The sequence below is a fragment of the Colletotrichum orchidophilum genome (genome assembly GCF_001831195.1).
Source record: "Colletotrichum orchidophilum strain IMI 309357 chromosome Unknown Scaffold_1.1, whole genome shotgun sequence".
In the NCBI taxonomy this organism is placed as follows: Eukaryota; Fungi; Ascomycota; class Sordariomycetes; order Glomerellales; family Glomerellaceae; genus Colletotrichum; species Colletotrichum orchidophilum.
The window spans coordinates 332,176-393,123 of record NW_019172957.1 but is presented as its reverse complement, the minus strand read 5'-3'; the positions used below and the strand labels follow the sequence as shown (position 1 = coordinate 393,123).

The window sequence follows — 60,948 nt, the reverse complement described above, 5'->3', positions numbered from 1 at the left end:
ATAAGACTTTATAAAGTTATAAATATTAACCGTACGATAATTATAATAGATATAGTTAATAGCCTTACTTAGTTTCGTATAATATATATTAAGCTATATTATTAAGAAAAGGCTATATATAAAGACTAAGACCTAGATTAAAAAAAAGTCTAACTACTATAATTATTAACTTAACTAAAATTAAAAAAAAGGCCGAAAAAGAAAATAATACGATAAGGCCCTGTATAACAATCGGTACGACTCTACTTAATTTAAAAAAAAAATAACTACGATTTAATTATTAAGTTATAATAAAATAATATTATTACGATTTTTAAAAGACCGTATAAAGAATCTAACGTTATTAAGATCGACGCTTTTATTATTTAAAAAGTTTTTATTTTTATATAATACGATTAAAAATAATATAAATCTTTTTGTATTTATAAAATTAAAATAGTACGAGAGATTAAAAATAAATTTATAAAACCGATTAAAAAATCGAAATTAGTTATTTAAAAGTATAGGGATAAAGAAAAAGAAAGTATTTTTATATAAGTATTTATCGTTTAGAAAATAAGCTAAAGATTAGTTTTAATTTTTAGTTTTACTTTTATATAAAACTTTAAAACGTAAAATAAATTACAAAATATTATTTAAACCTATATGTAATCGTATAATAAGCTTAATAGGATTATCGTTACTTAACTTTTTAAAGAACTTTAAGATAAATATTTTAAAAAAACGCTATTATATATCCTTAAATTTTTATATAAATTAATAAAGTTAAGGCTATATTAATATAAAACTTATTACGCTTATTATATTAATAATCTTAATATAATATAATTATCGTACGACCTATATTTATTTTATATAATAAAGAACTTAAAAGATTTTAAGCTTATAATAATATAAATTAATAATATTTTTAGTTTTATTACCGTACGATTTTTAAAAAAAAAAAAATAATTTAAACTTTATAACTTTTATATAAAGCCTAAAATAATTCTAGTTTAAAATTAACTAATCGAATTTAATAAAGGCCGTATTTTAATTTTAAATAAGGATATTTTATTTAGTTAAAAAGGATAAATTAAATAGCTTTATATAATCGATAAAATAGCACTCGATACTTTATAATAATACGTTATATAATAAATAAAAAGGGTATATATATTTTTTATATATTAACCTAAAGCTATATACGACTTTTTAATAACGGCTTAATTTAAAAAATTAACGTTAGAAAATATAAACGATTTAAATAAACGATTATAATAATAAATTAATAATTTAGACCGAAGGTTAAAATATATATTATTAGATATATCTCGTATAAGTATTTATATTTTTATTAATAGATTATTTATTAATAATTCTAACCTCTCTTTTTAACTTAAATTTCTAATTATTCTTAATAAGGAAACTTCTTATATAATAATAAAGTTTAAAATTAAAAAGAATATTATTTATTAAAGCTTTATAAAATATAAATATATTATATAAAACGTTTTAATAAATAAGTTTTATAGAATAGTAACTAGGTTCGATAGTATTATTATTATTCGTACGATATTAAATAATATTTTAAATACCTTTATATATCTTAAGATTCCCTTTACTATTTATTTTAACTCTCGGTCGCTATACAAATACCTAGTTAAACTAAATATTATAAATAAAAAAAAACTTATAATTAATATAATATTATTAAAAGAATCGTATAAAATTTTTTTTTTTAAAAGTAAAATAGATTAATAAGAAAAATAATCCGTTAAACGCTTTTATAAAAAAGTTTTTAAATATAGTATTTAAATAACTTATTTTAATTAACTATTTAAAAATTAAAATTAAAATATATATAAATAAGTTAAAAAAAGAAAAAGAATATATTATTAATCGTATAATATAACTAATATATATAAAGATTATTTTTATTTTAATTAAAAATTGTTTTATTATTTATATCGTATACCTAAATATATATTTATTTTATCAATTTTTTCTTATTATTTCCTTATCGTACGAACTAAATTAAAAACCCTAGATTTTTTATTTTAGTATAATAAGATACTCTTTAGCAATTTTAACACTTTTAATTATAAAACGACTTTTAATCGCATTATAAAGACGATTATTACTAGACCGACCTTTATTAAACCGACCTTTACTAAACCGACCTCTACTAAAACGACTTTTATTAAGACCGCTACCTCTATTATTATTATTATTTTTATATAAATTATGATTAATATATTCGTAATAAGTATTATAAAATTATTAAACGTATTTAATATAAGCTCCGTTTTAATAATTATAGACTTATATATATTTATAAAATTAAATATTAAATTATTAATATTTCTAAATATAACCTCGTATAATAAAGCTACGGGACTAAATTAAGATAGTTTAAAAATAACCTTTATAATAGATAATATAAATAAATAAAAAATAAAAATCTTTATTAATAGGAAGACGTATTTAAATATTACGTAAAGGTATTTAAGTAACTTAGCGCTTTTAATTTTAAAAAAATATTAATACGAGTTAAAAAATAAAAAAAAAAAACCGTATAAATATTAATATAAAAAGAAATTATAAAGTTACGATTTAAATTAAACCTGGTAAATAAAATAATATAACGAATATTTTAAAAATCTGTACGAACTTTAATAGTTTTTATTAAGGTAATAAACCGAGTATTTTAATTACCGGGAACGAGTTAATTAATAAAAATAAAAGATATATTAATTCGTACGAAGTTAATATAGAAAGTTATTATTAATATATAATAAAAAAAGCCTTGTTATTTAGGTTATTTATAGAATTAATATAGAAATAAAAAAATAAAAAGTTAAAAAAGAGGTAAAAGCTGCTTTTATATACCCTCTTATATAAATACTTAAATAAGTATTTATAAAAGTAATAAATTAATATAGAAAGTCTATATGGGTAATTTATTATAGCTATTTCAGATTAAGTGAATCAATACAATAATTATATATATAATTCATTAATAAATTTAATCTCAACATCGACTTATCCGTTAATTAATAAATAACTATTTTATTTTTATTTAATTATATAACGGATTATTATTATATTTATTTAAATTAAAGGCGTAAGAGTTTAGTTTATTATTTTAAAAAATAAATAACTATCGTCGTATAATAACTTACTTATTTAGTTATTAACTAACTTTATAAAACGATAATTAGTTTAACTTAATTATTAACCTAGGGGATAGCGTACGTTTATTAATAAAAAAAAAAGTTCTTAATATTAGAATAATAATAACTAGGACTAAACGTACGGTATATTAAAAGTAATTAAATTTTTATTTAATTACGTAAATATTCCGATACGTAACTAGCTTTAGTTGCGTATAAAAATATATTCTAAAACATTTTCCTTATTATACAAACTTAAAAAGATTATTATAAAATAAAATCACTTTTTTAATTATTAATTTATTACCGGGATCTGTGTATATATCCCCCCCTAGTCCGTCTAACAGGCTTAGATTTAAAAATACGTTTTTTTTTTATTTATTTTAATAACTAATTTCGCTATAGCCTTAATTACTTAACTTATAATATATATAAAATTAATATCGTGTTTATATAAAATAGTTCCCTTAGTAAAAAAATAAATATATTTTTTTTAAAGATTGTTTTATAATCCGGGCTAAAGTTTTTAATTAAAAAAATAGATATATCGATATTAAAATTATCTTTTTTATTTAAAATAAGCTAATCGATATATCCCTTTAACTTTTACTATTATATAGCTAGCTAAGTTTTTTATATTAATAATGTTTATTTCCTTACTTACGGGGTTAAGTTTAGCGCTTATTAATTTTAATATTATTTAATTAATTTTTATTATTATTATTATTTTCGCTTCGTAATTTAATATATAATTAAATATATATCTTTTATTAATAAATTCATTAATACGTACGTTAATATTTTTTTCATATTCCTAAATAAGTTACATATTTATATTATTTTAAATATTATATTTAAAAGATTAGGTATATTAATACTATCTATTATCTTATAATAGTTTATTAAACGGTCGCTTAATATCGGTTCAATACTACGACTCGTTTTTATTATATATTTAATCTTAATATCAAAAATTTCCTTTTTTATAAATATTTTAATTACGCCTATATTAATTATTATACAAAAGTCGTAACGATTGATTAAAATAAATTTAATATTTAATAATTAGCTCTTTAATATATTAAATCTTCGCTTTTAACTTTTTTTAAATTTTTAAGTTATCTTAAATAAATATTATATATATATTTAGAACTAATATTTTATTAATTAAAAACTTCCTATAAGGCTTATTCTTTGTTTTTTACCTAAGCTATATATTATAAGGTTATTATAATATAAAACGTTATAAACTATTCGAGCCCCGTTTTAGCTAAAGGGGGCTCTTTTTAATTAATGTTACGATCGGCTAGTTATAATAAGGTTTATATTAATAAATGTTAAGGCTACGATATTCGTAAATAATAGTCATTATAAAAATAGCTTTAAAAAAGTTATTATTTATAAATCGTAAAATAAATAAAGCTTTAGTAATTAATCGTAATTTTATTAAATAAGTTTTTAATAAAAATAGTTAAAAATAATTATAAAATTTAATATAAAGTTAATTATTAAAAAAGTTATAAAAATCTATTTTTAAACCTAACTTAGGCTATTTTATATATAAATTTTAATTATAAATATATTTTTTATAATATTTTCTTTACTATTATCCGATCGTTTATTAAATAGTTATTTATTTTATATTTTTATAATTATTTATTTTATTTATTTATAAACGTCCGTTTTTTATTTTATTATATAAATATAATTATATAACTTATTTATAATTGTTTTATTTTAAAAAGAATTATTTAAGTTTTTATTATTATATATATAATATAATAGCTATTATAAATTTTATAAAATAAGGCCTTAGTTTAATAATATATATTAAATTATAATAGTAACTTTTTTTTTTAAAAATCTAGTTCTTAAGTTTATAAATAAGTTATTTATTTTTAAATTAAAAAATTATTAAATTTCTTTTTTAAAATATATTAATATTATATTAAATCGGATTAAAAAATTAAAATCGTTAATAACTACGTTTAGTCATTATTTATTATATATTATTCGTTTTTTTAATAAAAATATAAAAATAATATTATATTTAAATTATTATTCTTAAAGTATTCGTTATTTAGTTTTTTTTAATTTCGATATTTATCGAATATATTATTATTTAAATATTTTAAATAATACTTTTATTAATGTTATTTATATTTATAAATTTTTAAAAAAAGTGTTTTATAAATCTTAATTAATAAATATAATAAATCGTTTAATAATAAAGTCCGATCGCCTTAACTATAGAAAATAAATAGAAAAATCGAGATTTTATAAAAAAGCTATAAAGCTATAAAAAAAAACTAAAGCTTATTAAAAAACTTAAATTAAATTAAATAAATCGTTATTTAAATTAAAACGCCTTTATTTTTAAAAACGAATAATATTTAAAATAAATCGTATAGTATTAAAAGAGTTTTTTAAAGATATTAAAAAAGTTTTTTTAATAGCCTAGGAGGCGTAAGTTAATAATATTTTTAATATTATTAATTAGGACGCCGTAATAATTAGAGTATTAAGTATAAATTTAATTTTAATACTTTTTAAAAAGCTATTAAAAATTTTAAAAGTTTATAATAGGTTTTTATATATCATTTTTATATTTATAATCTTTTTATTTAATAAAATATTTTTCTCGTTTTTTTTTAATTCAATAGTTAATAATTCGTTTAGTTTTATATTTTAATTTATTAAATTTAACGATAATACGATTTTTCATATATAATCCCTTAAATACTAATTTTAAAAATAAAATATAAAAAACTAAGTAATATCGTATTATATTTAAAAGTTTTAATTTAAAATTAATTAAAAAAACTTTCTTAATAATTTCGAAAAGTTTAAATTTGTTATAATTTAACTTATTGTTTAGTTATTTTATTTTAATATTATATTAAAAGAGATATACGTTATTTCTTTTTTTTAAAATTAATTCATTAATTTTTAATTTATTAACGTATTTCTTTATATAGTATTATACGAATTTAAAATTTAAAAAGACTTTTTTTTAAATCTTTTAAAGTTTACTTATATTTATTATAGTTTTTATAATTTATAATCCTTTGCGTATTTCTTTATATATAATTAATTAAAATCTATAGTTAAAATAAAAAAAGGATTTTTTTATATTTTTATTAACTACGTTATTATATATAAACTAAGCTATTAATAATAATATTACTTAATTATTTTAATCGTAATTTATATAATAACGGAAGTATATTTTAAAAACTTAATTAATTTTTTCCGTTTATTTATTAATTTATAAATAAAAAAAGGTCGATAATTTATAATTTATATTAAGTTATAAAATTAAAAAACTTTAAATTTTAATAATAAATAGTTTATTTTTATTAAAAACTATTTTTTTAAGTAAACTATAGTTAATAATAACTATTTTAAAAAAAGTATATATTAATTTTTTAATATTATTTATTTTTTATATAATATAAAATAAGTAAATTTAATAAATCGGTTAATAATAATTAAGATATTATTGTATTATATATTTATTAATAGTTTTTTAAATTTTAATAGTTTAATAATAAAATTTTAAAAAATTAAATATTATATTTTTAACAATATTAATAATAATTATAGTTTTTTATAAAGTTTATAAAAGTTATTTTTATTTTTTTTATAAATATCGTAATTTTTAATAATTTTAATAATTTTTATTTTTATAACGGATTTATTATAATATTAACGAATCTATTTTTATATTTTTATAATATTTTAATAATTATATATTTAAATATTATAAACTTTTATAATAAACTTAAGGGTTATCTTTTTAAATAAATTAATATTCACTTTTTTAATTATTATAAAAGTTTTTTAATTATTATAAAAGATTTTTTAATTATTATAAAAGATTTTATAATAAATATAAAATAACTATTATTGTTATATTTAAAAATTATTTATATTTCTTTAAGAATTATAATTTTATAATTAAATCGTTTATTAAAAACGTTTATTTTATTATTTTTTAAACTTTTTTAATAAATAATTTAAAAATTAAATTTAAATAAAAATTCGCTTTATTTAATTTATTATTTATTTAAATTTTTATTTATTATAAAGTTTATAAAATTTTTATAATTTATATAAATAATAATTTATATTTTATTTTTAAAAATTATAATTTTTATTTTTTAAAAATTTTAATTATAATTATTAATTTTTTATTATAAATTTACTAATTTAATTTTATTTTATAAAATATTTTAAAATAAAATATATAAAAATAAATTATTTTTTATTAATTTTATTGTTTTAAAATAATCTTTATAATAAAATTTAAAATATTAATCTTAATTTTAAATAGTCTTTTTAAATTTAAAATTATAATTATTAATTTTAAAATAATTAAGTTTTTAATTTTATTAAAAGCTTTTTTATATTTTTTATTTTGAATAAAAATTATATTTTCTTTTATTAAATTTTCAAAAAGTTTAATAATAAAAACATAATTTTTAAAGAATCGTTAATAAAATTAATAAATTTTAAAAATAATTATATATTTTTAATATTAATAAATATAAACTAATTCTTATTTATTATTATTTTAAATACTTATATATAAATTTATTTTAATATAATTATATAATTAAAAAAATCTATTTTTTATATATAAAATTCGTATTTATTAAATTTAATAAAGAGCTTTACGTTTTAAAACTTTTAAAATATTATATAAATATATTTTTTATACGTTTTAAAATGAAAAAAAAAGTAAAATATTATTAAAATAAACGATTATAAAAATATTAATATATTTTTTAAATATATAATTAATTATTATTTAAAATATAATAATTATGTTAATAAATTTAAAAAGTATAATTAAATATTTATAAAGTTTTTTATATATTAAAAATATCGTTTTTTATTCATTTTTCTTTATTTTAATTTAATTAAATTTTTTTTTAAAATTTATTATAGTAAATTATTAAGCTTTATAAAATATTTCTTTAAGTTTTATAATAAAAAATAATAAATAATAATTCTTTTTAATAATTTTATTAAGTTTTTTTTAATTAATTATAAGTTTAAATTCTTTTTTACTTTTCTTAAATATAAAAGAAATTAATATTTTTATTAAAAAGGATAATAATTTAATATAACCTTTTTTAAATCTATTATTAATATATTTATTAAATTTATTGTATTTAAATTAATTTATAAAATATAATAAATAAAATTTAAATTATATTCTTTTTTTTAATTTGATCTCTATATCTTAATTATTATATTTTAATAGTCTTATTTTCTTTTTAAAATAAATAGTTTTATATAAATTTAATATTTTTTAAATATAATTTAAAATAGGTCCGATTTTTAATTGTTTATATTAAATATAAATATCTTAATAAATTCTATCGTTTTAATAAAAGCGATATATTTAATTTATTTTTATTTATTAAATATTATATGAAACTTATTTAAACTTTCTTTTTTTAAATTATTTAGTAGTTAAATCTATTTAATAAAATTAATTAGTTTTTTAATTTATTTATAAATTATATTTTCGTAATTACGAAATTCTTAAAATAATGTCGGTATTTTTAATTTTTATAATATTATATTTTAATTATTTTAATTAATTATTATTATATATCGTAAAATATATAGTCTTTTAATTAATATATCTATTATTATACTTAACATCTTTTCTTTCTATTATTTAAAAAATATACGGTTTTATTTTTTATATTTATAATAAATTATATTTATTTACTATTTTTAATAAAATAAAAAACTTTTAAACGTTATTATTAATAATAACGCTTATATTATATCCGTTTATTTAGAATTTAATTTATAAATATTCCTTATTAAGGAATATTATAAAATATAAAAATTTATTTATTTTAGTTACTTTTTATTATCTTTTTATAATTAACGTATTTAGTTTTTTAATATTTTAAAACTTAATATTCGTTTTTTTTATAAGCTATTTATAATTAGTTATTAAATCGGAACGCCTTTATTTTTTAATAAATAAATATAATACGTTAATAATATTGCGGATATTATTTATTTCTTTATTCATAAGGTTTCTCTTTTTAAAAAACAATTTATAGTTTTTAAATATTTTAATATTAAATTATATATTTAAAATATATTGATTATATAAATAGTCTTTTAATTTTTTAATAAACTAATTTAGTTTTCTTTAAAAATTTATAAATCTTTATTATTTTAATTACTTATTTAAATCGGCTTCTTTTTTAATAATAAAATCGTTAATATTTAGTAATATTTTATAATTAATTTTTAATTAAGTATATTATTTAGCGACGTCGTAAGGTTTATTTAAATTATAAAATAATTATTAATTTATAAACTATTTATAATTTAATATTTAAATATTATTTAAAAAAGGGTCGTAATTTAATCCTTTAATATTAAATTTTATAAATATATTATTAATAATGTTTTCGTTTAAATCGTTTGATTTAATATTCTTTTTAAATATAAGAAAATTTTATTTTAAATAAAATATATTATCCTTTATTATTATTTTAAATTATTTATTTATTTATTATTATAAATTAGTAAAGATTATTTTTATAATTAAATATTAAAAAGTATAAACGTTTATCGTATAATAAACTTTATTTAAATTTTTAATATATTATTAATAACGTTTTTTTAATATTTAAAATTTAAAAATTAAATTTTTTTTTTATTAATTTTATTTTATAATTAAAAAAAGTTTTTTTTATTTTAATTTTTAATTATTTTTAAAATTATTATTAAAATAAAACGATTATTATTTTTATATTTAGTCGTTTTTTTTAATAATTAATTAGTTTTATAATAATTAATTAAAATATAAATATAATTTTTATTATAATTCTTTATTATTAAAAAATATTATTTATAATATTAAATTATTTTATTAAATATTCGTTATATTATATAAATAAATTTATTTAAAATTCGTATTTTATAAATTAAAATCTCGTTTTTTAATTAAAATAGATTGTTTTTAATTTTAATTATTATTATTATTTTAATTTCTTTTTATTATTATAAAAGTTTACGTTCGCTTAGGAAAATTAATAAATTATATTTTAATTATTTTATATACTATTAAAAATATTTAAATATATTTTTTTATTATAATTTTTAATAATTTTAAAATATTAAACTATTTTTTATTTATTTATTATAATAAAAGTTTTATTAAAAGGTTTTTTAAAATATTATTTTAATTATTTTTTATTATCTTAATAAATAAAATAGTTATCGTTATAATATATAATTTATAAAAGCGATTTATAAAATATTTTTTTAAAAATAATATTAATTTATTTTTTAAAAATAGGTTATTATTAAATTTATTTAAATTATTTATAACTTTTAATTATATATTTTAATTTATTAAAATTATGATATTTAAAATCTTTTTTTAATAAGATTAGTTTTATTTTATTATATTAAGGTTTATAATTCCGCTATATTATTTATAAATAATAATTTATTAAAAGTTATTATTCTCGTTATAATAGTATTTTTAATTAAAGTTATATTAAAATTATTATTAATATTTACGTTTTAAATTAAGTTCTTATTATTATTATTTTTTTATAAAAACGGTTATTAATTTTAATTATAAATTTAATATATTAAAAAAAAACCGTTTAATTTATTAATTTTAATAAATTCGTTCTTAATTTTATTTTTTAATTTTTAATAAAATATAAGAATTTTAATATTATTAATAAGATTAAATTAAATATTAAATTATTTAAACTTAACTAAATAAGTTTTTATTGATTTAATTTATTAAAATTATAATATATTACGCTTAGCTTATTAATTTTTATTTAAATTTTAAAAAAATAATTTAAAAACTTTTTTAAATTTTTTAAAATTATAATAAATATCTTATATTTTAATAAAATATTTATTAAAAGTTTTTTTTTAAAATACTATTTTTAAAATACTTTTAATTTATTTAAAAACTTATTTTTTAAAAAGATTAATAATATATATAATTTTTTTAATTTCGTTATTAAAATTATTTTAATAAAAATTTTAAAAATTTATAATTTAAATTAAAAACCTTTTTAAAATTTTAAAAATATTATTAAAAGTAATAAATATATTAAATTTAAGTTTTTATTATTTTTTATTAAAAAGGGTAATAACGATATTAATAGTATTTTAAAATAAATTCTTTTATTTAATAAGTTTTAAAACTTTATTATGTTTAATATTAATTTTTTTAAATATAATATTAAATAATGTTTATATATAAACGATATTATAATCGTTTTTAATTTAAACTTTTATTAATTAAATAATAATAATATTAAAAAGGTCTGTTAGTTTTTTATTATATTAAATATTCTAATTAATAACGCGGCGTATTTAAATATATATTATTTTATTAAAGACTGCGTCCTTATTAAAATTATATTTAATATTAAGTATTTTTAAATTTTTTTTAGTTTAAACAAGTTCGGTATTTAAAACTTAAGGTTTTTTATTTTTATTAAAAAAAAATTAATTAAATATCGTTTATATTATTTAATAAGTTTTTATAAAGTTAATTTATTAAATAAAAGTAATTAAAATATTATAGTTAATTAGTCGTAATAAGGTTTATATTAATAAAAGTCGGGGCTATGATATTTATAAATAATAATTATTATTAAAATAATTTTAAAAAAACTATTATTTATAAATTATAAATAAATAAAACTTCGGTAATTAATTATAATCTTATTAAATAAATTCTTAATAAAAGTAATTAAAATTAATCGTAAGATTTAATACGAAATTAATTATTAAAAAGGTTATAAAAATCTATCCTTAAGCCTAGCTTAAGCTATTTTATATATAAATCTTAATCGTAAATATATTTTTTATAATATTTTATTTATTATTATTTAACTATTTATTAAACGGTCGTTTATTTTATATTTTTATAATTATTTATTTTATTTATTTATAAACGTCCGTTTTTTATTTTATTATATAATTATAATTATATAACTTATTTATAATTTTTTTTTTTTAAAAAGAGCCGTTTAATTTTTTATTATTATATATATATTATAATAGCCGCCGTAGGTTTTATAGGGCAGGGCCTTAGTTTAATAATACGTGTTGGGTCGTAATATTAAATTACTATTTAAATTTTAAATATAATCTTAAAAAAGAGATCCTTAAAAAGGAATAATTAAATATTTAAAACCGCTTCGAAAAATTAAATTAATTCAAAGTTAAAATAAAAAAGCTTTAGTAAAAAGCTATAAAAAAATAATAATAAAATTATAATAACCGTTATTAATTTTAAAAATTCTATAAGGGTTAGTTTATATTTTTATTTATTTAAAACTTTAAATTTAAAACTAAATAACGGAAACTATTTCTTAAATTTATAAAACCTTTTTATATATTAAAAAGAGTAAGAAAGTAAGTATACCGTTTTACTTTATTTAAAATATAAAATGGTAAAATAAGAACTAAATAAAGTAGTTAATTATAAAAATATCAAGGGCGGTCGTTTTTATTTAATTTAATAAATAAGCTAGCTTTTAGAATATAATTTTTAAATTAATAAAGAAAATATAATAAACGCATTTAAAGTTATTAAGGATTATAAAAAAAGAGTTAAGAAAAATACTACATAAATAAAAGAGTAAAATATTTATAATTCTTTTTAAAATCGGTAATTTTTTAATTATTAAATTAATAGGAAACCTAAATATTAAAAAGAAATGTTAATTTCGATAGATTAATTATTTAAATTATTAAGAACTTTTAGTAAAAATAAGGTTATTACTTTTTAAAACTTAATAAAAAAGAATATTAAAGATAATATTAGCTAGAATCTAAGTTAAGAAAAGACTTATATTAATATTATTAATACGTTAGAAAATATTTTAAATAATTAAAACTAGAATTAGGTTATTGATTTTAATAAAAAGTTATTAATAAATTAAATAGTAAAGGATAGCAGCGATTTTATTACGTGTATATATTTATTAAATTAGTCATTTTTAATTACTAAGAATTAGGCTAAGATTAACGGTATATTTTTTATAATAAAATTAATATAAGTTCATATAATAAATTAGGACCAAAAGGGAACTGTTTATTTTAGGGTTATATTTTAAACGGTTATTAAAATTACAAATTAAATAAAAACAGCGGATAATATATTTATAACGAGCTAAGTATATTACTTAGTATTTATAATATTATATTTATTGAAAAGTTAATTAAAGTTTATTAAAAAGGAATAAAATCTCTTAATTTATTTAATAAATTTAAAAACAGGATAATAATATTCTTAACGATAATTAATATTTATTTAAATAAAATATTTTTATATAGTTTGCGAAATATTATTAAGTTTTTTTTAAATCGTTTTAAATTTTTAATAAATATAAAAATGAGATAAGGCTATATAAATTTAGAAAATATTTTAAAAATTACTTAAAAATAGGGGAGCTAATTACGATTAATTAATAATATTTTTATAAAAACCTAAAGAATAAAAGAATAAATTATAATATTTAAATTATTTTATTTATTATATTAAATGTAATAATTACTTTTTTAAAAGAGGTAAATATAATCGAAAGTTGGTATATTATTAATAAGGGTTTTGTTTTTTTAATAGTTTTTATATTTAATTCGAATATAATATGTATAAGGCTAAGCGGATTTATTATATACGGGTTTAAGGCCGAGGTTAAGGATTTCTTTAAAATTAAAGTTTATATTACTAAAACTATTTAAGCTATTCTATTTTATTTTATTAATATTATTACGGATCTCTTTTTATTTAAACTTCTTTTTATTTTAATATTTATTTTATTTATTATTATTTACTTTATTTTTATTATTTTTTTAATTAGTAATTTTATTTTTATTGTTATTATTAATATTACGTATTTTTTTATTATTTTAGTAATTATCAAATTTATAATTACTATACTCTTTTTTTAACGTCGGCTTTTTATTATTATTTTAATTAAAAGATTTAATTGAATTATAAAAAAAAAGGGGCTACGCCCCGAAAAGCTTTTATTTTTTATATCAAAAAATCTTTTAAAATTATTATTATAATTATAATAAAATATAATAGTATTAAAAACAAAAAACTAAAGAATTTATTAAAAATTATTATAAAAAAAGGAATTAATTAATTAATAAATAAGGTTAAAAATATTATTACGAAAAGTAAATAAAAAATATTAATAAAATAAAAGTTTAAAAAAACAAAGGTTATAAAATAAAATTATTTATAAAAAAAGAATTATTTAAAAATATTAAATAAAAAAGAAATTAAAAGTATTTTTAAAATTACCGTTTTTAAAAATAGGAATAATAATTTAAATTATTTATATAAGTTATTAAATAACCGGAATATTTAGTTATTAAATCTTAAGGGATTAGTTAGTTAGCTAAGAGATTTTCTATTATATTAAAAATTTTATATATTAATTAAAAATAGTTATTTTAAATAAGTATAGTTATTATAAAATTAATATAGTATAAAACGTTATAAACTATTCGGGCCCTGTTTAAGCTAAAGAGGGCTCCTTTTAGTTAGCTTTTTATTATTTAGTAATAGAGGGTTAAGATTTAGCTTTTATTTAATATTAAACTTACTTCTTAAGAGTACTATTTTTATATTTAGTTGACCTGCCTGTTATAGATTTAAGAAGATTATAACCTCTGAGTATTATTTTTATAGGACTATTCAGCGGAGATGAATATAAAAGGAGTATATATAGTTATTTAGAAGTTTAAAGATATATTTTAATTAAATATCCCGAAATATAATATAAATTTTTTTTTAAAGTGGCCTCTGTATAAACTTATTATGTATAATATAATTAATATGAAGGCGGCTAAATTTAAAAATATTTATAAACGCAATATTTTATCCTAATATTAATAACGTACGCGATATAAATAGCTTTTATATTACTATTTTATAAAGAAGTTACGTAGGACTTATTATTTTATTTAATATAAGCTTTTTCGAGTACTTTTACTTATTAACTTATTATTTTTTAAAGTCTAATTTATAAAAATAGTATAAAGATAATTTTTATAACCCTATTTTATAAATAGTTAACGGATCGGGGTTATATACGTACGTAGTCGTTAAGATAGTAGTATATAATACGTTTTACGAAAGTAAAATAAACGGTTAAAAAATAAGTATAGTTAATTAAATTAGTAAACGTTTTAAAAGGGCAGTAACAATAACTCACCGCTTTTATGAAAAACTTATATATTAACTTAAACAAAACCTATAAGTTCTAATCTACCGAGAGGTGAATCGTAAAATTATTATGCTATTTAAAATAAAATAAGGAAGGCTAAGCGCTTAAGGTTAGTAGAACGGGCCGTAACGGGCGGACGACGCTAGTAAGACTATAATTCGCCAAGGCCAAGGAATAGGCGGGTTAGACCAGTAATAGTTAGCGATAGGCTAGGAAGAATAGCAAAACGTAAAAGTTATTAGCCAGCAACGTCAATAAGACCGGCAAAGCTTAAAGATTATACTAAGCGAGCTAATAAGGCGATAGTCGGAAATTAAAGAAAGCTAGCAACGCTAGCAAGGCTAGTAACGCTAGCAAGGCTAGTAACGCTAGTAACATTAGCAACGCTAGTAATGCTAGCAACGCTAGCAAGAACAAAACGCTAGGGCTAGTAAAAATAGCTAATAATAATAAAAAGGTTATAATAAAGCCTTATCCTATATAACGCTTAGCCTATTAAGGCAAAAAATCTATTTATATAAATATAATATGCTTTATTATCTTATATATATTATGGGATAAGAAAACGGTATAAATCTTATTTTATTGTTAAGTTTAGAAGCGATAAAAGTTGTGTGCCTTGCGAAGACGAGGCTTTATTATTTTTAAGGTTTTAGTTATAAATAAGATTTTTAGTTAGCTGCTTAGTCTTTAAAATAGCTTTTAGTTTTATTTAGGTATATTAGGCGTTTTTAAAATGTATTTAGAATAGTTAAATTAATTTTATAATACTTTTAGTAGTATAAAACCCTAAGTCCTAGGACTAATATATTTTTAATTTTCTTTTTTATTTTATCTATTCTTATTTTAGTTACTTTTATTACTTATTTTTTTTGGGATCTTATTTATTTATTTTTTGTTTTATCTTATTATTTATTTATAAGTAAAGATATTATTATTATTATAATAGTACGCGCGAAGAGGGTTCTTAATATCTATATTCTTTGGAAAAGCCTTAGTTATGTTAATATAGTTGCGTTTAAATATCGGGCTTTTTATAATTAAGTAGAAGCCTTTTGGGCATCGTTTTAAATTACTAAGGGTCGATAGGGAAGTAAGCTTTTTGTATAGAAGCGAGATTATAAAGCTCTCCGCGAAAAGAGCTTCCGCTTTTTAAAATAAAATAAAACGGGGCTTAGGTTTTAGTTAAGTAAAAATACGCCGTTAGGCTATCGACTTAAGTATTTAGTTGACGGAATAAGGTTTATGAAATCGATAGTGGGCAAGAGAGTCTACTTAGTGCTAATAATAGTAAAGAATTTAGGATCTTATAACTTAATTATTTTAGAGAATTAATCTTTAACATAAAACTAAATATAATACGAAATTTCCTTCGGTCGGAGAAATACCTCGGTGGGGCATCCGGTTAGTTTTATATTTTCGATATTATAATACGATATGCTAAGGGGCATCGTAATAACATTAAAATTTATAATCTTTATCGTTTAACCTATTAAGTTTATGAGAACTTAAGCTCTTATTATACTTTTTAGGTTCCGAATGGCTTTATCTTAAATAAGTCCGTTAGAAGGCTTGAGGCTGAGCTGCCTATGACTTTGAAGTTAATTTATAAGACGTATTACTAATTTATAATTATAGCTAGACGGTATTATAACTTAATATTTGTTTGTTATAGGAGCGAGATAGAGTTTTAAAAGATAATAAAACGTTTACGTATAATGCTATATAAATATTAGAATAAGTAGTAGGATTTTAAAGAAGGATCTAGATATTATATTATTATAGGACGGATAGAGATTAGGGTATTGCGTACGGACTAAAATTTATATTGGGGGGTCTTTCTTTTTAACTCTTTCGTTTTTCTTTAATTAAACAATTATTTAAGGAAATTCTGTTTCTTTAGATTTTAATTAAACTATTTACGATAGAAAGAGTTATTTTTTATATAAACTTTGCTATCCGGGCGATAGTTTCTAGTTAACCGGGCGATCGCTTACTTGTTTTATTTGGCTAATTAGACTATTAGGCTTAGTTGTGTAAAATCGATTAACTTTATATTTGATAACTTTAGTGTTTACGTATAATGAACCGTCGTAGGCAAAGGTACGTTAGCGAGTTTAACTGATATTAATTGCCTATTTAGCTAATTATAAAGTTAAAATGATTAAAGAGTAGGATATTTAATACCGCTTAGTTAGCTAGAAACTACTGCTTAGATAGCAATATCTTCTGCATATACTAGACGTACTATATACTTTTAAATTAAATATAATATTTTAGGAATTATAAGGCTAAAAATAGTATATAATATTTAATACAAAAATGCTTATATCCTATAGCTCGTTCGTAATATAAAATTAGAATCGCTTTTAAATTCTTATGTATACCGTTAAAGATCTTAAATTCTTTTAGTAGGTATTTTTATTAAAAAGCGTTTATAGATATAGTTATCTTTTTAGATTTAAATATAATCGTAAGCTTTTTTAAAGTGTTCTGTAAATTCTTTTGTAAACTTTAATGTATTTTATAATTGCTTAGGTTATTATATAAAATCTAAACCTGAATCTAAGTAATCGCGCGTTCGCTTAGCGAGGTCCTTATTAGTGAACTCCTAAGTAGACTCCTTTTTATATAGCTCCTGGGCAGCATTCGAGCCTACTGTGTGTAACGTGGCTTGACTGATGACTTTTATGGGAGGCCCCTCGTCGTTTAGACTCCTTATCTTTCTTAATCGTACCTCCGCTGACTAGGTCGTATGAGGACCTCCGCTGGAGTCGGCATTGGCGTCGAAGTGTCGTCCTCTTTTTGCGTCTGGCTCATCGACAGCGCTACTAGCACGACGTTTGCGAGACGGAGCCACCAATGAGCCAGCCAGGCGATCATTCCTCGACGCAAATTGAACTTGGTCATCCGTGTTGATACCTTCGTAGACAAACTCGGCTGCTTGTGGCATGTTTGAGTCCACTTCAGCGTCTTCCTGCTGCCGTGTATGGAGAGCAATGTGTTCCTATTTCGCTTTCGTCATGGCTCTGGTGACCCGTCCCGCTCTTTTCCAAATCTACAAGGCAGTTAGCAGAGTTCAGGGACAGCCTCCTCCATCGGTTGGACATACTTTTCGACCCTTCTGCAAGGCATTCTGAGATCCTCCTTTCCGAACTTTCGTAGGTTCAATCGGCACCTGCTGATCTGCGAGATCGGAGGAAGGCAAATGGTTCGGGTTCTGTTCGGACCTACACAAGTTCATGTTGTTAATTGCCAATAAATGGGCATGACATCATGTCTCTCCTTACATGTTTGAAGTATGATCTGATTGGTATTCGAGATCTTTGATGGAATTTGTTAGCGGACTTGAGCGGAAGGGCAGCTGCCTTTTATAGGCATCTGACATGAGACCAGCGGAGTACCACGATATCTGCTGCGGTGAAATTAGCGAGCCGTGTCTCAACAATGGGCACCTTGTCTCCGGGCACCCTCCGGAAGTTACTATTCTTGGATAATCTATAAATATATACAGTATAGCCTGTCGAAGTCGTCGTATCCTGCCTGATAAGAGTGGCAAAGGTTCATGTCCCTGCAAACGCACCTTCATGCAGGTCAGGCGCTTATAGTTCCCTGATGCTCCTCCTCGTACGCCTTGGCTGCCTTAGCTGATGGTCAGACGACCGGTCTCTGCATGAAGGCCATGGCTGTGTGTCACTTGCTGTCTTTGTTGGCGCTCGCGGCTTCTCCATGCCCCTGTTGGCGAGACCAGCGAGACCAGCAGGCTAGCGAGACCAGCGGGGTAGCAAGACCAGCGGGCCAGCAAGACCAGCAAGGCCAGCAAGACCCACAAGACCAGCAAGCCAGCGAGACCAGCAGGCTAGCAAGACCAGCGGGCCAGCAAGACCAGCCAGACCAGCCAGACCAGCAAGACCAGCAAGACCAGCGAGCCCTAACAAGGTGGCCAGTAAGGGGCGGATGAGGACATGACTGGACAAATATCTTTCCTTCTAAAGAAATAGCCAGTGATTATGCAATGTTAAAACTTGAACTAATACCGGAAGCTTCTATCTGAGCGGGAAGTTGATTGCTACACTCAGCACTAACCTACTCTTTAACCTGTCTGATAGACGTAAAATAACGATGGACTTTGCTTTTTGAGTCTAAAGCTGAAGCTAAGAGAACAGGTTTAATTGTTCATTTTTTCTTCCGCCTCTCACGGCTAGAATCACCTGCATTATACATAGCCTGCTTGATTTCCACTTGTCTATCCTCCTCTCTCCTCCTTTCCTCCTCTCTCCTTTCCTCCTCTCTCTTTTCTTCTTCTTCCCTCTGCTGTTTCTCTCGTTCCTCCCTCGCTTTTACACGCTTCTCTCGGCTGCTATCGCCTGCAGCTACCATAGCATCCTCGCAATCATCCTGATATTTTCCCTCGCTATCTCGGCTGTTTCGGCTGGCGGACATAGTGAAGGAATATCTCTGCATAAACATTACGAGGATGTATAATGTGACGTCCAAATCAGCACTTACCAGGTTTAATCTGGAACGTTGAAGGCTCCTTAGGTTCAGCTCAGTGTGAGCTAATTGATATTGCGATGCAGAGAGGTAGGTAAAAGCATCACATACGTTTGGGATGCGCCTTTATAGCCTTTATTCAACTACTGAAATCTAGGGCAAAGGATGATAAGAGGAAGGACTTTTTGAACCTCTGAACGCGAACACGTATCCTTCTACTTTAAGCTAATGAGGAAGGTCTTAGTCAACAGCCTAAACGATACAATCCCATGCAACCAACATAGACAGCTGGGATCGTATGATATTACTGAGACTATCAGCTGTAGATGGACTATTCCGGAAGAAAAGGTTGTGCACAAGAGACAATACAGGCGGGTGTTATGAAAGAGTGGGGTAGCATGAGGCACTGATTACATGTGATGGTGTGAAATGGACGCATGGACCCTCTGATAAGGTCGCTTTCCCCGCTCACCCCGCGTCATGGAAGGCAAAAGGCCCTTGTTGTAATGCTGACGTTAGCATGCAATTGTGGTCAATACCGCTAGTCCATCTCGGAATTGGTAAGATAAGAATGCTGACAATGCGCGAGGCGTGATTGTGTGGGTGTTGATGGCTGGTGTTCTTCCTGCCCACTCACTGGTTAGATTCTGCCACGCACGATTTTGGGCGGTGAACTGGAGTATCCACACAGTCTTAATCCTCTGGTTCTCACTCGCCGTTTGTTTTCATCTCCACCGACGAGGTTGGTTCACCACGTCCCGAAGTTCGGCATGGAGACCCGCCAAGACCCTGACAATCTCGCATGGGATCGCAGCGATGCACTATGGGAGGAAGCAACGAAGAAAGCTCGACGCTCATCGCAGTGTCGGAAAATCGAATCGCTGGTTACAGAGGTGTTGGCAAAGCCTGCCACCTTCGTAACTCCATTGGTCTTTGGTGGTTTCAACATCTTGTACCCGTTTCACTTTGAAGGGACTCCCACGAAGATTCTTCTACGAATGCCCTGTCCCGGCCAAACAATTTTCCCTGAAGAGAAGATGCTCGCAGAGGTAGCGACAGCAGGCTTTGTCGCCTCTCATACCGATATCACAGTCCCAACAATTCTTCACCACGGCACCGCGACAGGTATTGGTCCGTACATGATCATCGAAGACCTCGGAACTCGAAAAACCTTGAGTCAGGCCATGCAGGCTCCCTGCCAGACCTTCGAGGACACATTTGTATTGAACCTGGATCTCTCGAACAGCAAACTCAAAAGGCTCTACATCCCAATGGCACGATACCTTTTGCAGCTCGCACAGCCTACGTTCCCACGCATTGGAGCCCTAGCTGAGACAAGACCGGGACTCTTTTGCGTGGCAGGGAGACCGATCACTCTTACGATGAGAAACATGGTCCACCTCTCGAACATTCCCGAGGCAATATTTCCGCCCAAAGGCACCACTTACGGAACCTCTGATGAGTGGCTCACAGTCCTGGCAGAGATGCAACTCGCAACGCTCATCTTCCAACACAACGATATTGTATCTTCGGCCGACGACTGCAGGAACAAATACGTTGCACGTCAGCTATTTCGCAGGTTAGCTAAAGAAGGTCGACTATCAAAATTTGGATTCGTCGAGGACGATTGGTCTGCGATTAGCAAGGAAACCCGTGCGCGGTTGACGATGCCGGATGCAACGGGCTCCTTCCGTCTTTGGTGTGATGACTTTCGGCCGGGAAATGTTCTCATTAACGATAAGCATGATATTCTGGGTGCTATTGATTGGGAGTTTGCTTATATTGGCCCTACGCAGTTCCTTTTGGACTCGCCGTGGTGGCTGCTGCTCGACTCGCCAGAAACTTGGGAGCGGGGTACTGATGATTGGGCGGTTGTATATGAAAGCCGCCTGATGGTATGGTTATCTGCTATGGAGGAGGTGGAGAAAGATATGGAACCAGGAGCCTTCCTCCTCTCAGCGTATATGCGAGATAGTTGGGAGACCGGACGCTTCTGGCTTGATTACGCAGTAAGGAAGAACCTAGCGTTTGATGCTATCTACTGGAAGTTCCTAGACAGGATGTTCTTCGGAGCGTGTTGCCAGGATGTCCCTGCGGAACAAATGTGGAAGACGAGGGTGCACCTCCTCAGCGCACAGGAACAGTCTGCAATGGAGCTACTAGTGCATATCAAGATGGAAGAATCCAAAGAGAGAGTCTTAGTCCAGTGGGATGGCTCAGAGGCAAGGAAACACTTCCAGTCCTTCTTGTTTGATTAGCTACTTTAGACTGTACTAGAGACAGCCGTTGCTAATGAACGTGCTACAGCCATTACTGCATAGCCCGCGACTAAGTTATTTTTCAACCTCTCCGCAGTTATCTAGAAGTTCATCCAGCGCCTTCTGGCGATCCTTGCCCGGCGTGCATACCACAGGCAAAGGGTATTGTTTGCGCTTTGTTATGTGAGCAGTTGCATCTTCCATAAAGAGGTAGGGCACGTACTAACGACGCCTGGCTTCGAGGTAATGTGTCGTCAGATGGATGGCTAATATAGATCCAAATACGTCCCTTGCGTTCGATAAATTTGTAAACCTTGGCATCGCAATCCTGGAATATCCGATCTGCTTTCTGGAACAACGCCTTCTTCCGGTGAGAAAACAAGGTCCCTTTTCTCTTGCTCTCTTTACGTAGGCGCTCGCTGGGCACCGCTGGGATACTACTTGAGGGTTTGGGGGCGTCCTGATGCATTCTGATTGGTTGACCCTTCTTCGTTTTTTCTTCGATTGGAGGGGATTCTTGCGTCCATTTTAGCACCTCGTCTCACGAGGCAATGCGTCTTCGTGGGGTAGCATCATGTTTAGATGTTTTTTTAGATTTTGGAATTTAGTTTGCGGAAAAGTTCAAGCTACGTCAGTGAGGATGTAAGCGCCGAATAACCGATGGGACCGGGCAGTGCCGGTCCATAAGCGCCGGCCGGCTTACGGCCCCTTCCCCGGCTGCCGGCCACTTCTGGGCGCCTAAAGCCCCATAATTTTCCGCCCAACGCCGGATTCGAGATTGGCGCTGCAAATACCGGCCTTGCCAGTAACCTGGCACCACCAATGTGCGAGTCAAACACTGACAGCAACAGCAATCAGTGTTGGTCCGACTGCTAATAACGCGGAATACGTTCTCTGTCTTTACCGTCATAATGGCAAGTCATTAGTCGCTTGACTGGTAGCACCCCTTAAGGCGACATCCTCCTACTAGTAATCTGGCTGGCTCCTGAGACCCTGTGCTAGTAACCAGACGGTTTCCGGGCCTTAGGGTGCTGAGGTGCTATTCCCGGCAAGGTAGTCGGTGTATCAGGCCGAACCTGCCACTAGGCCATACGCCCAAAAGAGAGGTACCCCTCATTGTGGAGAGGCTTTGTACCGGCATATATGGTTCTGACACGGTGCTTAAGACCGTAGGCTAGTAACTTCGCATTTATTCAAATACAGGCCACAGAGAGGAGATAGCCTATTGCCAATAACCTTAAGGCCCTATGTCTTTCTAAGCCACAGTGTACCTCAGCGCTGTTACCACTAAGGATGGCTACCACCAGACCCCGCTGGTACCAATTAGAGGAATGCTAATGTGCTGTAATTTTTGCTTCACTGAATCGAATGCCGCCCGTGTCACAGCCCAATCAGTCTCTGGTCGCTTTGCTGGCAGCAGCCTGTTCCAGCTGCAGCGCCCCAGCAGCAACCGCAGAGACCTGTCCATGGATGCTTACGCCGCGTCTTCTCCCCCATCGCCACCGTGTGTTGATGAGTTCGTCCCGCCTGGTGATGCGACTGAATTGCTGGCCTGCGAATATGCTCGCGTAGCCTAGCTGGGCAGTGCGCACACTACGACCTGCAAAACCAGGTCGGGCTTAAGAACTATACACCGAGTTACGTCTTGCACATTGCAGTGGGTAGCTTCTGGAAATTGCACTGGGCGGACTAACATTTCCGCTTGCGCCAACGGCAGAGTGGAAGTGGAGGCTACACCCTCACGAGATGTGAACACTGATTCAGCTTTTTGAAAACAGGAACTGGAAAAAAAGACGTGGCAGGGCATGCAGGGGGTAGTGGCGGGGGCGGTATGTGGTGGTGGTGGTGGTGTGCGTCGATTAGCTATCCGGGTGTGCTGGTATCAAAATAGGCTGACCGGTTCGGTACGTACGAACTTTATTCCGTATTTCACGACCCTCGTCGTCTGTTGGAGATGGTGGCATACCTCAACCCTATGAAGTTGAGCGGCCATAGCTAAGGTCTTTAAATTGTTATAAGAGTTTAAGAAAAGTGATAGTTTTATGGAAGTGTCATCGCTGGGTGGCTCGTGAAGGGGGTGTCTGAGTTACTTCCTTGTATTGCCTGTAGTTATGATATTACTCCATTGGCGATTTGCTCCTTTGTCGCGATAGTAATGCGGTCTGGCGAGGTCTCGGCAGCGAAATTCAGTCGGGCTCTCCCGTTTGGGAATGGCCAACGTTCGAGGAAGTACTTTTTGACGTCCATACAGACCGTACAATGCATGCTTCCGACTGGAACGATTGTGTGTCGGAGCTGGCGCGAGCCGGGTCGCTTCTTTATGGATCCTCAGTAATTTTCCAGTGGTGAATGATCACTTTGCGTGCATTGTGTAAGGCGAGGTGTATGATAGAAGGTCAAGACCTGCCAGAGAACGAAGGGTGTTGTCCGCAAAGGATTGGAATAGCCATCGACTGGGTTTCAATTGCACTTAGGAGCTTTAGCTTTCTTGTACTGTTTATGGTTGCATGATGGGGTCAATCGGTTGGGAATAGGAAGCTGGCAAAAACTGGCCGCCAGCCTGATCCAGCGCATCTGCATGGACGGCATGGCATGGTGGCTGGCTGCCAACATGCCAAAACCAACCATAAGCAACACGTGGCCCCCAACGAGAGGTCTCGCTGTGGCCTGTGAAATATACTTTGAGGGTCACCCTTTGTACTGTGAACGGTACAGTACAGCAGCCAAAAATAGCACTCGTTCTTTGCTCATATTCTGACCTCGTCAGCTCCTTGGCTCCACACAATCACCGTCGATCGTATGGCGTCCGGGCAACACCGCAAGGAGGTGCCTCAGGGCGGCACGCAGCTCGTCCGCGAACCGGTCGCATAGCTGCGGCGTGAAGTCGACCCTGCATACGACCCTCAGGAGCGTGATGTCCTGGGCGCCGTCGGCCATGGCGTAAGCCGGCACCAGCCAGCCTCGTTTTTCCAGCTCCGCCGAGAGCGCGTACGAGTCGAAGCGAGGCGCCCACGTCTGATCTAGCCGGAAGGCCACGATGGGCACGCCGCCACACCCTGGCGCCCGGCTCAGGACGAGGAGCCCGAGCGCGCGCAGGTGAGCCGCGAGCCGGGTGGCCACGCGGCCGATGCCCTCGAGGACTCGGCGGTAGCCAGCGCGGCCCAGGCGGACAAACTGGTCTAGATGCGCAAGTCAGCCGAGGGGAAGGGGGAGCGGCACGTCTCGGACGGGAGAGAACGGCGTGGGCTCACAGTACTGCGCGAGGACGTGCGACGAGCCGCGCGAGAAGTTCAGCGTGTACGACTCCTGCGTCCGGCCTAGGTAGGAGAGCTGAAACACGAGGTCGCGGGGGAGATGGGCGGCCGAACGCCCCAGCGCCCATCCCACGCCCGGGTAGACCAGGCCGTACTTGTGGCCGGATACGTTGATGGACACCACCTGAAGCGTGTTCTGTCAGCCGCCTTGCAGAAACAACCCTGGCTTGGAAAGGCTCAAATGGTTTTATCTGTTGCAGCCGGAAGTCTCCAACTCAGGCTCCAGAAAAGGGGCCACAAAGCCCCCGCTGGCGGCGTCGACATGGATCGGAACGTCAAGGCCGCGTTCAATAAGGAGACGATTGAGTTCAGCAACGTCCTCGTATTCGCCAGTATACGTCGTGCCTCTAGCCCTTATTATTAGCAGGTTTCAGGGAGGCACCGCAGATAAGGAATCGCGACTTGCAAGATACAGCATATACCGATGGTGCCCTCATCGACGAGGTCGACCGCCCTTGCCGGATCCAGCACGAACCTGCCGTCGGAGCACAGTACCGAGATGACATCCAAGCCGAAATACTGCCCGGCTTTCGCCCAACAGACATGGGCAGCTGAGGTGATGATGATGTTGGGCCGCACCTTCCCCATCTTGTCATCGCCCGGCCACGCCGTTGAATTTCGTGCCCATCGCTCCCGCAGGGCCAGAACGGCCAGCATGATGGCCTCTGAGCTGCCCACCGTACTCACGCCCACCACCTCGGCGGCCGCGTGCCGAGGCATGTGGTATAGGTCGGCGAGGATGTGAAGACAGCGCTGCTCAATCCGCGCGACGGCCGGATAGGCCCGGGGGTCCACGAGGTTTTTGGCTAGGTTCTCCGTCATCAGACGGGCCACAATGGGTTCCATGTAGGTGGAGTTGAAGGTGGCAAGGTTGAAGTGCGGGCTGTGGTCCTGGTCGAGCTCGTCACGGAGGCAGCGGTAAACTTGATCCGGAGACCTTTGGGCACGGAGCGTTCAGTACCATCATCCGTCTTGATTTACACAGACAAAAGTCTGTTCTGTAGAGAACATACATAGATCCTTCCTCAAGTTTGGCTTCATCAGCAGCGGCTGAGTTACGATTGCGGTCGTCGATATCCCTAGACGCTGGGCGGTATGCGATTGCCCGGGGAATAGAGTTCCAGTCTTTGTGCGATGAACCCGAGAGACATCCATCCTCTTGTGGGTAGTATATGGGATGATCGGCACTCGACCACGGATATTCTCCTGGAAGCTCTGGTATATTTGAAAGTATGGTCGACTGCGAACCATCGGGAGAGTGTAAAGCTAGAAGGGTCATTCTGACTTGGTAAAGATGTTGTGTACTGTAGAAATGGGGAGAAAGCTGAATGTACTTGTTCGGCCCTTTTATGTGGTTGACCATAACCGATGTCGTTGAATCTGGTTAGTCAGCCAGTGCTATCCCTTCGAGTGCGAGAAGACCCTAGAGATCCCGTGGGGAGTAGAGCCAATCAGCACAAAACTGGTCCCTGGATATTATTGTAGATAGGTTATGGTGGAACAACACGGCGTTACGTCCTACCACGGGTTACACTGGACCATCTCCTGGTTCATGGCGGCTTTGAAGACCACCAATAGCGCTTCAACAATGCTGAAGCTCTGCTGACGTGCTCCTTGTGGGGAGGGGAAGGACCTAGACCATCTGGTATTATCCCATCGAGTGCGGCTGGACTGGAGTGCTTTGAGTGCGTAGTCGTATTGTAAACCAATCAATAGACGCGTTTCCTTTCCATTCCTTTTCTTTTCTTTATATATATACAATTCTATGCAGCCTTGGAAAACCAGAACAAGCTTTCCATCATCCCACGTTAGAGGGTAGGTATGAATTTGCTCGAGGTTCCAGCTGTGGGAAATACTCCATGAGATCAGTGTGTTCAGAATACGCCCAAGAGGCGCACTGTTTTGGGTTGGCATTGATATAGAACCTCGACAGCTGTTCGATGGGATGCTCGGCCAGGTCCGTGAATTCATTGGGCCGAGCATGTTCTTTGCTGGTCGTGACGTCTAAAACTAAGCCCCTTGACCCATCCGTGGTCTTGAGCGATTCCCACGTCCTAGGATCCTGGAATGGCCTCGGCGGTGTCCGGAAGAGCCCTGGGCAGTGCAATGCCAGCGCCTGACACAGGCGCGAGTTTGTCCCAAATAGGCTTTCTAGCGTCCATCCATATGCGAGCATGCCATCAACGAACATGTTGCCCGCAGCCTCGTTCAGCTCTTTGACACGCGAAGAGAGATGGGGTAGTCTGGAGTTGTCAGTGGTCAGCCAATCATGTTTTGTAGATGGACGAAGAAAGGCAAGGTACTTGGCCTCGAAGAACTCTATGAAGATATCCACATCTTCTTTTGTGAGAGCCTTCTCCCAGCTATTGCCGTTAGCCCGTCAGAACATGATAGGTCACCAGAGGCGGATCACATACTACCAATTCACTCCGGTGCCCAGCTCAAGCAAAGAAGCAGGCCCACACCTCTCAAGCAGTTTTATGTAGTTCCGGCCGCGTCTCCATTTATTCTTAATCTCGTTGCAGTCCACACGTAGCTGCTGCGCTATGGAGAGCACCGCGACGTTCTGCCGGGTCTGCCCGGGCGCCATAATCAAGTCCTGATCTTTGACAACCTCGATGTCGTGCGCCAGGAAAACCAAGGAGATCCGGCCGGCGCTCTCGAAGCGCTGGCTTTCCTGGTCAATATGCTTGATGCCCGTCAGGAGGCGGGCGATGCGCGTCTGAGCCGGGTCGGCGTCGCTGAAAATGCAGTGGCTGTGTGTTGACCAGAGGTTTCGGTAGAAGGAGGCTGGCTGACGTGGGGCATTCAACACGCCATCCACCACGCGCAGGAGGTTCTGCAGTCGCTTCGGCGTAGGGGCACGATCCTTGAGGAAGAGCAATGGGTCCTGCGACTCCTTCGTAAGACGCGACTGGCCATCATGTCCAACCCAAGTTCCGACAATCCCAACCGGCCCCCCCGCGCCAACGAACGGCTCTGTCGTGTCCTGGACTGATGGTCCCGATCCAGTCATATGGGAGGCTCGGGACTTGGCTTTCGAGCTGGAGAGCAATATGGATATGTTCTCGGCAGACCCGCGAGACAGAAAACTCCGGAATGAGGATAACAATCTCTATCGTCGCCGATGCTTCTCAATGAGGGTGTGCAAAGAGGAAACCGGCATGGCTGGCGCCAGAGTTGATCATTGACATACCTGCGATTGGACAACGTCTGCCGGTGACGAGGCATCTAGCGCCTCGGCTAGGCTGTGTTCACGGAACAAGTCCATTCTTATCATTGTATCGACTGCACAAGCTAGCCATGGCATGCGAATCATCTCGTGCTACGTTGTTTATTTAAATGACCGGCGTGATTAACCCAGTTGACGACGACATATCAAGAGAGGGACGGGCCACCCCACTGACGGGACGATACGTTCGTTTCCGGCTCCCGCCTTCCACTTTTGGTCCCTGCAGAAAGTCCATCGCCCACAATTACAAGCCAAGCGCGACCCAAGCGCTTTTTTGCTCGCAGCTGGAATCAAACCAGCCCCCCCTCTGCGATGGAGAGGAGTTGCCAGACGCACGCCACTGCGCCATGCTGGCGATCACAGCACTGCTTAAGATGACGTTCTGGATTTGTACCGTTGTACTCCGTAATCGAGGAGAAGAGCTACCTAGGTGGGTATTATTTATGTGCCTAGTGTAAGCAGCGTTTTGCCCGTGCGGTCCAAATGCACTTTGTTTTTTGATATGGTACCTGTCCTCGCCGCATTGACTGAAACATTCCAGGGTCACTATGCATGGACTGTTGATGTATGGTCGTCGTCAATATTCGCTGGGCGCATCCTATCCGAGCAAAATAAGTGATGGCAGGCGAGTATTTAAACATGGCCATTGCGGAATATGGACAACGACATGACGACGAAGCAGCAGCATCAGCGATACAGTATCCATATGAAAACAATCTACTATCGGCCTTTCCTCTTTATTTGTTCTTGAACAAGATGTCTCTCTCTCTCTCTCTCTTTCTCTTCTCCCTCGGTCCTCTCTTTCGCCGACAAAAACGGCTTTGCGGGCCGCGCGCTGACCTGTGCCGCAGCCGGCCTTCACTGCATCCCTCGCCCGCAAGGATATCCGCCACGCACTGGACCTTGCCTCGACTTGCGGCGCCCGGCTTCCCGCACTCGAGGTGGTCGACGGCCATCTGACGGCGGTGGAAAGGCTGAAGCACGAAAAGGGCGACTACGTAGGCATCTATGGGATTTTGCGGCAGCACGCGGGGCTTACTTATGAGAACTAATGATCGGCAATCAGTGTATGGTCACTTAGCAGCATGATGAGTGCGGAATACGGATACGGATACATGCTGTTGGTGTGAACAGGCTGATCAATCGGTAGCAGTGATGATGATGGATGCAAGAACTAGGTTAGGCTAAGTGGGCTGGAGGAGACTGGAAGACCCCTGGGGCCGGCTGGCAAGACAGCCGTGGGCACCCCTGGGCACCTGGTGGCGCCCGGGCCCCAACAGTTTGTATAACGCGCAGCGCGGCAGAATTCTGGGCGGTGTGGATACCCCTCCACTCCACTCATCTGGCCAACCTGCGCGCCCGTGCCAGTATTGGATAATCTATCCCTCTGAATATCATCAATTTGACCCCTACCTGACGTAATTATGCTACTCACCCTTGTGAGACCAACACATACATACATAGTTCATTACGCCCCAGCTGAGCTATGCAGGCCTCATGCGGTTATTTACATGGTCTCTATCCGTACCACCGTCTATATCCTTGTCTCCCCAAAGGGATGCATGACTATAGTGATTTTGGCATGGTGACCTGGTCAGCGTGTCTTCCGAAGGGCGTACAGAGTACCACATAATACCTAGGTAGTAGTCTGTACGGCTTCGGTGCTTGACTGCCCAGTGCGGCCCGCTTTTGGTGTCCTAATAGCTATGGCCTTGCCGGGATCTAACCGCCGACGGAGGTCGTTATCTTCACTGCCGACGATGCGTATAATAAGACCATGGCCACCGTTTCCCTAGACCTCCAGCTCGACCAACGGCCTTCTTAACCTATCACCGAGCCTCGTCGCCAGCCTGTAGCACCGTCTTCAGCGCCATGCCCGGATCCCTCCAAGTGAGCGGCGCAGCCGAGCGCCAACTCGCACACCGCGAGAAGGACCACGTCGCCGGCCATCCCATAACAACCCAGGAGCCCACCGATCCCCCCCCGGATGGCGGTTTTCACGCCTGGGCCCAAGTCGTGTCGGGCCACCTCGTCGTCGCCCTGACCTGGGGCTACGCCTCGAGTTTTGGGGTGTTCCAGAGCTACTACGAGACGACGCTTCAGGCGTCGCCCTCGGACATCTCCTGGATCGGCGGCTTCCAGGTCTTCTGCCTGCTCTTCGTCTCCACGCTGTCCGGGCGCGCCACCGACGCCGGCCTCGCCCGGCCCGTCATCGCCCTGGGCGCTGCGCTTCTCGTCCTCGGCACCTTCATGACCAGCCTGGCGACCCAGTACTGGCAGATCTTCCTTGCCCAGGGTCTCTGTATTGGGATTGGCCAGGGCCTGATGTGGCTGCCTAGCGTGACTCTCATTTCGACCTACTTCGTGCGGCGCCGCGTCTTCGCCGTCACTGCCGCCGCCACCGGGACGAGCACCGGAGGCATGATATTTCCTGCCGTGATCCAGCACCTGACCCCCAAAATCGGTATGTTACGAGCTCGACTAGGCCGCGCCCGGGAGGAGCAGCTCTAACCCGACCACCCCCCTTTAGGCTTCCCGTGGGCTGTGCGCTCCATGGCCTTCATCGTACTCGTCATGTCGATTGTTATCGTGGCCCTGATCCGCACCCGGATCCCTGCGCGTAAATCGGGCCCCTTGGTGGAATGGGCCGCATTCCGGGAACCGTCCTACATGCTTTTCACCTTCGGCATCTTTCTTCTATACTGGACCCTCTATTTCGCCTTTTTCTATGTAACTTTGTCCCTCCCCTCCTGTCGTCCAGGCGGAACAGTGGAGCTAACGCCTTGCCAGATCCAAGTCTATGCCGTCGAAGATCTGGGCCTATCGCAGTCTGACGCCGTTAACTTGATCATCGTCATCAACGCCTGCGGGCTGCCAATCCGAGCGCCGTGTGGTTACCTGGCGGACCGCTTCGTCGGGCCGTTGAACTGCCTGATCCCATGGGTCGGGCTCTGCGGCCTTCTCATGTTCTGTTGGGCCGCCGTAGGCACCGTTGCCGGACTGTACGCCTTCGCCGTCTTCTACGGCCTCGCTTCCGCCGCTGCCATGGGCTTGTTCGCCGGCACGGTGCCGTCACTGACCAAGGACCTGGACAAGATTGGCACCCGCGTCGGCATGATCATGACTCTTATGAGCTTGGGTCCCCTCACCGGCCCATCAGTGGCCGGCGTGCTTATCGCGCGGACCGGTGGTCGTTATTGGGCCGCACAGACTTGGGCCGGCGCGTCGCTGTTGTTGAGCACGGCGGCGTTGATTGGGGCGAGACTCTACGCCTCCGGTTTGAAGTTAAAGGTTAAGATGTGACTGTCGGAATCACTTTATATGCGTAGGGAATATACCTCGTAGCAGTAGTACTACTAAAATACGGTAAAAGATCGTTATATATTCTAAAGGATAGATGTGGTGTTCTGGGTGGCTATTTAGGTATAAGATAGCGCCCTGCGGCGCTAACTTTTACCCAGCCGGCCCGGCAGTAGGTGCCGCCGAGTGGGGCTCGCAACACTAGCAGTCTTTTACTACTAGAACTGCCAGCCTATAACAGGCTAAATATATTAAAATGTTACGGTCAGCTATCCGACAGTAGGGTCTGTTAATAAAAGTTAAGGATTGACGTTTAAGAGGGTAATATCGGGACGTAATACTAAGTCGTAAGCTATATTGTAAATCGGTAGTTAAAGGCTAAGATGATTAGTCTTAAATTTAATAAGTATTCGTAATAAGGATAAGCTAAAAGTATTTAAAAATTAATATAAACTTAATTATTAAAGAGCTCTAGAAGTCTAACTATAAGCTAGGCTTAGGTTATATTATATATAAGTCCTAAATAGTTTCCTTATCTTATTATTAATTACTAATTAGGTATTAGTAAGCGCTTAGTAATTATTAATAAGCGTTTAGTAGTTCTTACTAAGCGCTTAGTAGTCTAAACTATTTATTTAGTTTTATTTTATTATTACGTAACCTATACTATAGTTCTTTTATTCCTAATTAAGTCCCTATTATCTCCCGTGATCCTGTAATATAAATATCTTATTTTAACCGCCCGACTCCTAAGTAGGTCGGTTAACTATTATTCTTACGTATAAGTTATAATACAAAATAGTAAAAGTAATAAATAACTACAATAAAGGTTAAAAAGCTTAAAACTATACTCTTTTTCGTATATATAATAATTACTTATAATTACCGCTCTTTTTTACGTAATCCCGCTACCCTAATTAAGACTCCGTCGGCCTAATATTATCCGCGTTTTTTTTTCCCTCGTTATTTTTTAACGACCTATCCTTTTATATATATCGTTATACTTATTACGGCTAGCTAGTCGTAGTGAAGTTTATATTAATAAAAGTCGGGGCTGCGATATTTATAAATAATAATCGTTATAAAAATAGCTTTAGTAAAGCTATTATTTATAAATTATAAAATAAATAAGGCTTTGATAATTAATTATAATTTTATTAAATAAGTTTTTAATAAAAATAGCTAAAAGTGATCGTGAGATTTAATACGAAATTAATTATTAAAAAAATTATAAAAGTTATAGACGTAAGCTTAGCTTAAGTTTATATTATATATAAATCCCGTATATTGTTAAATAATTCCTTTATATTTAAGACCGATATTATAAAATCGGTTTTTTAAAAATAAACCGATTTTTATTTTATTAATTTATATTTAAGGACTATTTATTATTTATTAATCCTTTTTATTATTACGTAACTTTTTTATAATTCTTTTGATTCGTTAAGGTAATATATATATTTTTATTATTTAATTATATATATAGCGAGGTAGCCGCTGTAAAATAGCGGAGTAAGTTTTTAATTTATTATATATATTAAATTGTAATATTAAATCTTTTTTTTAAAAGTCTAGTCTCGTAAACTTATAAATAAATATTTATAGCTTAGGTTAGGGCTTATTAAGTTATTAATTTATTATTTTTTATAATATTAATATTATATTAAATCGTATAAAAAAATTAAGCATTAAAATAAAATTTAAAAAATAAAAATAAAGAATCGTAAATGTTTAATATTTTTAAAATTTATTAAAGCTCGTCCGGTTAATATCATTATATTTTATATTTATTATTTTCGTATTAAAGTTACGTATTTATTTAATAAAAGGTCTTTTTATTATCGGATTTATATAAAAGCGAAGAAGCTTTATAATAAAATATTAATAATATTAATTTATAAATTAACTTTTTATTTTTTATTATATTTATAATCGTTAATAATTATAATTTAAAAACTTAATATTTAATAAAAGAAATAGGATAAAAAAAAAAGAAAGCGGGTAAAGAACTTTTAAAACTTTATAAAGAGTTAGCCCGTTTTTAATTATTAATAACGACTATTATTAATCGTTTATTTTATATTTAAAAGATTTAAAAGTTAATATAGGATTATTAAATTAAGACTTTTTTTTAAAGGATATAAGAAATAGATAAATCCGCTATTTTAAAATCTATATTAAATATATATAAATATAAAATAGTTAAGGAATTATAATTTATATAGGTTTTTAATAATATAAATTAGTCCTTTTTTAAACTTAATAACGAGTTCACATCTTTAAAATTACTAATTCCGTTTTTTAATAATTTTTAAAAAATTACTAAGAGTTTTAAAAATTTATAATAAGTTTTTATATATTATTTTTATATCCATAGTTTTTTTATTTAATAAGATATTCTTATTATTTTTTTTAAATTCGGTAATTAATAATTTATTTAACCTCGTACTCCGGTTTATTAAATTCGATAATAATATAATTTTTTATATATAAACTTTTAAATATTAACTCAAGGAGTAAAATATAAAACATTAAATAGTATTATATTATATTTAAAAGTTTTAATTTAAATTAATTAATAAAACTTTTTTAATAATTTTAAAGGGTTTAAGTTTTTTATAATTTAATTTATTACTTAGTCGCTTCGTTTTAATATTATAGCGAAAAAGGTATACGCTATTTTTTTTTTAAAAATTAATTTATTAATTTTTAATCTATCGGTAACGTATATGCATAGCGAGTCGCTTATTATAACGAGTCGCCTATTTTTAAATACCCTCCTGCTATTTATATAAATTAATTAAGTTATATCGTATGAAATTAATTAGAACTATTTACTAACCTCTTTTTTAAAAGTCTTTTAAACTACTTAATATATTTATATATTATATTTAGTTTTTTTATAATTATTATATTACCGCCCGCGTAATTTAACTTTTTTTATATAAATATCTTTTTAATATATATTTTCGCTTTTAATATTAATAACCCCTTTCTTTATTTAAATTACCTCGGCCTTAATAATATTAAATAAACTTTTAAAACATAGTTATATTTTTTTAGCTTTTTAATATTTATTTAATATCTTATTTATTATATAAAGCCCACGGTACTTAACTTTAATAAAAGCTAGTTTATATATTAACTTATTAATATTTTTAATTTATAAGTTAATAACTTCGTATAAATATATTAATAAGCTATATTAATAACTATAAATCCGTTTCTTAAATAAAATAAAGCTTTATACGACGTTATATATTATAATTAATATTTTTAAATCCTAAGAGCTTTAACTATTTAAACGTAAATTAAATAATATTAGCGTTTTTAATTTAAAATTTAAATAGGAAATAACTATTTTTAAATTAAAAAATATAATTTTAGCTTATTTAAAACCAGCTCGTACGTTTTTTTTATTTATTAAAATAAAAAAAATTATTTTAAAAATAAAAAAAAAGTCGTCCTTAGTAATATACGTAATTTATATTTATATTATCTTTTTAATTTTTTTATTATATAAAACCTTTAACGGGCTAAAATAATTAATATTAAAAAGTTAAAGTTTATATAATAAATAAGGAGGTATATAAAAAATAATAATATTACGCTCTTTATAATAATTATTAAATTTAATTAATTTATAATTATTATAATTATTAAGGATTAAAAGCTATTTAATACTTTTTATATAAAACTTTATATATTTTTTAAAATACTTTAGTTAATTTAAACCGATTTTATTTATAATCTATTTATTTTTATTAAAATAAATACGCTATTCGGGGGGGGATTAATTATTAATATATTACGAAAAAAAAAAATATTTACTTTTTATAATAATATATAGAGGTAACGCCTAGTTATCTATATATATACTTTAAATAATAGAAACCTATTCTTAATTATTAAGCTATTTCGTACGAAACTTTTTATAATAATTAAAAGTTATAATAACTTTTATATATAAAAATATTCTTATTAAAAAGCCCGTCTTATTAAAATTATAAATATTATAATTATATATTCCGTACTTTATAATCGTATTTCGTACGAAGGTAAATTAAGTTTAAATAATTATAAAATCCTTAGTTAATACTTTTTAATAATTAATTCTATATCGAAAACGCGTTTTTAATTATAATTAACGTCGTATAAAGTTTTTTATTTATTATGGTCCGATATGCGTCGTATCGTATTTAATAAAAAGGTAATTAGCTATATTTCGTACGTTATTAAATTATAATAAAAATCTTTAATTACGGTTTCTTTTAAAAAAGTCATTTTTTTAAATTTATATAAATTTTATATTAAAGTAATAAGTTAACGTATCGGTTATAAAGTATTATTTTTAAGATATTATAAATAAAAGCTACTTTTTGTATAAATAAATTTAAGTTTTTTTTAATAACTTAAAATATAAAAATAATACGACTTTTATTTAAAAAAGAATTTATAATCGTATATAAAAAAAAAAAGTTATTAAGATAAAAAGTATAAAAAAAAAGGAAAATAGGCGACTTGTTATAATAGGCGACTCGCTATGCATATACGTTATATTTTTTTATATATTATTATATAAACTTAAGGTTTAAAAAGGCTTTCTTTTAAATTTTCTTAAATTTATTTACGTTTACTACGGCTTTTATAGCCTATAGTCCTTTATATACTTCTTTATATATAATTAATTAAAATCTATAATTAAAATAAAAAAAGGATTTTTTTATATTTTCGCTAATTACGTTATTATATATAAATTAAAATATTAATAATAATAATACCTAATTATTTTAGTCGTAATTTATATAATAGTAGAGGTATATTTTAAAAATCTAATTAATTTTTTTTATTTATTTATTAATTTATAAATAAAAAAAAGTCGATAATTTATAATTTATATCGAGTTATGAAATTAATAATTTTTAAAATTTAGCGGTAAATAACTTATCTTTATTAAAAACTATTCCTTTAAATAAACTATAGTTAATAATAATTATTTTAAAGAAAATATATATTAATTCTTTAATATTACTCGCTTTTTTATATAATATAAAATAAATAAACTTAGTAAATCGGTTAATAATAATTAAAATATTATCGTATTATATATTTATAAATAGTTTTTTAGACTTTAATAATTTAATAATAAAGTCTTAAGAAATTAAGTATTATACTTTTAATAATATTAGTAATAGTCATAGCTTTTTATAAAGTTTATAAAGGCTATTTTTTTTTTATATAAATATCGTAGTTTTTAATAACTTCGGTAATTTTTATTTTTATAATAGATTTATTATAATATTATCGAATTCGTTTTTATATTTTTATAATACCTTAATAACCGTATATTTAAATATTATAAACTTTTATAATAAACTTAAAAATTATCTTTTTAAACAGGTTAATTTTAACTTTTTTAATTATTATAAAAAGTTTTATAATAAATATAAAATTACTATTATCGTTATATTTAAAAATTACTTATATTTTTTTAAAAACTATTATTTTATAATTAAATTGTTTATTAAAAATATTTATTTTATTATTATTTAAACCTTTTTAATAAACGATTCGGAAATTAAATTTAAATAAAAATTCGTTTTATTTAATTTATTATTTATTTAAATTTTTATTTATTATAAAGTTCGTAAGGTTTTTATAATTTATATAAATAATAATTTATATTTAATTTTTAAAAATTATAGTTTTTATTTTTTAAAAATTTTAATTATAATTATTAATTTTTTATTATAGATTTATTAATTTAGTTTTATTTTATAAAAGGCTTTAAAATAAAATATATAAAAATAAAATTTCTTTTATTAATTTTATTATTTTAAAACAGTTTTTATAATAAAGTCCGAAGCGTTAGTCTCGATTTTAAATAATATTTAAAAGTCCGGAATTATAATAATTAATTCTAAAATAATTAAGTCTTTAACTTTATTAAAAACTTTTTTATATTTTTTATTTTAAATAAAAATAGTATTTTTTTTAATTAAATTATTAAAAGGTTTAATAATATTAATATAGTTCTTAAAGAATCGTTAATAAAAATTAATAAATTTTAAAAATAACTATACGTTTTTAATATTAATAAAGATAAGCTAGTTTTTAATTATTATTATTTTAAATATTTATATATAGATTTATTTTAATATAATTATATAACTAAAGAAATCTATTTTTTATATATAAAATTCGTATTTATTAAGCTTAATAAAGAGTTTTATATTTTAAAATTTTTAAAATATTATATAAACGTATTTTTTATATATTTTAAAATTAAAAAAAAGATAAGGATATTATTAAAATAAACGATTATAAAAATATTAATATACTTTTTAAATACGTAATTAATTATTATTTAAAATATAATAGGTATATTAATAAGTTTAAAAAATATAACTAAATACTTATAAAATCTTTTATAAGTTCGAAATTTTATTTTTTATTTATTTTTTTTTAATTTTAATTTAATTAAATACTTTTTTAAAATTTATTATGATAAATTATTAAGCTCTATATAACATTTCTTTAAATTTTATAATAAAAAATAATAAATAATAATTTTTTTTAATAATTTTATTAAGTGTTTTATAATTAATTATAAATCTAAGCTTTTTTTTACTTTTTTTAAATATAAAAAAGATTAGTATTTTTATTAAAAAAGATAATAATTTAATATAACCTTTTTTAAATTTATTATTAATATACTTATCGAGTTCGTTATATTTAAATAAATTTATAAAATATAATAAATAAAACTTAAATTATATTTTCTTTTTAATTTAATTTTTATATTTTAACTATTATATTTTAATAATTTTTTTTTTAAAACGAATAGTTTTATATAAATCCGGTATTTTTTAAATATAATTTAAAATAAGTCCGATTTTTAATCGTCCGTATTAAATATAAATATTTTAATAAGTTTTATTATTTTAATAAAAACGATATATTTAGTTTATTTTTATTTATTAAATATTATATAAAACTCGTTTAAATTTTTTTTTTAAATTGTTTAATAACTAAATCTTTTGAATAATATTAATTAGTTTTTTAATTTATTTATAAATTATATTTTCGTAATTATAAAATTCTTAAAATAATATTAATATTTCCGATCTTTATAATATTATATTTTAATTATTTTAATTAATTATTAATATATATTATAAAATATATAATTTCTTAATTAATATATCCGTCGTTATAATTAATTTTTTTTTATTTTTTGTAAAGTATATAAGTTCGTTTTCTATATTTATAATAATTTATATTTATTCATTATTTTTAATAAAATAAAAGGTTTTTAAACGCTATTATTAATAATAGCGTTTATATCGTATCCGTTTATTTAAAATTTAAATTATAAATATTCTTTATTAAAAAATATTATAAAATATAAAAACTTATTTAGTTTAATTATTTTTTATCGTTTTTTTATAATTAACGTATTTAGTTTTTTAATATTTCGAAGGCTAATACCCGTCCTTTTTTTATAAATTATTTATAATTAATTATTAAATTAAAACGCTTTTATTTTTTAATAAATAAATATAATACGTTAATAATATTATAAATATCGTTTATTTCTTTATTAATAAGTTTTTTTTTTAAAAAATAATTTATAATTTCTAAATATTTTAATATTAAATTATATATTTAAAATATATTAGTTATATAAATAGTTTTTTAAATCTTTAATAAGCTAATCTAATTCTTTTTAAAAGCTTATAAATTCTTATCATTTTAATTATTTATTTAAATCGGTTTCTTTTTTAATAGTAAAATCGTTAATATTAAATAGTATTTTATAATCGATTTTTAATTAAATACGTCGTTAAGTAACGTCGTAAGGTTCGTTCGAGTTATAAAATAATTATTAATTTATTAATTATTTATAATTTAATATATTAATATTATTTAAAAAAGGGTTATAGTATAGTCCCTTAATATTAAATTTTATAAATATATTATCAAGAGTTTCTTTATTTAAATTATCTAATTTAACGCTTTTTTTAAACGTAAAAAAGTTTTATTTTAATTAAAATATATCGTCTTTTGTTATTACTTTAAGCTATTTATTTATTTATTATTATAAAATAATAAAAACCGTTTTTATAATTAAATATTAATATATATAAACATCTATCGTATAATAAGCCTCGTTTAGTTTTTTAATATATTATTAATAACGTTTTTTTAATATTTAAAATCTATAAATTAAATATATAATATTTATTTCTTTATTAATTTTACATTTTAATTAAAAAAAGTTTTCTTTTATTTTAACTTTTAATCGTTTTTAAAATCGTTATTAAAATAAAGCGAGTATTATTTTTATATTTAATTCTTTTTTTTTAATAATTGGCTAATTTTATAATAATTAATTAAAATATAAATATAGTTTTTATTATAATTTTTTATTATTAAAAAGCGCTATTTATAATATTAAATTATTTTATTAAATATTTATTATATTATATAAATAAATTTATTTAAAATCTATATTTTATAAACTAAAATCTTATTTTTTAATTAAAATAAGTCGTTTTTTTTTTAATTACTATCTTTTTTTTTAATTTATTTTTTATTATTATAAAAGTTTACGCTTAGTTAAGAAAATTAATAAGTTATACCTTAACTATTTTATATATTATTAATAATATTTAGATATACTTTTTATTATAGTTTTTAATAGTTTTAAAACGTTAAACTATTTTTTATTTATTTATTATAATAAGGGTTTTATTAAAAGGTTTTTTAAAATATTATTTCAATTATTTTTTATTATTTTAATAAATAAAGTAATTATCGTCGTAATATATAATTTAAAAAGTAATTTATAAAATATTTTTTTAGAAATAATATTAATTTATTTTTTAAAAATAAGTCGTTATTAAATTCGTTTAAGTTATTTATAATTTTTAATTATATATTTTAACTTATTATAATTATAATATTTGAATTTTTTCTTAATAGGATTAGTTTTATTTTGTTATATTAAAGTTTATAAATCCGTTATATTATTTATAAGCGGTAGTTTATTAAGGATTATTATTCTTATTATAATAGTACTTTTAATTAAAATTATATTAAAGTTATTATTAATATTTATATTTTAAGTTAAGTTTTATTATTATTATTTTTTTTTTCTTTTTTTCTTTTTTTATAAAAGCGGTTATCGATTTTAATTATGAGTTTAATATATTAAAAGAAATCGTTTAGTTCGTTAATTTTAATAAATTCGTTTTTAACCTTATCTTTTAATCTTTAATAAAATATAAAAATCTTAATATTATTAATAAAATTAAGTTAAATATTAAAACGTTTAAACTTAACTAAATAGTCTTTTATTAATTTAATTTATTTAAATTATAATATATTATATTTAAATTATTATTTTTTATTTAAATTTTAAAAGAATAATTTAAAAACTTTTTTAAATTTATCGAAATTATAATAAATATTTTATATTTTAATAAAATATTTATTAAAGATTTCGTTTTTAAAATACTTTTTTTAAAAAGATTTAAATTATTTAAAAACTCGTTTTTTAAAAAAGTTATTAATATATACGACCTTTTCGATTTTATTATTAAAATCCTTTTAATAAAAGTTTTAAAAGTTTTTAATTTAAATTAAAAATCTTTTTAAAATTTTAAAAGTTTTATTAAAAATAATAAATATATTAAATTTAAATTTTTATAATTATTTATTAAAAAAAATAATAATATTAATAACCTTTTAAAACTTATTTATTTAATTAATAAAGTTTAAAACTTTTTAATATTTATTTTTGAATTTTTTAAATATAATATTAAATATTTTTTATATTTTAATAATATTACGGTCGTTTTTAATTTAAATTTTTATTAATTAAATAATAATAATATTAAAAAAGTTTATTAATTTTTTATTATATAAAATATTTTAATTAATAACGTAACGTATTTAAATATATATTATTTTATTAAAAACTATATTTTTATTAAAATTACATTTAATATTAAATATTTTTATATTTTTTTTAATTTAAATTAATTTAATATTTAAAATTTAAAGTTTTTTTATTTTTATTTAAAAAAAATTTAATAAATATTATTCGTATTATTTAATAAGTTTTTATAAAATCGATTTATTAAATAAAAATAATTAAAATATTATAGTTAATTAATTATAATAAGGTTTATATTAATAAAAATCGGGGCTATAATATTTATAAATAATAGTCGTTAAAAAAATAGTTTTAATAAAATTATTATTTATAAGTTGTAAAATAAATAAGGCTTTAGTAATTAATTATAATTTTATTAAATAAGTTTTTAATAAAAATAATTAAAAGTAATCGTAAGATTTAATATAAAATTAATTATTAGAAAGCTATAGAAATTATAAATATAAACTTAATTAAAATTTATATTATATATAAATTTTATATATTATTAAATAGTTTTTTTATATTTAAAATTAATATTATAAAATCGGTTTTTTAAAAATAAATTAATTTTTATTTTATTAATTTATATTTAAAAACTATTTATTATTTATAGGTCTTTTTTATTATTACGTAACTTTTTTATAATTCTTCCGATTTATTAAAATAATATATATATTTTTATTATTTAATTATATATATAATAAGGTAGCCGTTGTAGAGTAGCGGGGTAGGTTTTTAGTTTATTATATATATTAGGTCGTAATAATACTATTATTATTAATAAGCCGTTTAAAGGCTCTATTTAGTAATAACTTTATTAACTTATTAGCTAAATTCTTATTTTTATAAATCTAGCAGATCTTAATAAGTTTATACCGTTTATAAGACTACCGTAACGCTATTATATTAATTATAAAGCGCTTTTTTTTTATTATATTTAGTTTAACAAGGTATTTATGTAGTAAATATAAATTAATATAAATAATAATAAGGATCGTGGGCAGTTTAAAATAGCTTATAATCTTTTTAAAGGTTATAAAGATAGCATAGGCGATATTTATATTAACTACTATTTTATAAATTTTTAACATAAATACGCTCTAAATAACGCGTTTTAACTTTACTAAACTATAATAAACGACGTTACTATTAATTTTAAATATATCGTTAGCCTCGCTAACCTTATTTATTAATATAATAATGTATCTTAGCTATAATAATAGATTATTATATTAATAAAAGAATTATTAATAAAGATAAATAATTTCGTAGTAGCTAAGTCAATAAGGATAAATATAAGCCCTTAATTAAGAGATTCAGTCTATTACTATAACTAAAAAGTAATAAAGTAAATAAAAAGTAAAAATAAATAAAAGGGTTAATAAATAGTTAATGAATAAATCGATTATATTAATAATAAATCTAACTATTAAACTAAGAATAAAAATCTTCTATATATAATCTAATAATTATTATATATAAGTATATTATTACGACCTAATATATATAATAAACTAAAAACCTACCCCGCTACTCTATAACGGCTACCTTACTATATATATAATTAAATAATAAAAATATATAAATTACCTTAATAAATTAAAAAAACTATAAAGAAATTATATAATAATAAAAAAGACTAATAGATAATAAACGGTTTTTAAATATAAACTAATAAAATAAAAATCGGTTTACTTTTAAAAAACCGACTTTATAATATCGATTTTAAATATAAAAAAACTATTTAATAATATATAAAACTTATATATAATATAAACTTAAGTTAAGTTTACGTTTATAACTTTTATAACTTTTTTAATAATTAATTTTATATTAAATTTTATAATTATTTTTAATTATTTTGATTAAAAACTTATTTAATAAAATTATAATTAATTATTAAAACTTTATTTATTTTACGATTTATAAATAATAATTTTATTAAAACTATTTTTATAACGATTATAATTTATAAATATTATAGTTTTAATTTTTATTAATATAAATTTTTTTATAACTAATTAATTATAATATTTTAATTATTTTTATTTAATAAATCGATTTTATAAAAACTTATTAAATAATACGAATAATATTTATTAAATTTTTTTTAATAAAAATAAAAAATTTAAATTTTAAATATTAAATTAATTTAAAATAAAAAAAAATATAAAAATATTTAATATTAAATATAATTTTAATAAAAATACGGTTTTTAATAAAATAATATATATTTAAATATACCGCGTTATTAATTAAAATAATTAATATTATAAAAAACTAACGGACTTTTTTAATATCATTATTATTTAATTAATAAAAATTTAAATTAAAAACGATTATAATATTATTAAAATATAAAAAATATTTAATATTATATTTAAAGAAATTAAAAATAAATACTAAAGAATTTTAAATTTTATTAATTAAATAAATATATTTTAAAATAGTATTAATATCGTTATTATTTTTTTTAATAAAAAATAATATAAATTTAAATTTAATATATTTATTATTTTTAATAAGATTTTTAAAATTTCAAAACTTTTTTTAATTTAAATTAAAAACTTTTAAAAGTTTTATTAAAAAAACTTTATTAATAAAATTAAAAAAATTATATATATTATTAACTTTTTTAAAAAATAAGTTTTTAAATAATTTAAACTTTTTTATAAAAAGACTTTTTTAATAAATATTTTATTAAAATATAAAATATTTATTATGATTTTAATAAATTTAAAGAAGTTTTTAAATTATTTTTTTAAAATTTAAATAAATAATAATAAACCGAATATAATATATTATAATTTTAATAAATTAAATTAATAAAAAACTATTTAGTTAAGTTTAAACGCTTTTATATTTAATTTAATTTTATTAATAATATTAAGATTTTTATATTTTATTAAAAATTAAAAAATAAAATTAAAAACGAGCTTATTAAAATCGATAAATTAAATAATCTTTTTTATATATTAAATTCGTAATTAAAATTAGTAACCGCTTTTATAAAAAAAAAAATAATAATAATAAAAACTTAATTTAAAACGTAAATATTAATAATAATTTTAATATAATTTTAATTAGAAATACTACTATAATAAAAATAATAATCTTTAATAAATTACCGTTTATAAATAATATAATAGATTTATAAACTTTAATATAATAAAACGAGATTATTTTTATTAAAAAAAAGAATTTAAATATTATAATTATAATAAATTAAAATATATAACTAAAAATTATAAATAACTTAAACGAATTTAATAACGACCTATTCTTAAATAATAAATTAATATTATTTTTAAAGAAATACTTTATAAATTATTTTCTTAAATTATATATTAAAACGATAGTTATTTTATTTACCGAAATAATAAAAGATAATTAAAATAGTATTTTAAAAAGCTTTTTAATAAGACTTTTATTATAATAAATAAATAAAAAGTAGTTTAATATTTTAAAACTATTAAAAATTATAATAAAAAATATATTTAAATATTTTTAATAATATACGAAATAATTAAAATATAACTTTTTAACTTTTTTAAATAAACGTAAACTTTTACAATAATAAAAAGTAAATTAAAAAAAAGAAATAATTAAAATTAAAAACGACCTATTTTAATTAAAAAATGAGATCTTAATTTATAAAATACGAATTTTAAATAAATTTATTTATATAATATAATAAATATTTAATAAAATAATTTAATATTAGGAATAACGCCTTTTAATAATAAAACATTATAATAAAAATTATATTTATATTTTAATTAATTATTATAAAAATAGCCGATTATTAAAAAAAATAACTAAATATAAAAATAATAATCGCCTTATTTTAATAATAATTTTAAAAATAATTAAAAATTAAAATAAAGAAAAACCTGTTTTAATTAAAAAATAAAATTAATAAAAAAATAAATTTAATTTACGGATTTTAAATATTAAAAAAACGTTATTAATAATATATTAAAAAACTAAATAAAGCTTATTATATAATAAACGCTTATATTTTTTAATATTTAATTATAAAAACGGTTTTTATTATTTTATAATAATAAATAAATAAATAATTTAAAATAATAATAAAAAATAATATATTCTAATTAAAATAAAGATTTTTTATGTTTAAAGAAAATACTAAATTAAATAATTTAAATAAAAAGATTATTAATAATATATTTACGAAATTTAATATTGAAAAACTAAACTACGACCCTTTTTTAAATAATATTAATATATTAAATTACGAATAGTTTATAAATTAATAACTATTTTATAATTCAAATAAACCTCGCGACGTCGCTCGACGACGTATTTAATTAAAAATCGATTATAAAATATTATTTAATATTAACGATTTTATTATTAAAGAAAAAACCTATTTAAATAAGTAATTAAAATAATAAAAATTTATAAGCTTTTAAAAAAAATTAAATTAACTTATTAAAGACTTAAAAGACTACTTACATAACTAATATATTCTAAATATATAATTTAATATTAAAACATTTAAAAACTATAAATTATTTTTTAAAAAAAGAAAACCTATTAATAAAAGAATAAACGATATTTACGATATTATTAATGTTTCATATTTATTTATTAAAAAATAAAAACATCCCGATTTAATAATTAATTATAAATAACTTATAAAAAAAAACGGGTATTAACTTTTAAAATATTAAAAAATTAAATACGTTAATTATAAAAAAATAATAAAAAACGGTTAAAATAAATAAATTGTTATATTTTATAATATTCCTTAATAAAAAATATTTATAATTTAAATTTTAAATAAATAAATACGATATAAACGTTATTATTAATAACGTTATTTTAAAGATTTTTATTTTCTTAAAAACGATAAATAAATATAAACTATTATAAATATAAAAACTAAACTTATATACTTTATAAACGATAAAAAAAAAAGAAATTAATTATAATAACGGATATATTAATTAAAAGACTATATACTTTATAATATATATCAATAATTAACTAAAATAATTAAAATATAATATTATAAAAATTAAAAATACCGACGTTATTTTAAAAATTTCGTAATTATAAAAATATAATTTATAAATAAATTAAAAAACCGGCTAATTTTATTAAATAAATTTAATTACTAAACGACCTAAAGAAAAAGATTTAAAAGAATTTTATATAATATTTAACGAACGAAAAACTAAATATATCGCTTTTATTAAAATAAGAAAACTTATTAAAATATTTATATTTAGTATAAACAATTAAAAATCGAACTTATTTTAAATTATATTTAAAAAATACCGAATTTATATAAAACTATTCGTTTTAAAAAAAAAACTAAAATTATTAAAATATAATAATTAAAATATAAAAATCAAACTAAAAAAAAAAATTATAATTTAAATTTTATTTATTATATATTATAAATTAACTTAAACGTAACGAACTTAATAAATATATTAATAATAAATTTAAAAAGAATTATATTAAATTATTATCCTTTTTAATAAAAGTATTAATTTTTTTTATATTTAAAAAAAATAAAAGAGAATTTAAATTTATAATTAATTATAAAAAATTTAATAAAATTATTAAAAAAAATTATTATTTATTATTTTTTATTATAGAATTTAAAAAAGTATTATATAAAGTTAAATAATTTATTATAATAAATTTTAAAAAAGTATTTAATTAAATTAAAATTAAAATAAAAAAAAATAAAAAATAATATTTCGAATTTATAATAGATTTTATAAATATTTAATTATATTTTTTAAACTTATTAACGTATTTATTATATTTTAAATAATAATTAACTACGTATTTAAAAAATATATTAATATTTTCGTAATTATTAATTTTAATAATATCCTTATTTTTTTTAATTTTAAAATATATAAAAAATATATTTATATAATATTTTAAAAATTTTAAAATATAAAACTCTTTATTAAATTTAATAAATACGAATTTTATATATAAAAAATAGATTTCTTTAGCTATATAATTACGTTAAAATAAATCTATATATAAATATTTAAAGTAATAATAATTAAAAACTAGCTTATATTTATTAATAATAAAAACGTGTAATTATTTTTAAAATTTATTAACTTTTATTAATAATTTTTTAAAAGTTATATTAATATTATTAAACTTTTTAATAATTTAATTAAAAAAATACTATTTTTATTTTAAATAAAAAATATAAAAAAGCTTTTAATAAAATTAAAAACTTAATTATTTTAAAATTAATTATTATAATTTTAAACTTTTAAATATTATTTAAAATTAAAACTAATATTTTAAACTTTATTATAAAAATTATTTTAAAATAATAAAATTAATAAAAAAGAATTTATTTTTATATATTTTATTTTAAATTTTTTATAAAATAAAATTAAATTGATAAATTTATAATAAAAAGATAAATAATTATAATTAAAATTTTTAAAAAATAAAAAATTTAATTTTTAAAAACTAAATATAAAATTATTATTTATATAAATTATAAAAACTTTACGAATTTTATAATAAATAAAAATTTAAATAAATAATAAATTAAATAAAATAAATTTTTATTTAAATTTAATTTCCGAATTATTTATTAAAAAAGTTTATATAATAATAAAACGGACGTTTTTAATAAACGACTTAATTATAAAATTACGAATTTTAAAAAAATATAAATAATTTTTAAATATAATAATAATAATAATTTCGTATTCATTATAAAACTTTTTATAATAATTAAAAAATTTAAAACTAATTTATTTAAAAAATAACTTTTAAGTTTATTATAAAAGTTTATAATATTTAAATATGTAATTATTAAAATATTATAAAAATATAAAAACGGATTTAATAATATTATAATAAATCCGTTACGAAAATAAAAATCATTAAAATTATTAAAAACTATAATATTTATAAAAAAAATAAAAATAGCTTTTATAAGCTTTATAAAAAGCTATAATTATTATTATTGCCGTTAAAAATATAATATTTAATTTTTTAAAACTTTATTAATAAATTTTTAAAATTTAAAAAACTATTTATAAATATATAAAACGATAATATTTTAATTATTATCGACCGACTTATTAAATTCACTTATTTTATATTATATAAAAAAACGAATAATATTAAAAAACTAATATATATATTTTTAAAATAATTATTATTAACTATAATTTATTTAAAAAAGAAATCTCTAATAAAAATAAATTATTTATTACTAAGTTTTAAAAATTATTAATTTCGTAACTCGATATAAATTATAAACTATCGACCTTTTTTTATTTATAAATCGATAAATAAATAGAAAAAATTAATTAAATTCTTAAAATATACCTTTATTATTATATAAATTATAACTAAAATAATTAAATATTATTATTATTAATAACTTAGTTTATATATAATAACGTAATTAATAAAAATATAAAAAAATCCCTTTTTTATTTTAACTATAAATTCTAATTAACTATATATAAAAAAGCATACGAAAGATTATAAATTATAAAAGCCGTAATAAACGTAAATAAATTTAAAAAGATTTAAAAAAAAGCCTTTTTAAACTTTAAATTTATATAATAATATATAAAGAAATACATTAATAAATCAAAAATTAATAAACTAATTTTAAAAAAAAGAGATAATATATACTTTTTTTATTATAATATTAAAACGAAACGACTAAATAATAAATTAAATTATAAAAAACTTAAACCTTTTAAAATTAATAAAAAAGTTTTATTAATAAATTTTAAATTAAAACTTTTAAATATAATATAATATTATTTAGTTTTTTATATTTTATTTCTTAAGCCGGTATTTAAAAACTTATATATAAAAAATCGTATTATTATTAAACTTAACGAATTAAAATATAAAGTTAAACGAAATATTAACTTCCGAATTTAAAAAGGATAATAAAAATATTTTATTAAATAAAAAAACTATAAATATAAAAATAATATATAAAAACCCGTTACGAACTTTTAAAACTCTTAATAATTTTTTAAAAACTATTAAAAAATAAAATTAATAGTCCTAAGGACGTAAACTCGTTACTAAGCTCAAAAAAAGACTAATCTTTATTATTAAAAACCTATATAAATTATAATTCTTTAACTATTTTATATTTATATATATTTAATATAAATTTTAAAATATCGGACTTATTTACTTTTTATATCTTTTAAAAAAAAATCTTAACCTAACTATCTTATATTAACTTTTAAGTCTTTTAAATATAAAATTAATAATTAATAATAATCGTTATTAATAATTAAAAACGGGCTAACTCTTTATAAAATTTTAAAAATTCCTTACCCGCTTTTTTTTCCTTTTATTTTATTTTTTTTATTAAATATAAAATTTTTAAATTATAATTATTAACGATTATAAATATAATAAAAAAAAAATTAGTTTATAAATTAATATTATTAATACCTTATTATAAAGCTTTTTCGTTTTTATATAAATTTAATAATAAGAAAACCCTTTACTAAATTAATAAGTAATTTTAATATAAAAATAATAAATATAAAGTATATCGATATTAACTAAATAAGCTTTAATAAACTCTAAAAATACTAAACGTTTATAATCTTTTATTTTTATTTTTTTAAATCTTATTTTAACGCTTGATTTTTCTACGTAACTTAATATAATATTAATATTATAAAAGATAATAAATTAATAATTTAATAAGCTTTAACTTAAGCTATAAATATTTATTTATAAATCTATAAAATTAAATTTTTAAAAAAGATATTTAATATTATAATTTAATATATATAATAAATTAAAAACTTACCCCACTACTCTATAGCGGCTATCTCGTTATATATATAATTAAATAAAAAAAATATATATATTATTTTAATAAATTAAAATAATTATAAAAAAATTACGTAATAATAAAAAAAACCGACGGATAATAAGCGGTTTTTAAATATAAATTAATCAAATAAAAATCGGTTTATTTTTAAAAAACCGATCTTATAATATTAATTTTAAATATAAAAAAACTATTTAATAATATATAAAATTTATATATAATATAAATTTAAGCTAAGCTTACGTTTATAATTTTTATAACTTTTTTAATAATTAATTTTATATTAAATCTTACGATCGCTTTTAATTATTTTTATTAAAAGTTTATTTAATAAAACTACGATTAATTATTAAAACCTTACTTACTTTACGACTTATAAATAATAATTTTATTGAAGTTATTTTTATGACGATTATTATTTACGAATATCGTAGCCTTGACTTATGTTAATATAAACCTTATTACGACTAGCTAGCCGTAATACGTATATGTTACTTATATACGAATTAAGTTTAATTAGTTATTAAATATAGTTTTAACTAATTTATTTACTTATATAAGTATTAAACTTTATAAGAATACGAAACTTTATATAAAGCATTTAAAAGGCCCTTTCTATAAAAAGGTTTTTTAATTCGAACGTTATTTAAATACGTATCTATAAGAATATATTTTAAGTCTATAGCTTGAAAATATAAATATATATTTAAAAATATATATTTATATACAAAATATATATCATTAAAAGTATGAAAAATCGCTAATTCTAAATATATTCATTATAGACTTTAATCTCTTATAATAATTGAGATATATCTTTTTATATTTAATATATATTTATTATTATATTATAGGGTACTTAGAGTTCTCTAGGGTACCTGGGAGGTATAACTCTATTATAGGGTACTTGAGAAGTATAAATCTATTCTAGGGTACTTAAGATATATAGATATTAGAATAATTAATAATTATTCTAAGTATTTATATCTTTAAAAAACGCTTTGTTAGTTTTATTATATTTTATTTTAATATATAAAATAGGAGATTAGTTTTAATTAAGAAGTATAAAAACTAAACTACGTAGTATAGCTATTATATTATTAAATTAGTTATTAATAGCTTCATAAAAAAAGTAGGATAAGGGTTACCCTTAACCATATATTATTTTAAACTTATCAATAATACTATATAGGAATATAGTCTTACCCTTACCTAGGTCGCCCTTAACCTAAAGTAGTTACTAATCTTAATCGTTACGTTATTAATAAAAGTTAAAATTCAAAAGTACCTAAACGTAGCAGTTAATATGTAAACCGCCTTTAGTATCTTAAATATATTTTTTATCATAATACAGATTAGTAATCTATAGATTAGCTAAGTATTTTATAAACTCCTAGCTCTATTATCTTTTTTTTTAATATTTAGTATAGTTTTTAATTATAATTTTAATATTTTAAAGTTCTTTATAGTTAAGTTAAAGTTAATTTATTATTTCTTTTATAGTTATTTTTAGTTTTTAAAAGCGTTTAAGTTTTTTTTAAGAGTTATATTACTCTAAGTCGCTCCGTACGGCGGCCTTAACGGCCTTAATAGTATTAATTTTGCTAGCTTAATTATTAATTTTTAAAAGACTTTTAAAAAACCAGTAATATAGCTCTTATAATAAAAAATACATTTTATTTAGTAAAGTAAAAGCTTTTAGTATAGCTTAATAATATACTTTTTAAACTTAATACGTAGCTTTTAAAAGTACGGGTCGGTATAAGTTAGTTTAAAAAGGAGATTAATTAAGTTTTAGTATTAGTTTATTTTTAATATAATATAAATAATATTATTATAATAAATATCCAATTTAGTAACTGGATTTATAAATATTTATAAAGCGTTAGTAAATATTTATAAGTTTATAAATTAACTTACTTTAAGAAAGAAGATACTAACCTAGGCAATAATAGCTTTAGGAATAGCTTTTATAGCCTCCCTAATTACTTCCTTTAGAGGTGAGATAACTTAAATTATATTACTAGCTTTTTGTTTGAATTTTATTTCTTTTTTCGTTTTTTATAGTTTAATTTAGATAAGATACTCTACCTAGTGCTATTTTTCCGGTGTATTAAGTTTAATATAGTTTTTAGTTATAGTAATAGTAATATAATTATTATTATAAAGTTCGGCCGATAGGAGTTTCTTATACACTTTAATTAATTTGGATTTACTCTATTTTAAGTTATTATACGCCTTATTTTAAAACTGTTTTTTAAGGCTTGCTATTAATATTAATGTCTAAAGAGGCGTAGAAGCCTAAGGAATAGGTGTTAAAAAGGGTAAAATATAAAATAAGGTAAAGTTTAATTTTTAAACCTTAGATTTAATCTTTTTAAACTATTAAAAACTTATTTTAACCTGTTAGTTTTATTTTTTATAAGTAATTATAAGATAATTATAAATAATTATATTTATAATAAGCGATTAGTTTAGAAAGTAAGGTTTTAAATAGTATTATTTCTTTTAATAAGCGGGGTAATATAGCTAGGGGCTCTTTCTTTATATAAAAGAATCTAATAAGAGCTTATAATATATAATATTATAATAATAATAAGGAATTAATATAAAAGCATATAAAATTAATACAGAAGTATACACCTTACAACGGCATACATATCTACTATCTTAATTAATTTACAATTTTATTATTAATATATTTAAATTCTATTAATTTACTTCTATATATTCTCCCTATTTTAAATTTCCTTTATTATTATAGTTTTTATATTTAATATTAATATATATTATTTTTAATAGCTAAACCCCGGCGTAATTTACGCCGTTAAATTATAAAATATAGTTTTAATAACGTAATATATTTTTAAAATGCTAATATATAAATATATTATTATTATTTTTTTTTAATTAATAGCTATTTTAATATTAATTAATTTTATAAAATTAGCGATTTTCAATTATGAAATAACTTAATTAGCAATTTATTAACCGAGCTATTATAAAAAATATAATTATTATCTTATTATTAGCCTTATTATTTTAAAATTAAATTAAGATTTTATTTTAAGCGCCGTTTTTTTAATAAAACTAACTTTTTTTAACTTATTATATTATTTTAATTTTTATTTATTTATAACGCCCCCCTTTTTAATATTAAACGTTTTAAATTTATATTTTATTTTTTATACTATTCTTTTAAAAAAAATAAAATATTTAACGTATTATCTTTTTTTTATATCTTATTAAAATAGAGTTTATTGTTTTTTAATAATAATTATTAAAAACCTTAATAACGTATTTTAAAATATTTTAATAATATTTTTAAACTTATTTAATAAATTATTAATTTTAATAAAAAGTTAACGATCGCCCTTTTTTAATAATATAAACTAAACCGTTATTAATAAAAAACGTAAAGTTTTTAAATAAACTTATTATTTTTATATTTATTTTTATAATAAAACTCTTTTTTAAATTTACTATTTTTTGAAATTATAATTCTTTATTATATTTAATTTAAAAAATTCTCTTCTTTTTTTTTAAATATTATTTTAAATTTATCGATTTTAAATAATTTAAAGCTTATTATAAAAGCCTTTTTTAACTAATTTAATTAATTTATAAAAGTTAACGGATTCGATATTATAAAATAATTTAAATATATTTTTAAATAAGTCGGTTTATATAATACTTATTTTAATATAATCGATTTAATAAACCTAATTTTTTAAAAAACATAAATATTTAATAATAAAAGTTTTAAAAATACGGCTATTAATAATAAATAATTATAAAAATATAAAAAAAAAATAGGTTTTATATTATTTATTGAATTTTTATTATAATTAATATAATTATTAACTAAATTTTAAAGTATTTATTTACTTTTTATACCGAAAGCTTACCTAATTTATTAAGGATTTTATTAAAAATATAAACCGTTATATTAATATTTAAATATATAACGTCCGTATTATTATATAAAAATAATTCCCGGATTTTATATTTATTTAATATAATATTTATAATATTAAAATATTTTTAAATTAAAAAAAATTAAATAGTTATTTACCGACGGCTATATTAATTAAATTATTTAATAAATAATAAATTCCTTATATTATTAAATAAATTAATAATATACCGAACCGTTTTATTAAGCTTATTTAGACTTTTTTTTATTATTTTTAAATATAAAAACGATTCTTGAAAATAATTAGTTTTAATAATATTTATAATACTAATCGCTTTAAGCTTTTATTATTTTAAATACCTAAATAAATGTATTTTAAATCTATTTATAATATAATATTTAGTTTTATTAATAACAAAAAATTAAAAAGCTTCCGATTCTTTTTTAAAAATATAAAATAATTAATTAAATAATACTTAATTCGTCGCTTTATAATTATTATTATAAATTATAATACATAAATAAAAGCTATATTTAGTAAAGAGTTTTTTAAATATTTAATAATAACTTTATATTTATTATATTAATTTTAATATTATATTTAAAATTAAGTAAAAATAAATTAAAGCCGGCGGTAATAATAATAATAATAATAAATTTAATAAAAAAGATCTTTATTTAATAATATAAATAATAACGGAGCTTAATAAAAATAACCGCGCTTATATTAATATAATAATAAATTAAGCTATTTTATATACTTATTATAAAATATTTATTATATAAAAACTTATTATTTTTATTAAAATAAAATAATTTTTTAAAAAAGTATAAAAAAAGTTTTATAAAAAATTTAATAATTAATACCCGATTTTATAATATTTATATTTAATATATTTATTTATAAAAATATAATAAACTCGCTATTTTATTTATTAATATTAAAACTTTAATATTTATATTACTTTTAATATTAAATTAAATAATAATAATATTAAAAGTTATTTTTTTAATACTTTTAATTATTTATATCGGCTCGTCGACGTTATATAAAATATAATTAATAATTAAGAGTTATATTTTCGCTAAATTTATATAAAAAACGAAAAATTTATTAACTAACATTTTCTTAGCCTTTATTTAAAACATTTTAATAAATTTCGGATTATAATTTTATTAAAATATTTTAATTTAATTATTAAATAATATCGGTTTATATATAAAATAATACTTTTTAAAAAAAGCCGTTTTTATTTTTTATTAAAAAATATAATAATAATTATTTTATATTAATTAAATTAAATATCTTATATTATTATGAGATTTTTTAAAAATAATAAAATTATTAATTCTTAATAAATAAAAAGTTTATTTATAATAACGGCTTCAAATAACGTTTTTCTTTTAATTTTTATTATTAAATTTTAAACTTAAAAATTATAATACCTTTTTATAATAAATTAAAAGACGTAATATAATAAGTTCTTATAAAGCTTATACTACTTTAATAAAGCTAATAATTTTAATATTAAACCACCGTAATATAAGATAAATAAAGCTTAATCGATTATAAATAAGGCCGCCTACCGGGAAGCCGTAATAAATTATTATTAATTAAAAGCTTATAAAAGGCCGGCTATTTAATTTTTAATTAAACTTTAGGTTAATCTTAATAATAAATAAGAAGTTAATTTAACATTTTTAATAAAAAAAAGATAATAAAAGGTTATATAAATAAAAGGCCGTTATAATTTAATATTAAAAATAGTAAAATAAGTAAGAAATAATATTAAATAACAGTAAATAAAGGAATTTATAATTATATTATTTTATTTATTATTTAAATAACTTATTATAAGTTAACGCTATAATTAAAATAAAAATAATTATTTATTTATTTTTTCGTTACTTTTAAGGACTTTTTATAAATACTTTATAAAAAATAATTTAAAGTATATACTATTTAATAAGAGTTTTAAAATTATTAAATTATCGAAATATTATTATAAGCACCTTTACCGCCTTTATAAGAATATACTATAATTTTAAGCTAATTAGGATAGTAAATAAATATACCGCTGTAAGGTGCATACCTCTATATTAATTCTATATGCCTTTATATTAATTCCTTAATAATAAGATATTATATATTATAATAAGTAGGTTAAGATTTATATAAGTAATAAAATTTAATTTAAAAAAAGAAGTATAATAGTTACTTAGCTTAGTATATACCTGTACTTATATTAAGTATACGTAGCTATTTTTTTATATTATTATTTTTTGTTTTTTTTGTTTATAGTATTAAATGCTTTTATTAATAATTTAATAAGAAAATTTAATATACTTTTTAAAAAAAACCATTTAATAACCGGCGGGGCTAAAAGGTATATTTTATATTAATTTATAATAAGGTGTTACGGCTAATACTTTTTATAAATAATAGTCCATACTATTATTTACTTAATAATTTATAAACAACTTAATACGCCGCAAAGTAATCGTTATATATATTAATATTTATAAACAAATACCGCTTAATTATTAATAAAGTTAGTAATAAAATTCTAAAATAAACCTATTATTATTAAATAAGATAATTAATAATAGCCTTATTAAGTAAGTAATTATAAAAAAGTATTAAAATTTTATTAAATTATTAATACTAAATCTAGGTGACACAGTCTCTTTAGTAAAGTTACTTTTTATTAAAAAGAGTAAAACTATAGGTTAACCAGGTAAGTATACGGTTTAAATATATTAATTATAAAGAATAATACGATTAAAAAATAATATAAAAAAATAATATAAGAAAATAAAATAAATAATAAGATAAGTATTATAATAAATATATTTTTATTATTATCTTTCTTAAGTAAAAGGATACGGCGAGCCTATTTATATATATAAGGTCGCTTTTATACGTAACTAAACTACTAAATAATTATAAAGAAATATTATATATACCCTTTTTATGAAAATAATTGTTTTAATTAAAAATAAACTTAATTTTTAATATTTCTTATTTTTTATATATCGTAACCCTATATTTAAATATTTAATTTTTATTAAAATAAAAGCCAAAAATAGTATTTAAATTAATAGCCTTTTTTAATAGGTTTTCTATTAACTCCTTCGGGGGGGGGGCGCTTATATAATAAGGAAGTCGGTTATATAAAAACTAAATATAATAATAATTATTTTATAAGAATTATAAGACCGGGTTTAGCTATAATAAAAGTATTAACTTTTCGATAAAGGTCCTATACCTTTTTATTTTTAATATTAATTTTTTATTTATTTTATTATATATTTCTTTTATTAAATTAATTTTATTAATAAAGCTATTTTAAAAGAAGTTTAAAATATTATTTATTTTAGTTTATATATTAACTTACGGAATAGTAATATATTTAACCGCTTTCTTATAGCTTTTATATAATAAACAATATAATATAAATAATATATTAAAAAAACAGGATATTAATATCTTTTATAATTAACGCTTTTACGTCGGCGTTAGCGAGGACCGACGTATCGTTAATAATATTTTTATAAATAATTATTTTATTAACTTAATTATAAATAGTAAATATTATATAAAAAAGATTAGTATATAATTATAATATAATAAAACGATATAAAATATTATAATTATAATTATAACGCCGCGATTATTATAAACGAGAAATGTATAAAATATATACGTTTTATAACGAGAATCGTATTAAATTAATATAATATTTACGGTTAATTAAATATTATAAAAAATAATTAAAAGAAAATCTCGGTTTAGTATTTTAAACTCTTGTAAATAAAAAAAGATTATAAATAGTAAATAATTAAATAAGTAGATAGATATAAGCGTAATTAAAATAAATATATAAATATAAATATTAAAAATAATAATATTAAAACGATAAAAGCTTAAATAAATACTTACTTTTTTATTTTAAGGTTTTATAGCTGCGGTAATTATATAAAAAAATTGAGATTAATATATAAAAAAAAAGTTATTTTAAATTATAAAAAAAAGTCTAAAAGTCTTCTTATTAAACTAAAACTATAAATAATTAAAGTTTTACTTAACGCTTTATAATATATAAAATTTATTTATAAAAAGATATAAAATTCTATAATTAGCTTATATAATTTTATTTTATACGTAGCCTATTTATATTATTACGTTTAATCGCTTCTTTTTTTTCTAAGAATATTCGTTTTTTTAATTAATTAAATTTATTATTTTAGATCTTTTAATATAATTACTTACGTTTAATATAAAGCTTTTATAAGGCTCCTAGGTATTATTAAATAAAGTTTAATTTATTTATTTAGTAAAGTACTCGACCGAAGGGCATTTATTATATTACATAACTTACCGTTAAATAAGTCTTTTAACTTTATATTTATTTATATTTTTTATTATTATAAAATTAAAAAGAGATTTTATTTTATTAAAAAGGTCGTTTTTATAAAAGGCTTTTTATAACTATATATTAAATACGATAAAATAAACGTTTTATTATAATAAAAAATAGAGTTTATAAATTAATAAATTTATTATATACGATATAAAAAGGTCTTACCCGCCTAAATAACTACTTCTTTTTAAATTTATTTAGAAAATAATATTTATTATTAAATTTAAAAAAGACCTTATTATTTTTATAAAAAGATAGATTTTAATATTTATTATCGTATCGTTATTTATAAATTATTTTAACGATGTTAATTAATATTACGGCTTTTTATTAATAAATTTTGCGGAGTAATTTTATTAATTTTATTAAAAACGTTATGAATTTAATATAGTTTAGTACCAATTAAGGTTTAAAACTTAATATAAGTTTATTAAATAATCGATTAACTATAATAGTTAATAAGTTATTAAACGTATATTATAAGGCCGGGAGGATATTTATTTATAATATTTTAAAAGACGTAAAAACGTAAAAACTAATAGCAATTTTTATTATTTAATTACTTTATTTATTTTATTTATTTATTTAAAAATAATATATAATAAAAATAAAAATTTAATACTTATTATTTTAAGAATTCTTTTTTAAATAGCTAAGACAAACTTTAGGTCCCGATTGCTAATAATATTTTAAAAAAGATTTTAATTATATAATAAAAAGGCGCAGAATAATACTTTTATTTAGTAATATATTTTATATTTAACATTATTAAAAACGAGTATTATTTTTTTAAAAAACTTATATATTACCGTTATAACAATTTTAAATATATTAAAATTAAATAATATTTAAAAGCTATTTTACGAGGGGGCTTTTAATAAACTTATAATAAAATTAATTATAATTATATAATACGGTATATTAATAAATACGATAAGTTAAGAGCTTTTTATAAGTAACGTACGGTATATTTAACTTTTATAATAAATTAAATAATATTTGATATATTTTATAATTAGTCTTTTTTTTAAAAAATAAGAAAAGTTTTTAAGTTTTATAAATAGTCGTTTAGTCCCGATATAAAAGTTTTTATTATAAATAAATCAGATTACGTTTTAAATTATTAATTTAAAAATATATAATTAGCGGTTATTATTGATTATAATATAATTTAGTAATTTTTTCTTATTTAAGTATTAAAACGTAGTAAGTCGTTATACTCCTTAGCGTTTTTTTTATAATAGTTTATTAATTATAATAATTTATAATAATATATAATATTCTTTATTTAAATCTTTTATAATATATATAAAGTCTTTATAAAATATAATTATTTATTATATTAATAACCGCTAATAATTTCTTATATTAAATTTTATAATAACGTTATAATTATAATTATTATTATCCTTAGTATATAGCTATTATTTATAATATTCTAAATCATTATTTTAAAAACGTTTATAAATTCTTTAAAATTAATATCTTTTAATTCGTTTTTATAAAAAAAATACTTTATAAAATTAGGTTTTTAATAAATAATTGTAAAAATACGTTTAAAATAATATTAAACTTTTTTAAAATATAAATAATTTATAATTTAAACTAAAAGAAACAATTTATTATATTCGTAAATTTAAAATTAATTTTATTAAAATTTATTATTTATAATAAAATATAAATAACGACCCTTTTTATAACGATATAGTTAGTTAAAATATTTACTTTATAATAATTAAATTAAATAAGTTTCCTAAGCTTTTTAATAGCTTATATAATT

General features: G+C 23.4%; 9 protein-coding genes across 9 annotated transcripts; 3 read left to right on the top strand and 6 right to left on the bottom strand.

Annotated features, from left to right (window-relative positions):
* Nucleotides 1–5,811: 5,811 nt before the first annotated feature.
* On the bottom strand, nt 5,812–6,030 carry CORC01_00070 (uncharacterized protein; the record flags this gene model as incomplete). The annotated part of the gene is made up of 1 exon (XM_022611728.1): nt 5,812–6,030. A coding segment is annotated over one exon (219 nt), but the record flags the coding sequence as incomplete, so codon positions are not given.
* A 13,576-nt stretch (nt 6,031–19,606) lies between these two features.
* Nucleotides 19,607–19,873, bottom strand: CORC01_00069 (uncharacterized protein; the record flags this gene model as incomplete). Its single annotated transcript, XM_022611727.1, has 2 exons — nt 19,607–19,660; nt 19,715–19,873. 2 exons carry the CDS (start codon nt 19,871–19,873, stop codon nt 19,607–19,609), a joined length of 213 nt encoding a protein of 70 aa, XP_022481732.1.
* An 821-nt stretch (nt 19,874–20,694) lies between these two features.
* CORC01_00068 (phosphotransferase) lies at nt 20,695–22,182 on the top strand (the record flags this gene model as incomplete). Its single annotated transcript, XM_022611726.1, has 1 exon — nt 20,695–22,182. The coding sequence occupies one exon, from the start codon at nt 20,695–20,697 to the stop codon at nt 22,180–22,182; it is 1,488 nt and encodes a 495-aa protein (XP_022481731.1).
* Nucleotides 22,183–22,291: 109 nt separating this feature from the next.
* Nucleotides 22,292–22,651, bottom strand: CORC01_00067 (uncharacterized protein; the record flags this gene model as incomplete). Its single annotated transcript, XM_022611725.1, has 1 exon — nt 22,292–22,651. One exon carries the CDS (start codon nt 22,649–22,651, stop codon nt 22,292–22,294), a length of 360 nt encoding a protein of 119 aa, XP_022481730.1.
* A 2,294-nt stretch (nt 22,652–24,945) lies between these two features.
* On the bottom strand, nt 24,946–28,512 carry CORC01_00066 (glutamate decarboxylase; the record flags this gene model as incomplete). The annotated part of the gene is made up of 7 exons (XM_022611724.1): nt 24,946–25,361; nt 25,434–25,620; nt 25,735–25,841; nt 25,919–26,433; nt 27,395–27,739; nt 27,800–27,859; nt 27,914–28,512. 7 exons carry the CDS (start codon nt 28,510–28,512, stop codon nt 24,946–24,948), a joined length of 2,229 nt encoding a protein of 742 aa, XP_022481729.1.
* A 2,088-nt stretch (nt 28,513–30,600) lies between these two features.
* Nucleotides 30,601–32,031, top strand: CORC01_00065 (major facilitator superfamily transporter; the record flags this gene model as incomplete). Its single annotated transcript, XM_022611723.1, has 3 exons — nt 30,601–31,192; nt 31,259–31,458; nt 31,519–32,031. The coding sequence occupies 3 exons, from the start codon at nt 30,601–30,603 to the stop codon at nt 32,029–32,031; spliced, it is 1,305 nt and encodes a 434-aa protein (XP_022481728.1).
* A 4,919-nt stretch (nt 32,032–36,950) lies between these two features.
* Nucleotides 36,951–37,094, bottom strand: CORC01_00064 (uncharacterized protein; the record flags this gene model as incomplete). Its single annotated transcript, XM_022611722.1, has 1 exon — nt 36,951–37,094. A coding segment is annotated over one exon (144 nt), but the record flags the coding sequence as incomplete, so codon positions are not given.
* Nucleotides 37,095–38,543: 1,449 nt separating this feature from the next.
* On the bottom strand, nt 38,544–38,759 carry CORC01_00063 (uncharacterized protein; the record flags this gene model as incomplete). The annotated part of the gene is made up of 1 exon (XM_022611721.1): nt 38,544–38,759. A coding segment is annotated over one exon (216 nt), but the record flags the coding sequence as incomplete, so codon positions are not given.
* Nucleotides 38,760–49,624: 10,865 nt separating this feature from the next.
* On the top strand, nt 49,625–49,777 carry CORC01_00062 (uncharacterized protein; the record flags this gene model as incomplete). The annotated part of the gene is made up of 1 exon (XM_022611720.1): nt 49,625–49,777. A coding segment is annotated over one exon (153 nt), but the record flags the coding sequence as incomplete, so codon positions are not given.
* Nucleotides 49,778–60,948: the final 11,171 nt, after the last annotated feature.